Here is a 72,089-nt window from a genome sequence, read left to right on the forward strand (position 1 = left end):
CTGGCATATTATTCAAACAATGTATAAAAATATATATAAAATAGTGCAAAAAAAAAAACCAGTGACAACTTTACTGTAATCTTTGCTATTCTGATTGTTCATCCCATTGCAACTGTTTATTATAGATTAAAAAAGATTAAATTTACAGCAACTGGAATTCTTTTCACACTCTTCACACCTCATAAATTATCTTTGTATACTTAGCCTCCATGTCACGGCACTTTGGCATACTGGGAAGCAAGAACAAACTGAATGAGAAATGTTTTGGATATGAATTGGCTTTACATGTCACTTCGGTACCTTAGGTTATCGTAATCTGAAATCAATAAACAAGCCTCATCCCAGAATTTTACTTAAAAAAACATTTCCAGTATCTTATAATAAAACAGAGCTACATGTTTGAATCTGTTATATTCTCAGTCATTATCTACAATGTGAGGGAAGTTTGTTTAGCACTGCCCTCTGCTGGAACCTGGGAAATTATATCTTGTAACTTTTATTTTTGCATCGTTTGCAGCATGCAACAGTGACACTATATTTGTAACTAAAAAGAAATAAATTAGAGAGATAAAGGGAAAAATCAATAACATAAATGTGTACATTTACAGGTTTAAGGCTGCTGTCATTTCTGTCAATCATCAGACAAATTCCCAGTTAATTTGGATTGTCCACTATCCACCAAAATCTGTTAATAAAGTGCAACAGTAACTTTAGACAGAAGCAGTTTACCAATCTGTCATTGGGGGATTATATATATATATATATATATATATATATATATCTATATGTATATAAATATATATATATATATATATATATATATATATATATATACAGGTATGGGACCTGTTATCCAGAATGCTCGGGACCTGAGGTTTTCCGGATAATGGATCTTTCCGTAATTTGGGTCTAAGTCTACTAGAAATTCATTTAAACATTAAATAAACCCAATAGGTTGGTTTGCTTCCAATAAGGATTAATTATATCTTAGTTGGGATCAAGTACAAGCTACTGTTTTATTATTACAGCGAAAAAGGAAATCATTTTTAAAAATTTGGATTATTTGGATAAAATGGAGTCTATGGGAGACAGCCATTCCGTAATTCGGAGCTTTCTAGATATCAGGTTTCCGGATAAGGGATCCTATACCTGTATATATATATATATATATATATATATATATATATATATATATTATATATATATATATATATATATATATATATACAGGTATGGAACCTGTTAACCAGAATGCTCAGTACTTGGGGTTTTCCAGATAATGGATCTTTCCATAATTTGGATCTTCATAGATTAAGTCTACTAGAGAATCATATAAACATTAAATAAACCCAATAAGATGGTTTTGCTACCAATAAGGATTAATTATATATTCATTGGGATCAAGTACAAGCTACTGTTTTATTATTACAGAGAAAAATTAAATAATCTTTTAAAAAAAAAATTGGGATTATTTGATTATAATGGAGTCTATGGGAGACGGCCATTCCTATCCTCCTTTCTGGATAACGGGTTTCCGGATAACGGATCCCTTACCTGTATATATATATATATATATATATATATATATATATATATATATATATATATATATATATATATATATATATATATATATATATATATATATATATTATATATATATACAGTCCAGCATCCATAATGCACACTCACAAAGATTCAGTTTTGAAAAGGGTGTGTTAACTCTTAATGGTGAGTCAATCCTATATATATATATATATATATATATATATATATATATATATATATATATATATATATATATATATATATATATATATAGATAGATATATAGATATATATATATCTGGTCCAGCTGAGTCGCCCAATGTTAAAACGTAACATTTATTGTTGCATAGTAAAATACATGTGCAAACTATTTGAATCCATACTCATCTTTCGGGGATTAACTGCTCCCTTTTTCAACTGTATCTCCGTTAGGATTCAGAACAATGTATAAAAATATATATATATATAAAAAAAAATACTGATAACTTTACTGCAATCTTTGCTATTCTGATTGTGCACATGCTCAGTGTGGTCTGGGCTGCTTAGGTATCGTCATAAATTATCAAAACAGCACAAGTCAAATAACATCTGCCAGAAGCCAATACAGCAAGACTGATTAATAATCATAATATGCAGACTGCACTGGGTCCTGTGTTGTCATGTAAATAATGTGGATTTTATAGTTTTTGTATTGTTTAATACAAACTTTCTCCAACTCAGTTGTGGTCTGCTCTACAGGGAAACAAACAAAGCTGCTTGAGTTCTGCATGGCTGAGAAAGTGGGCTCCCCCTGCTGTTCATAAGTATGATTGTTCCCTGCAGAGCAGTTAGGGACTGTCTGACAATTCCTATCCACAGCAGTATGAAGGGAGAATTTCACTGCATACAGTCAGGTTTCTTATAAAAACGGTACACATTTTTTTAATTAAAGTATATTGGAGATAGGTTTCTTAAAGAGAGTAAAAATTGGATTTTATTTTTTTTGCCTTTACATGCCCTTTAAATTTCCTTACATTCTCTGTGTCCCTGGCTACACATAACAGTACAGAGCAGAGAAAATACTTTGAAATTGGTTTCAGACAGCAGAGAAAAAAACAATACAGATTTCAATCCCTTTAGGCACAGGAAAAAAACAAAGTTCAATTCACAGTGGAAAATAGTGAACCTGGGGTCTCAAAGCAGTTATGGCCTCCTGTGTAAAAACTTTTCCTAAATACAGAGTCTCTGCTAGAATATCAACATCACTTACATTAATTATCTAATACAATAGCCTCATAGTGAATATCCAGGGGCCACTGGGGCAGTGATAGCAAAGCTCATGTGGTAACATGATAATGTACTTAATTGTTAGATTCAGGTAATTTTATAATTCCCATTGTTCCACCCCTGGCTTGTCCATTTAAAGGAACAGTAACACCAAAAAATGAAAGTGTTTTAAAAGAATGATATTTTAATGTACTTTTGCCCTATACTGATAATGTGGGCAGCCATTCAAGCAAAGTATACACAGTAGATAACAGATAAATTCTGAAGGATCCCATTGTATGCTACATAATCTGCTATCAGCTGTTTATCCTCTGGGGTTCCTTTATAAATTTTGCGCAGGGCAGATTGGTTCACACAGTGAATATATTTGCCCTGCACATGGTAACATTTATAAAGCTGAATAAGAGTGTGCAAACAGAATTGCAAACACCTGTCTCATTAGCAAGCCATTTGCGAAAATGTATTCTCAATGCGAATTTGCAAAAAACGGTAAGGCGGGCACAGCAGTGCAATATTTTACCGTTCAGGAAAAAACATGGGCAATACAACCATGCGCTGTGCAAACTTTATAAATGACACTGTGTCTTTTCTCCTTTTGCAGCTTTGAATGGCTGCCACCATGGCTACACAGCAGCTTGTTTAAATAAACTATAGTAGTCTTTCTGAAGCAAATACTGTTGGAATACATGCAACAGCATTCATGCTTAAACACTGGAGTATTAAAATGGTCACAAGGTGGCGCTGTGAATATTGTTAATGTATAATTGCAATGATCTTTGCTGTTGTTTTTCTGCACTCTGTTGTTTTTCTTTTCTATCCACCATATTGATTTTGATCTTTCACACTGTTAAATGTGCTCTGTATTATCCCTGAGTGATTCTCAAGTAAATCCTTTTCCAAGTTGCTGTGCTGAGTGTTCCCTGTGTGATCATCATAAAGACCAACTCTGCCAACAGGTTACGGGCCCAGGCACAATCCAACTCAGTGAAAAGACTGACACAAGGAATCTTCCAGAGGTTCTGTGAACTACAAAGCACAAGTAAGAATCACAGCTTATACAAGGAAGTGAGGCAGACATGGCTAGCAGCTCAGAACTTAAACTAGCAGTGGCTAAACTGAATAATGAGAATTATCAACTGTGGAAGTTTAAAGTAGAAATGCTGCTATCCAGAGATGACTTGTGGGAAGCTATAACTACAGATAGACCAGATGTTAATCACCAGGAATGGGATAAGAAAAACAGACAGGCACGGGCAACAATAAGTCTGTTAGTGGAAGATGAACAGCTTATTCATATAAGGCATCAGAATACTGCTAAAGGCATGTGGGATGCATTGCAAAAACTGCATGAAAGATCCAGCCTGAATAACAAACTATTCCTGCTAAGGAAACTATACCAGATGAGATTAGGTTCAGGAAAAGACATGCAGGAGCATATAAATGCAATGTTGCAGGTTGTGGCACAACTCCAGGCAATTGGAGAGGATATAAAAGACAGTCACGTATCAGCCATACTTCTGTGCAGTTTACCTGAATCATACAGTGCACTGATTAATGCCCTGGAAACAAGGCCTGAAGCTGAACTAACACTAGAATTTGTCAAAACCCGGCTCATAGATGAATACATGCGCAGAAAGGAGCAAACATTTGACAATACAGAAAGTAATACTGAGGCAGCTCTTAAAGCCACAGACACAAAGCTACATAAGAAAGAGAGCAAAGTTTGCTTCAGATGCAAGAAACCAGGACACTTTAAGAAAGACTGTTCAATATGGAAGGCAGAGCAAAGGGCAAAATTTCCAAGAAGTTTTAAACAAACAGTCAGAACTACAGTGAATGACAATGATAGAGATCAGTGGCACGGAACTTTTAAAGTAACAAACACCCTTTCAAACCAGAACTGGTATATAGATTCAGGAGCAACAAGTCACATGACAAGCGACAGAAACTTCTTTACAGAGTTTGATCCAAATAACAAAGAAACTATTTACCTTGCAGATGGAAGTAGCACTACAGCTGAAGGAATTGGGCATGGAATTCTTATTTGTCACAATGCTGACGGACACAGATTGCCTATACCAATAAAGGATGTGCTATATGTTCCAAAACTAGAAGGTGGGCTCTTATCTGTAAGGAAACTGGGATCCAAAGGACTTATCACAAAATTCCAAGGTGACAAGTGTACAATCCAGAATGGAGAAAAGGTCATCACAACAGCCATAGTGGATAAGCATCTATATCGACTGGACACAGTAAAGGAGCAAGCAAGACTCTGCACACAGGGGCACAACAACTGCATTCACATGTGGCATAGACGTCTAGGTCACAGACATCCAGATGGCATACAAGAACTGATTAGGCAGAACCTGACAAAAGATCTAGTATTGTCAGCCTGTCCAACTTTCGTGAGATGTGATTGTTGCATCAAAGCTAAAGCTACAAGAGCAACTCCTCCAAAGGTAAGCCAGAACAGAGCTTCAAAAACGCTTGACCTTATACATAGTGATGTATGTGGTCCTATGCGAGTGCCCACACCAGGAGGTAATAGATACATAGTGACTTTAACAGATGACCATTCAAGATACACAGTCACATATCTAATGAAAAACAAATCAGAAGTGTTTGAAAAACTGCAAGATTATGTGACAAAGGCAAGTAACAAATTTCAGAGAAAACCACTTGTGTTCAGAAGTGACAATGGCGGAGAATTCACTGGACACAAAGTAGAGAATTTCTTAAAACAGCTTGGGATAGAGCATCAAAAGACTGTCTCATATACACCAGAACAGAATGGGGTAGCTGAAAGGAAAAACAGAACCCTAACAGAAATGATCAGATGTATGCTGACTGATTCAGGACTATCTGAAAAATACTGGGGTGAAGCAGCAATGACAGCTACTTACCTGCAAAACAGATTGTACTCCAAATCTGTCATGAAAACACCATATGAACTGTGGCATGGTGAAAAACCCAGTGTTAAACATATCAGAGTTTTTGGGTGCAAAGCATTTGCTTACATTCCAGAAGAGAAACGCAGCAAACGGCAAAATCGGGCAGTGGAAGGTATCCTTGTTGGATATGCAGAAAATTCCAAAGGATACAGAATTCTGGATCCAAAGATTGACAAGGTGGTGATCAGTAACAGTGTAACATTTATTGAAGACCTAAGAAATGGTGTAATGACTTCACTAGAACAAAGACGAGAAAAGGTGAAAGATACTGAACAAGTAACATGTACATCTCCAGAACAAATAGTTGAAGTTGGCACTGAATTTGACACCACAGATGAGCAGACACAACCAAGCACTGACAATGAACCAAGGCGTTCAATAAGAGAGAACAAGGGCAAACCACCTGTTCGACTTTCATACAAAGCAAATACAGCCTACATATGTGAACCTACATGTTGGAAAGACATATCACAACTTCCAGAAGGGGAAGCCAATAAGTGGATAAAGGCTGCTGAAGAGGAGATAAAATCTCTGCATAACAACCACACCTGGAAGCTTACAGAACTACCAACAGGAAGAAAAGCTATTGGCTGTAAGTGGACTTTTAAAATCAAGTATAACACTGATGGTACAGTTGAGAGATACAAAGCAAGACTAGTAGCCAAAGGATATTCTCAAAAATATGGAGAAGACTATGATGAAACATTTGCTCCAGTAGTTAAGCACACTACAATTAGGACTCTGCTCACTGTAGCAGCTGCAAAGAAAATGCAGATAAAGCACTCTGATGTCAAAACAGCCTTCTTACACAGCGAGCTAACAGAAGAAATCTACATGGAACAGCCACAGGGATTTGAGAATCCACAAAAGCCAGACCTAGTATGCAAACTCCAGAAAGGGCTCTATGGCCTCAAACAGGCAGCTAGAGCATGGAATATGAAAATTAATGATGTGCTCACAAAAGAAAAATTTCAAAGGAGCAAAGCAGATCCCTGCTTGTATACTAAGAAACTGACTGGTAGGTGGATCTTTGTACTCATATACGTGGATGATCTGTTAGTATGCTTTGAGGAAGAAGGGGATCACATCAAACTACTACAAGCTCTAAATAAGGACTTTGAGACCAAAGACTTAGGTGACATAAAACATTACCTTGGCATACAGATTGAAAGAGAAGAAGATGGCAGTTATCTTCTGAACCAAAGTCACAAAATACAAGAAGTAATTGAAACTTTTGGGATGAATGATGCAAAACCAGTTAACTCTCCTATGGAAACAAATTACTTAAAGGAAATGAACAATGAAGTTGATTTGCTACCAAATAACTGTCAATACAGAAAAGCTATAGGAAAACTGCTTTACATTGCTACAGTTGCAAGACCCGACATCGCTACAGCAGTGGGATTTTTATGCAGAAAGGTGTCTAAGCCAAGTCAGATGGACTGGAATGCTGTAAAACGGGTCATACGTTACTTAAAGGGAACAATACATTTCAAGTTAAAGTTGCCTGCAAGGGGCAAATGTAACCTGATTGGATTTGTTGATGCTGACTGGGCTGGAGACTCAAGTGATAGAAAATCTACTAGTGGACACTTGTTTCTACTCTCTGGTGGACCCATTAGCTGGACCAGCAGAAAACAGTCAACTGTGACACTTTCTTCAACCGAAGCAGAGTATGTTGCAGCAGCACAAGAAAGTCAAGAGTTAATTTGGCTAAGACAACTGTTAGCAGATTTGGATCAAAAGCAGATGGAACCCACTCAGATGTTTGAAGACAACCAAGGGTGCATTGCACTTGCACAGACAGAACGAGTCAACCCAAGAACCAAACATATTGATGTAAGGTATCATTTCCTAAGGGACTTGCAAGAGCAAAGACAGCTTGACTTAAAATATTGTCCAACTGAGGACATGGTTGCAGATATGCTTACCAAGCCTCTACATGCAAAGAGACACTTGGAACTGTTAAAGAAGAGTGGATTATCAGTTTAAGCCTTTCACTGTTGAGAAGGGGTGTTGGAATACATGCAACAGCATTCATGCTTAAACACTGGAGTATTAAAATGGTCACAAGGTGGCGCTGTGAATATTGTTAATGTATAATTGCAATGATCTTTGCTGTTGTTTTTCTGCACTCTGTTGTTTTTCTTTTCTATCCACCATATTGATTTTGATCTTTCACACTGTTAAATGTGCTCTGTATTATCCCTGAGTGATTCTCAAGTAAATCCTTTTCCAAGTTGCTGTGCTGAGTGTTCCCTGTGTGATCATCATAAAGACCAACTCTGCCAACAAATACCGTATATACTCGTGTATAAGCCGACCCGCGTATAAGCCGAGGTAGCTAATTTTACCTATGAAACCCAGAAAAACGTATTGACTCGCGTATAAGCCTAGACACAACTCAGAAAAGTCTCAGAAATATCAAACAGTCGGTTTAATGTTAAAAATCAAGCCATGATGCTTAAAACATTAATTCATAAAAACAAGAGACTATTGGCCTCATTCCTCCGCACTTTGATTGGCCAGGCAGCAGCTAGTCGTACCCACCTCATAACAAAGGGAACAAACATCCCAACAGATCCACTCAATAGCTGAGCCACATATATAAATAAAATACAGGTGCTAATAGCAGGCGTGATGTTACCAGTACAAAGAGGCTCTGCCCTGAGCTCTTTTAACCACTCGAAGCCTCTAACTGCAACCCCCAGCGTTGTACTGACAGCAGAGGATTGTGGGAATTGTAGTTAACTGAGTCGCCTTACCTAATCGTTTCCAAATCTCTACGCCCGCAGTGTCCCGTCCCAAACCGATCGTTTTGCTCACCGCAGCTCCCGGTCGTTCCCTCCCCCAGACCTCTCCCCCAGACCTCGCACCTCAGCACCGCTGACTTCCGCCTCCAATCTGCGTCTTCGTTACGTACCGTAACATCTCCCGTATGCCAGAGAAAGGCATGCCGGGAGGAGTAGTTTTAGCTCTGCCCGAAGGGAATTGCGGCTTGTGCGCAGGCGCGGCTGAGAGAAACAGGAAGTACCGGTAGTTGAGAGTAAGGGGAGACTGAAGGCAAAGAGTAGCAGGTACTGGGGTGGGTTTGTTGGTGGGACGGAGGAGGGTTACTCTCTTACTGCCTCTCACCGCGCTGACCCGCGTATAAGCCGAGGTAGGATTTTCAAGCACAGTTTGGGTGCTGAAAATCTCGGCTTATACGCGAGTATATACGGTACACCAGTTGTATCATTTCAAGGCAACAGGACATTATATTTTCATTATTTTAAAACACAAATCTTTTGGTGGTACTGTTCTTTTAAGCCCTGATCTCACTTCTTCTCCATCCAGAATCCGTGACAAATTCCACCTCTTTACATCACAATCTTCCTATTCGCATCATTGGCCTGACCATTTATATCATAGAGCTACAATTACATGATTACCCTGCTCCCTACTGTAACAAAGTCTCACCCTGGTGGTCTAGTGGGGGGACGGCAGGGGTGCCTTCCGCCCCCTCGGCGGGGACGCCCGCCGCACCGCACTGCTCCTCTTCTGGCTCCGGCTCTTAGTGCGCGCCCGCATGCGCACTTCCGGCTTTAAAGGCGCATGCGCGCTGGCGTAATGACATCAGCGCGCAATGGCGCCAAATTTAAAAGTATTAAAGGGGCATTCCCACTGTTTGTCATTGCCCGTGATAGGACTAGTTTTCCTGGTGCCTTTTGAGCCTTGTGCATCTGATTCCTGTTTGTTATTGATCTCCTGTTGTGACCCTGCCTGTTTTTGACCATCCTGATATCCGTACGCCGACCCAGCCTGTATTTTGACTACTCCTTCTGCCTGATCCTATTCTGATTGATTACCCGGTTTGACCCTTTGCCTGCCTGACGATCCTAGTTTTCTACCTGCCTCGACCCAGCCAGCCTGACTACGATTCTGCCTTATCCTTTTGTACCGCGACCTTCGGCCTAACTGACTTTTAACTGTCGTGCCCCTTTGCTTGCCAGAACTCCTCGCCTTGCTCCTCTTGAAAAGTCCAGGTGGCATCTGAGTACGCTGAGGGCTCCTCCCGAAGCCAAAGGCGGTCACACTACTGGTGAAGCCGAGCCGAGACCAGAGAGCTTGGCATTAGTTCTGGTTTAGGGTGCCGACCGTGACACCTACATCACTGGTCTCAGTGGTCTGCCCTGGCCAATACATGCATTTTTAAAAAGTGGCAAACATTGCTGAATAAGAAGTGCCCCTCCTTGGACGAGTATGTATCTAAATATGTGAGTACACAGAGTACAGTGCACCAGCCGCACATTCTATTCACTTTCATAGAGAGAGATGTGTAGCAGTTGTGCCATGAATGCTGGTCTGGACTGAGAATTAAAATAGGCCCTTGCATTCCGGGTACAGAGAGGCCCAATCAGCCCACAAAGAGGCCCTACCAGCCCACTTAATACTGACTTTCTATGGAACCTTATAGCAGCCCCTCTGGCCCCTCTGGCCACAGATTGCCAGTCCAAGCCTGCATGAATGTGAGTTCTGAGTAATGAATCAGTCTTAGACCACTAATTAACAGTGTACCTTTGGTTTGATAGTCTGAGAAATATTGTAGAGAAATCCATAGCATCGCTAAATAGTGAATAGATTGTTTTGCTTTGGCTTTATGGAAGCCTCAGTATTTATGGGGTTACTAATGCTTAGTAAGGGTTTACACAGTCTTCCAGTGTGCTGGAATGTAAATAACAGCTATTCATGATTTAGCATTTAGGCAGGTTGTATCTGTAGCAACGGCAGGCTTTCTGTATACACAGGGACACTGCTAAATTGCATTGCCTGACACCAGTACATGTTTTTCTAATACTTTGTGTTATGAGCATGAGTTCTAATAAAGACCACATCTCACGGTTTCCCACTCAGTAAAGATGTGGAAGAATCCATCAGAATATTTTGCCACAGCAACTGTGATGTATTTTGAGAGACACAAAGGAGAGGTTAGTTCTATTGACTGAAACTCTGATTTATGCTTCTGCTTATTTTCCCTCAGAGACAATTGGATATTCTAGAAAAAATATCAGCCTTCTTACGTCTGTTATGTTCTCCCTATTAATAATAGACAGTGAGTCTCTGTTTTATCTGTTGGACTAGTAAAATACAAGCAAGGTGGACATTCAGGCACATTTGAGGGACAAGGTGCAAAGTGTAAAAATCCTGCAAATTGCTATATTTTTTGTACTTAGCTCCTGGCCCCCTGGTATTGGCATGCTTTAGAGATAAATACGTTGAAAACTTAAAAACCTTGGCTGGTGTCTATTTGTCAGACACCCTTCTGCAAGCTTGGACTGGCATTCTGAAAAATCAGGTAAATGCCAAAGGGGATGTTGAAAGATGATATAGACAGTCACTGTTTATTGGGCTGAGAGGACTATTTGAACATCTGCTTACCTAAAATGTCTGGCTCCAATTAAGAATCGTATTCTGATGTTGCTTACTTCTTCTTTGGAAGGCCCATGCGGAGCATTGGATGGTTGCACCACTACAGTCCTGCGGCCTGCGGATGGGCCTACCGAGGATAGGGCCCAGGGGCGATCTTGGGGCTGCGGCCACCTGAGGCAGCAGCCCAGATGCCGCCGCCCCTTTCCTCGCTTAAAAAGCAGTGTTGGAGTGGGTTCGCTAGTGCATTGAGCACAATCGTGCTCTCTGCACTAGCAGAGCCAAGTTTCCAGGTTAAAACCCGGAAATTCGGCTCTTAAAGTTACAAGTGTTCTGCTCCTAATAGTTACAGAAGTCGACTATTTGCCGCCCCTCGCAACCGGCCGCTCGCTGCCTCCTGAGGCAAGGTTCTCACCTTGTAAAACGTGTAAAAGAAACCCCCCCCCATTTGTTTTATTGTGGTTATCCCATTCTTGCATCACCTGCAATGTTTTATATCTTGTCTGATATGGCACAAACGCCCAGGAATCATCTGTGTAGTTGTACCGTAACTGGTAGCTCGATGCCACGTGAGCTTGCAGAAACTGCACACAGACACCATGCTTCTCTTGCTTCAAGAAGTCATAACTTTATGAACACTTCAAGATTAGCAGACAAACACCCTGTCATTACACTGTATCAACCTGAGAGCACACCCATTAATACAAGTTTACAATGTAAACTTATCCAAGCAGGTTGCTTTCTTTGGTCTCTTTTTAGACTTTTGTCTAGCTCTTGTGTACCCTCAGCCCCCATAACAAGCCTCTGTTACCACAACTGCATGTGAAGTGAAAAATCACCGGCACAACAGGATATTTATAGCAGGGAAACCCTTGCTGTTTATTTGCGGATGCAAGGGTTTCCCTGTTAGAAATATCCTGTTGTGCCGGTGATTTTTCACTTCTCTGTCTGTTGTGGAGGCTGCCAATACCTCCTTCATCGAGCACCAGGTTTCACAAGATTCGGACGGCCAGGGTGTGCGAGGTGACCCCCTTTTCTTACCACAACTGCATGTGTCACACTAAAAGCAACAGACTCATAAGTTACAGTGTTACTTGAGCGCAAACAGGCTCTTGCACTTCCGTGTGCTTTCTCCTGCATAGCCTGGTCTTAATAGTGTTAAAGTGTGCTTATGAACCCCTGAATCTGTTTTTCTTGCTCTAATGATAGGAAACAGTGATTTTAAATGTTACAACATCAGAGTTATGGGAGCAGCTTATTGAGACAAAAAATATTCCACAGAGATCATTAAAATCAGCAACACAAAATACAGATGAGTGTAAGCCAGTGATCCCCAACCAGTGGCTCATGAGCAACGTGTTGCTCTGACCCCTTGGATTTTGCTCCACGTGGCCTCCAAGCAGGCACTTATTTTTGAATTCATGCAAGTTTTAGTTGCATAAAAAATATGTCTATTGCCAAACAAAGCCTCCTGTTGGCTGCATGTCCACACAAAAGCCACCAATACCTCATCACAGCCCTTATTTGGTACACAAGGCAATTTTTGCATGCTTATGTTACTCTCCAACATTATTTTACACTTGAATGTGGTTCACAGGTAAAAAAAAAAAAAGTTTGGAAATGCAGAAAACACCAGTGGGAAGTTGTATTTTAAAATTGCAAGGGCTTGCCCTGCTAACTTAATTCCTGTGTGTTGGTGAATTTCTACGTACCTTGGCTTAGAGGTTGGCGATTCCTCTACCACCGGGCACCAGGACACGCTGTTTTGGTTTTGTGAGGTGTGTGGTTCCTCCAATTCGGCTTGGAACTGGAGACTGTAAAGCAAATATAGCCCCCTCTGGGCACAAACCTGACACACACTTGAATGAACTTACACAACATGAAACCCGTCTGCACTCAACAGTACCCAAACAACCAGAAGTCCCCACCATATTAGCATTACTACTAGGAGCAGGATCAGCCAGACTCTGAAAGAAGGCCAACTTTATTATGAAAATGCTTTTGTGGCATTTTTGGCTGAAAAAAAAGAGAATACAAACAGACCCTTACCACTCAAAGCTGTAACTAACTACAAACTATTACTACATTTATAGCAGGTCAACAAATTACTGTACCTTTGCTGTACAAAAAAACCAAGCGCCTTTCCAGGTATTTCCCAGGAAACTTCACTTTTTACACTTCAGCTGCTCTCATTCTCAGCTCTCTCTGGTCTGTCTAGCAGATTTCTTCATGAAAATTAAAACCCAGGTAAGCATTAACCCTCTCAGGCTCATTGTACATGAGATCGACCTGAGAAAAATATGTCTCCCTTTCAATTCTTCTCCAGTTACCAGTTTACAGTACATTGTGCCACAAAATATAAAGGCCTTCTGGCACTGTGCTTTAGGTCCCCCCCTGCTGAGGTGTGGACCATTCCCTCAACCCAGTGTGTAGACTGTATTATCCAACACTAGGATTACCACCTCACTAGCCCCAGAGTACAGATTGTGTTATCCCACACTAGGGTTACAACCTCACCATCCGCTGCATACAGACTGCATTATCCCACACTAGGATGGCCAACTCACCCCCCTTTAATACTGGCCACATATTGAATCCACATCCTGCATGGCTAGTTAGCAATTGATTTAGATGCATGCTGCATGGCTGCTCATAAATCAAACCAGTCTGCAGCATGCATCCAAACGGATTGCTAATAAACCATGCACAATGTGGATTCAATCTGTAGCTGGTAATAAAAGAGGTGAGGTGGGAACCCTATCCTACACCTTGGTTGGGGGAAACATTTTTTTGAACATAAGTGCAGTGTAAGTCAAATAAACTTGTTAAGTAAATGAAATAGGATTCGTGCACCTTCTCAAACTATAATTTGGAAAGCGCACACCCAAGGATAAATGCATGAGGGCCGCCCAAATAAAGCCTATTGAAGATTATCAGGCAAATAGAATATAAGGATTGCACACTCAGTCTCTCTAAAAAAATCAAAGTTTATAAATACAAAACACTTACATAATAGCAGAACGCCCTATGCGTTTCGACCACATGGATGGTAAAAGGTAAAAGGCACTAACGTCAATTCCTGACCAATGTGCGGGGATGATGCACATCGCATATAAATTAGAAATAGTGTAGCGTTCCATTACTACATCTATAGTGCGCATTATTCCCTACTTGCCCTGTTTACCCAATACCAAAATTATCACAAATCTCTCTCTCTCTCTCTCTATATATATATATATGTATATCTGGAACACAAAAACGCTCCAGCATCTCACTCAGGAGAATTAGAATGTTGATATAATACCAGTACAAAATGACAATTAATAATTCGCACCAATGATCTCCCATCAGTTGCTGCAGTAACATTGTATCATCATATGCATATACATCCCGAGCAATACTAATTAGTCAATCCATATATTACTGTATAACAATTGAGGCATTGACAGAGAGAAAAATCTCTTGTTTGTGGGCCAACAAATTATAAACATCAAGTCCTACTGTATGTGTCCAGTATGTTGTCTGAAAAAAAGGCAAAAAAGATAAAAAGAAAAAAATAAATACACTTGAATACACTTTTACAAAAAATAAATAAATAAAGCTTTTCAAATAAATCAAACAAAATTGTATATGTCCTAATATTGAAAATTAACACTTCAAAACACTACACCTGCTATCTCCAGTAACACCCAACTGTCAAGAAATGATTTGATCAGTATATGATACCTATGCATCTCAAACATAAGGGAATAACAATACAGTACGCTGTCCCAGAGAGCAAACATACCTAGCCCAAGTCGTCAAATGAATATATTATCGTGATCCAAATACGAATGATTAAAGTATGCAAGAGCTGAGCAATGGCACATATATTGAGAAATATATAAGAAATTATCTGTTCTGTAAAAAAACAGGACAAATTTAATGATTCATTAAGGCCAAAAGGAGTCACAGTATTTAAACGAAAAATCCACTCCACCTTCCTTCTTAGTAGCAGTGTATTTTTGTCCAACCCTCCGGTTGAACTTGTGATTTGGTCAATGCCCATAATACATAGTGACGATATATTGTGATTGTTTTCTTTACAATGTTGTACTAAAGGAGTAGTCTCTTTGCCTATTTTAATCACACTTCTGTGTTTAATAAATCTGTCTTTTTGTATTGTCTTACCTACGTAGTAAAGACCACATGGACAGTGCTCAAGATGAGTTTACCCCATTTGTCCTGCTGTGGGGGAGGGGCAAATTTGAGAAAAATATTGGGATTTATTACAGTTTATTACAGTTAGCTAATATCTGCTGGTTGCTGTCCTCCATCCTGTGTGTGCTGCTGCCTGCCACTAACTCTGCCAGACAGCTGATAATTATGTGATACAGGTATGTGATCCATTATCTGGAAACCCATTATCCAGAAAGCTGCCAATTGCAGAAAGACAGTCTCCCACAGACTCCATTTTATCCAAATAATTAAAAATTTTTAAAATGATTTCCTATTTCTCTGTAATAATAAAACAGTACCTTGTACTTTATCCAAACTAAGATATAATTAATCATCTTATATGTATGTTTTTTCTCAAATGAAGGACATTTTTATATAGGTATGGGATCTGTTATCTGGAAACCGGTTATCCAGAAAGCTCCGAATTACGGAAGGACCGTCTCCCTTAAACTACATTTTATCCAAATAACCCAAATTTTAAAAAATAATTCGCTTTTTCTCTGTAATAATAAAACAGTACCTTGTACTTCATCCAAACTAATATAAAATTAATCATCTTATTGGGATTATTTAATGTTTATGTAATTTTCTGGTAGACTTAAAGAATGAAGATCCAAATTACAGAAAGATCCAAGGTCCCGAGCATTCTGCATAATAGGTCCTATACCTGTAATACCACAGTGTGTATAGATTGCCACCCTTACCTTCACTTCTTGGTCTGGCACTGGAAAGAACAGCAGGTTTACTATTTTCCCCTTTTTTAAGGTAAATTCCTGTGCCCTGTCTCCTGACTGCCACTTTGTCCTCACCTGTTCTGATGACAGCTGCATCCATCTGTGGAAAGCAAAAAGTGGGACCCTCAAGCAAAAGGTGACTGGTCATACAGGTGAGATGACGATAACTACCCCAAACCCCAGAGGATTTGTAACTGAATTTCAAAACCAACAATGTCATATTAGTGTATAAGACATTTGCATAAACAACGACCATATATTAAATCCACAATACATAGATTACTTTTTAGTTATAACCCCTAAAACACATTGCTTGGCTGTATAGAAATCAATGAGGACTGCAGCATACAGTACATCTATGCTGTAATAAGTTTGGCAGCATATAGATTTGATATGTGACCAATACTGGGGGACAACTTAACACTATATACTGCTTAACATTGCATGCAGTTTGTCTTATTAGGAAGAAGAGAAGTTGCCTTTGTTGTTTTATTACTTGTTTATTACTTGTGGATAGGGGAACAAAGAATAAAATTTTTTAAAAACTGCTCCTACTTTATATTTTACTATGGCAGGACCGGTAAAATCGTGCTGCTTCTCCCCTGAGGGTTTGCCAGGGGCGTAACTACGGGGGGAGCAGGGGGTGCAAATGGGCCAGGGCCCGCACCCCCGCAGGGCCCCCGGAAGATCGTGCGCGCTGCAGCCGGCTGGAGTCGGCTGCAGCGGCAGAGAAAAATCGCGCAGATGAGGGTGGGGACGGGCCCGTCTGCACGCCCCGCACCAGGGCCCGCGCCCCACCAAGTTACGTTACTGCTGTTTGCTAGTTCTTCCCACGACTGCACGGTACGGATTTGGAAAGTGGACAATGTAGAATGCCTCCATGCGCTTAGAGGTAATGTTTGAACAAAATAAACTTTATATATATAAAGAGCCCTAACCCATGCATGGAACAAGTGGGTGCTGAAGAATAATGGCAGCTTTCAGCCTTCAACTGAAGTATCCCAGGTTGGTTTCATTCTTACTGAATAGAGACATACTGGCTTGGAACAAAAAGTTAGAATTTTTTGTGGGATAGCTAACAAATAGGCATCCCCTGGCAGTTTTATATTTCCTTGGCCTTTATAAGTGATACTAGAATATTTATTCATTGACCCTCAATAAGAATTGTCAAAGGTGGATCTCTTGTTCACATAGTAAGTAAGGTTGAAAAAAGACACACGTCCATCAAGTTCAACCTTTTAGTTTTTTGTTTTTTTTTTAATCTGCCTAACTGCTATTTGATCCAAAGGAAGGGAAAAAAAACATCTGAAGCCTCTCTAAATTGCCTCAGAGGGGGAAAAAAATCCTTCCTAAATCAAAAATGACAATCGGACCAGTCCCTGGATTAACTTGTACTATGAGCTATCTTCTATAACCCTGTATTGCCTCACTTGTTAAAAAGCCATCCAACCCCTTCTTAAAGCTTTGTAATGTATCAGCCTGTACAACTGATTCAGGGAGAGAATTCCACATCTTCACAGCTGAATATACCCTAGAGGCCACAACAGATGATAACCTGCTATAACGTCATCATAGAACAATTAATTTATTTTTGAGAACAGAACATTTGAAGAATGTGAAGACTGCTTCAGCACTGACTCCAGATATCTACTGTTCAGAAGGTGGGACCGCACTACCATACTGTGGGAAGTACAGGCAATATCTTTGGAGGGATCCAAGTAGCTCTCCTTTGTATTGCTGTGCTTCATACTACCGGTACTTAGACGTGGCAAAGAAATCAGCATTTATTTACTGTTCTAAAAATGTAAGTTATGTATAGGGAATAAATATGATATAATAATAGACAATGACTTCAAATTGGAATATTATATCACTTACAACCCTTTATTTTTCCTTCTCGGGTAATTTACCTGATTGTGTATGCCTTTGTAATACCTGAGGTTGTCTTTCTCTAGAAAATCTGTCCATGCGTTATATCCCCATGTTGTGAAGACAAGAGGGGCTAAAATTTATTTAAAAGTATGGGATCCATTATGCAGAAACCCGTTATCCAGAATTACAGAAAGGCTGTCTCCCATAAAGTCCATTATAATAAAATAATCCACATTTTTAAAAATGATTTCCTTTTCCTCTGTAATAAAACAGTACCTTGTACTTGATCCAAACTAAGATATACATTAATAAATCCATATTAGATTGAAAAACAGCTTGTTGGTTTTTATTAATGTTTACATGATTTTCTAGTATAGTTAAGGTATGAAGATCCAAATTACGAAAAGATCCGTTATCTGGAAAACCCCAGGTCCCAAACCTCTAATACATGTTATGCTTTTCTATGTTTTACTGACAAATCCCATCATCTGTACACTGTGATCCTGATATTGCTCTTTATTAGGTTGTCTTATCAAACCAATTTTATTTTATTTCACAGAATGGTCAGAAACTAGTTTACGAGGGCCATCGTGATGCCATTCAGTGCAGCGCCTTCTCACTAAATGGATCATATATAGTAAGTCATTTATCCTAAAATATGAGAAACCTGCTGATATTATGAAAAAGTTTCTATAGGCTTCAATTAAAAAAAAACAACCCATGGGACATAAAAATACATGTTTAAAAACCCATGGGACATAAAAATATGTTTAAAAAAAATGTCTGATTGAATGCTCCAGGATATGGCCACAGCTTATTCGTTTTTGCAAGGGACCAAAATGTCTGCAACCTGGGTATACAGTATAGTCATGGGCTTGGAAAGAGTCCCCCACCTTAAGGGCTCTTACTGACGAGTGGTTGAAGCTGCGCTCCCCTGCGTTCCGTTTTTCTGCGTTCAGACGCAGGGGAGCGCAGGAATAGATGCATTTGATTTTTTTCAATTGGGCTGTACTCACACAGGCACGTGTAGGCGTTGAACGCAGGTTGAGACGCAACATGCTGCATTTTTCCTGCGTTCTGCGCCTATGCGCTCCTGTGTGAGTACAGCCCCATTGAAAAAACTTAATGCATCTATTCCTGCGCTCCACTACGGCTGAACGCATAAAAACAGAACGCAGGGAAGCGCAGCTTCAACCGCTTGTCAGTAAGAGCCTTTAGACTTGAGGCAAATAATTTTCAACTAAAATGCAAGTGAACCTTCACTGGCAGGAATTTTCAGGGAGGTAATGTTGTTATGGCACATTTCCTTTTTGCCTTTAAGAGATACATGGATGTCTTTTTGCACAGCCAGAGCTACAGTTCGGTTTGCATATGTGTGTGTGAATATGTACATTATGTGTAAACAGGTCCGATATTTTTTATGGGCCACTGCAAGCAAAAATACTGTTTGTTTATATCTTTCTCCCCCAATCTGCAGGCTACAGGATCCTGGGACTATACAGTCAGAGTCTGGATACTGCAGAATAAAGGATCAGACAAGATATTGGAAGGACATTAGAGTAATGTCAGCTGTGTTTACTTCTCTGTATCTGGCATGCTGGTGAGATACCTTAATGATAATATTGTAATAGCATAATTGTAATCCTTGTCTTAAAATCAAGAGATATCTATCATGTAAATATTACATTTAAAAGGCTCCACTTTCCTCACTCTCCCATAAGAGTGTTATTTTGTATAAGAGAGTGGGAAGAACAATGTATACTCACCTCTGCATTTTGATATACAATGTGGGACTGGAATTCCCTTTTTCTTGAATTCCATAACTTCATTCATGTAAGATCCTTAACCACGGAATTCCAGAAACAGTATGAAGCAGTGAAAATGCACTCAAAATTTTAAGAAAGAAAGGATTATTTTTTCTATTTTTGGAATCTTAAAGACAAGCCAAACAATTCCTGTACAGGTATGGGATCTGTTATCCAGAAACCCATTATCCACAAAGTTCCGAATTATGGAAAGGCCATCTCCCATAGACTCCATTATAATAAATTAATCCAAATTTTAAAAAATAATTTCCTTTTTTAATAATAAAACAGCACCTTGCACTTGATCCAAACTAAGATATAATTAATCCTTATTGGAAGCAAAACTAGTGTATTAGGTTTATTTAATGTGCAAGTGATTTTCTAGTAGACTCAAGGTATGAAGATCCAAATTATAGAAAGATCCATTATCCAGAAAACCCCAGGTACTGAGCATTCTTGATAACAGGTCACATACCTGGGTATGGAATTCATTATCTGGAAACCCATTGTCCAGAAAGTTCCAAATAATGGAAAGGCTGTCTCCCATAGACTATTTAATCCAAATAATCTTTCTCTGTAATAATAAAGCAGTACCATGTACCTGATCCAAGCTGAGATACAATTGATCCTTATTAGAAGCCTATTGGGTTTATTTAATGGTTACATGATTTCCTAGTAGACTTAAGGTATGCATATCCATATTACAGAAGGATTCTTTATCTGGAAAGCCCCAGGCCCTGAGCTTTCTGGATAATAGGTCCTACACCTGTATGTGGATACATTTATTGGCCTGTGAAGAATTTAATTGAATTGCAAACATCTGGGTACTAGGCCCATACTCTGTCCAACCAGTAAGGGAACAAACAAACTGTCCTATTGAGCAAATACACATTGGTCTTGTTGGTCATTGTTAAGACCACATATTTTTTTTGTGTTTTTTTTCAGGCTGACTCCAGTTCCAAGGTGACAAATGCTTAGAAGGTTGGACAGAATGGGCAAACTGCCAAGCAAGTCTGCATGTAAACTGTGACTACCAAAGGGTTTGCTTAACATGCTACAATTAAATTATATTAAATACAGGTATGGGACTGGTTATCCAGAATGCTTAGGATCCTGGGGTTTTCCAGATAAGGGATTTTTCTGTTATTTGATCTCCAAACCTTAAAACTACTAAAAATGTAAACATGAAATAAACATAACAGGATTGTTTTGCCTCCAATAAGGATTACTTACATCTTAGTTGGGATCTCATTACAGAAAGAGGAAACAATTTTTAAAAATGTGAATTGTTTGATTAAAATGAAGTCTATGGGAGATGGCCTTCCCATAATTTGGAAATTTTTGGATAGATTCCATACCTGTATTTATGTAATTACAATTTCAAGCCAAGAGAAAGTCAATGGCATTATCCTTTCATTCACAAAAGGGAGAATTCTATAAAGTTATTACAAATACAAGTTTGGAAAAGAGAAAGGCAAGTAATGTTTGAGTGAAGAGAAAACGGATTCTTTATTTAGGCCTCTGGGACAAAACAGTTCTGTGTTTGGAACACACATAATGGCTCACTCATCTTCTTAATGAATATAGATTCTGGATGGGTATGATACATTACTTTCTCCCATGATGGTATTCTGCTGGCCTCCACTGGATATGATAAGGTAATGTACTTATCACGCCAGTATTTGTAAAAAAAAAAAAAAAGTAAATATATGTCCTGCTAAATCCTATCTAAATGGCCACTGGTTTATTTCAGGGGAGGCTCTAGGACTGAAAATGGAAGATGTGTCAAGGTGCTGAAGGTAAGTTTTTTTTTTATCCTAGCTTGATGGCAACACGCATTTTATACCTTTAAGCATATTATTGGATGGTGTATCATTTCTATGTATGCGCTTTCCATTGTAGGGGGGACGTTGAAAATGGTACCTGCATGTGCATTTTCAACAGATGGTACCCTATCTTTAACTGGAGCTAGGGGACTTTACCCAGCATGCTGAAGCACAGGAGGAGTCAAGGATGATATTTAAAATATTCACTTGAAACCAAACAAAACAAAAAAACACACATGCATCAGGTGTAAGGGCTGCAGTTATTGCTGACTAGGTCAGCTGACATGGGGTGAAATTACCCTGTTTTTCTAAAAAAGCATCTAGCTTTGTCTTGCAACTATTCAATGTATCTTCTAGTAAAATAGAAAGTAAGAATTTCATAACTAAACAGTTACTGATGTGACTGAGGCAATGCCAATGAAACTGCTCCCATTTTGACAGCCAAGCCCGCCAATAAACAATTCATTTAATTGTATACACACACTACTGGTACCAGAATTAAAATGTATGTATACATACCTTCTTTCACTCCCTGGCACAGGGCCTATTGTGTTGGCCAAAGAGGGAGATTATAAAACCCACACTCTGGTTTGGGTAAACAATATTTAAGAAATAAAGCCCCCACCAGCACTAGTCACTCACAAATGGCCCACCAACACCAGGAGCTCCCTCCTGGTGCGGAAGTCTAGCACTGTCAGGGGCTATTAATTTTTTTTAAAAAAGGCACATGCTCAGTTTAGGGTAGCAGGAAGCTGAACTTGCATTTCTGCCACCACTGTAAACCATGTCACAGTGAGTACTAGAAAACCACTTTAAAACAAACCTGAAAGCAGCTTGGCTCTAACCCTGCCATTTGTTTCTCTTCACAAGGCCCATAAGAAAAACAGGAATTCTTAAGCCAAACCAAATTTTATTTAGAACGACACTTAAGCCTTGACAGCAAATTTGCGTACAGAGTAGAGACGATCTTTCCTTTGCTGTTTCTTTGTCCTCAGACTCTCTTCATGCTTGTTTAGGCGGCGCCTAAGGGCCCGGGTCTTCTTTGGCCTCAGATCCAAAGGCTTGTATTTCTTACCCTTTTGGGAGAAGGATAACGGAACAATGTATTAAATAAAATTAAACTTGTCACATCTTAGTGGTTGCTATGGTTAGAGAACATGGCCAAACTTAGTGCTTTTTATTACATAGACGGTGCTAAACAGGATGCAACTCATCCCTTACAAGTGGGACAGCACAATGCAACCCAGAAGGACTTACTCTAGTAAGAGCCGATTCACACTGCAGTCACAGAAAGAAAGCAGTGCTGGGTGATTGTCTTGCACAAATCAAAGTCAGTTAATGACAATCCTAAACCACTTTAGTAGCAGAAACCATAAAGGTTGAATGACCGTAGAACCACCATTTCAGGTTTTTCAGGGGACCAGGAAAATTAGGGAAATGTCTTAAAGTAGATTTTTCTTCAAGTACTGAAAAGGTATAAGCACAGGAGTCAGTTTTACTTTGAGATACAATATTTACTGTGCTAAAGGGTTAAACATTGCAGAGTTAATGTTACACTATGGGGGGCATGTGCAAGGTCACTGTGTCAGTCACATAGACAACCTAAAGTAATAAGTGATTCGTGCAGGACTGTATAAGGGGCAGACTAATTGGAATGGACATTTTGATGTAAAATCCAGGAAAACTACTTAAATTCAGGGAAATGCACCCATTGAAATGCATTATAAATTGGAGGGACCACAAATAAATTTAAGATGTGGGGAAACTTAAAATCAGGGTATTTCAAATAGAGGTTTCACTGTACCTACAAAATTGCTGCTAGGGGCACATTTCAGCAAAATAGTCACTGGAAACTATAGCTAAGGAGCTGTGCATTATAATTTTTTAACTAAAGGACATGCGACAGTTCAGCGAAGAGACTGTTGCCTTTTGTAACCAACTGGGGGGTTTTGGTATTGCACACAATATCACTAGCAACATAAGCCATGGCCTTCATGGAACACTAAAATTTACTGGTCGGAAGGGAAAATTACATTTCACGATCAGACAGGTGCAGTTCCACACTGCGGAATGAATCCCTTTACTTTATTAACACAGAAATGCAGCTTTTTTAAATAGTAAAATACATTTAAATAAGTAAATATTTTTAATAGTATTGGGGAGATTTATTCCTCTGGAATAGAATGGCCATTCATGGTGGTCACAGTCATGCCTGATACAGTACATCTGGCATAGAGCATTTCTGCAGTGTCAAAATCAATGACATGGCACAGCCAGGATCAGGGTTTCCTGCTAGTAAATAAAATACCATGTGTCACAAGTGTAACAATGACCAGTGTAGGATAGTACGATATCCGTGTTAAACAAGACCAAAAAAAAAAAAAAACAACATTTTACAGACACACATTATACTATATATGCAGGTACACAAATATGAATTTTCCTTTTAAAAATTAACAGGTAAAGACATGGTGGAACTTACTTTGTAAAATTTCCTCAGGTTTTCCTTCTGTGTCTGGTTGATCACAGTCAGAACTCTGGCAATGGACTTGCGCACAACGCGGCTGTAGAAAAATTAATAAGAACTTGCATTTTAAAACCATTACACAGATGTAAACTATAGAATTCCTGCAAATCTTTTAAATGCCTCTTCTCTCACTGACCCTGGTCTCAGGATCATTACTGAAATGTAGTTAAAGGAACAGTAACACCAAATATGTGTTTAAAGTAATAAAAATATCATGTACTGTTGCCCTGCATTGGTACAACTGATGCGTTTGCTTCAGAAACACTGCTATAGTTCATATAAACAAACTGCGTGTAGTAATGGCTGAAATTGAAAAAAAGGCTCAATGGCACAGGTTAAATAGTGGATAACAGAACCACATTATGTTCTACAGAGCTTATCTGCTGTGTAACCTGAGCCTTTTCTTTGAATGGCTGCCCCCATTGCTACAGAACAGCTTATTTATATAAACAATAGTAGTGTATCTAAAGCAAACACCAGTTTTAGCAGTGCAGGGCAGCACTTCATTATATTTGTATTACTTTAAAACAATTTTATTTTTTGATGTTACTGTTCCTTTAAATCTGCACAAGACAATAGAACCATCAGTGCAAGGAATGGCAAAACACAGACAGAATGTTAGAATAGTGTATAGGAACTTTGCTTTCATATTTAAATTTACTACAGCCCTCAGATTATACAGCAAAGTTAAGCTGCAAAAACTAAATCATAGAAAAGTTAGTCTCCCCCCCCCCCCAATTTTTATTCTAAAAAGGACATTTAGATTAACGCACTTGCGATATGAAAGGATAAAGTCACACATGGAGGAAGTAATGAGAGAAGAGTTAAGGAGCAGGTCAGTAGAGGAATGTAGTAAGTGGTTGGGTGAAGATCTAGAGGTAAGTGTAGGGTGGAGCAGAGTTATGAACTGCTTTGAATGTCAAATGTCATAAGTTTGAATTTTATTTTAAAAGTTAATGGAAGCCAGTGCAGGGATTGGCAGAGGAGGGGCGTTTTTTACATTTAACAGTTAGTGTGGAAAACAAAACATACTGCCATAAACCATTCAAGTTGAACAAACTGTATATATTTAAAAACACTTGCAAGAAAACCAAGCTAAAACATAATTTAACCCAGCCTTCAGTGAAGGGCTATGGGTAGGATTTCATGGTGCGCATGGACCCGACACGTCGCAATACGACTAAACGCATGCGACGTTTCGGATGTTTTACAGAAAACGGAAGGGAAGGAGAAATTGAGGGAAACTACATTCATCAGACTGTCGGATGAAAACGCAGTGCACTTGTATATGGCCCACGCACACCATGAAGTCCGACCCTAAATCAAACAGGAAATCGAGGATGCAGGCAAACAGTAGATTGAGCACTTTACAGATGATGTTCCTTCTTAAAGGAGATGGAAAGGTCTTTTAACTTTGGTTAGGCACCCCCTAGTGATTGCATGTACTTACCTGAAACGTGGGGGCCGGTGCTCCTACCAGAATAAAACTGCACCACCCAGGATTCTTCAAGCCAGCACCATGGAGTGATAGTCTTCTAGCTTCTTTTTTCTCGCATGTACAGCAGCTTGACAAGCCGAACTTTAATGAAAAAGTTGGCTATTTTGTTCTACTGCATGCGTCTGCCCCAGAAAATTTAAGTTTTAAGAAGCTGGAAGACAATCTGTGGTGCTCACTGGAAGAATCCCGGGCCGATGCAGTTTTCTTCTGATAGGAGCACCAGCCCAGGGTATCAGGTAAGTAAATGTGATCACTTGGGGGTGCCTAACTTTTGGCACCCCCAAGTTAATATACCTTTCTTTCTCCTTTAATATGGAATTAAAGCTAAAATGGGTAATACTCACATCTTAGAGAGCTTTGAAGCAGCACCTCCTGTCACTTTAGCAACTCTGAGCTGTGACAGTTCCACTTTGAGGTCATCCAGCTGCTTCAGCAGCTCTTCCTTCTTCTTACCACGCAAATCTCGGGCCTTGATCTTAGCCTAAATAGGGATAAAACGAGAGGAATGAAGAGAGGCAACCAAGTTTTGCATGGAAACATGGGAGGTAGTCTTATTTCAATTTATTGGGCAATTGTTACTTTTGCTCAAGCACAATAATGCCTGTGGGAACAGCACTAAATACAGTCCCTGGCCCTATACAAGTTTCAGACATATTCAAGAACTGGCCACTACATAAACAACATATTAGCAACTTACAGTATTAACACTCAAAGGGGATCCTTCCCAAGCCTAGAATCTGATAACGAATATATGGATTCCAATACAGAGTCCAGAATCAAATTGCCCAGGACAATATCAATGTACCTACATGGACCCTCTTGAAGCAAATCAATGCTCTAAGGACTGCCCAACATACCTTTAAAGGAACAGCAACATCAAAAAATGTAATCGTTACAAGTAAAACAAATATAATGCAGTGTTGCCCTGCACTGGTAAAACTGCTTTGTTTAATTCAAAAACTATTTATATAAATAAGCTGCTGTGTAGCAATGGGGGCAGCCACTGAAATGAGAAACGGCTCAGGTTACACAGCAGATAAGCTCTGTAGAACATCATGTCGTTATCCACTATTTAACCTGTGCCATATAGCCTTTTTTCAATTTCTGCCATTGCTACACAGCAGCTAGCTTATATGAACGATAGTGTTTTCTATGTGGGGGGGGGGGGGTTCTACAGGGTTTCCTTCTTTAATACAGCTCATACATTGCGTCTGGATATAGCAGCACTATCATAACTAGGGTTAAGTAAATGTGACCAGTTTTGCAGAACAAAACGGCCAAAGATTTGGCTATACAAAAAAAATGGCTTTTTTTGCAGCAAAATATTTCATGCATCTCCATCATAACCTGTAGTCACCAAGAACAAGCACAAATATAGTAAAGTCTGTGATCCACATGACAACAACCGAAGATAACACCTTTTAGACTTAAAGGGGTGGTTCAGTTTTAAGTGGACTTCTATGTTTAAATTGGTCTTCAATATTTTTTCTTTTGAGTTATTTGACTTTTTCCAGCATTTAAATGGGGGTCACTGACCCCATATGAAATGCTCTGCAAGTCTACAACTGTATTGTTATTGCCCATGTTTCTATTCAGGCTCTCCTATTCCAGGGTCTCATTCAAGTCAAAGCATGGTTACTAGGATAATTCAGACCCTAGCAACCAGACTGCTGAAACTGCAAACTGGAGAGCTGCTGAATAAAAAGTTAAACAGCTCAAAAACCGCAAATAATAAAAACCAGTTGCAAATTGTCTCAGAATATCTATACAACATACTAAAAATGTATTTAAAGGTGAACAACCCCTTTAAGCCCATAACGAGTACTTTCTGGCTTTGAAGTAATAGCAATGTTGTTACCTACTCACTGAAAACATAAATCACCCCTAAGCGACTTTGAACATGTACATTGGTAAATGCTCGCTAAATGCTCGCTACACCGGTGCCTTCGCAAGAAGCCACGAACCAGTTCCGTATAGGAACACAGACAGCACCCAACAAAACGTTTGTATTTGTCTTATTAACCCGCATCCAACCAAAATAAAACCCTCGCTCAACACCACAGACCATGCTGCACCTCGGCGAGGAAATAAAACTTTTCTTTAATGGACCGAAACAGTACGATGGCACCGGATCCTCTCCGGACAACCCAGACTCACTCACCATTATCTCTGATGGCTGCCAGAGGAAAGGGAGGGAGTGAGCAGCCTCAGTGCTCTTCCGGGTGACGGACGAATCCAAAGGAGGATGTTTTGGTAGGGGAACAGACTGCCAACCCCTTACAAGTTTAATGATGGTACATTCTGAAGTGACGTTTCTACCTAGCCGCGTTTTAGGGTTGTTAGTTTGAGGTGTAATGGTTAGCCATTGATAACTAACTATTTAACAAAAGTAATACATGACAACAGATGTCTAAGTGGGCTAGCAGTAACCACAACCATCCTGTCAGTAACTTTAGCAAAGTTGTCTGGATAGGAATATGTTATGTGAGCTTTATACGTGGTTGTATTCTAATCATTTGCCTTTACCCTTTAGACAAATCTATTTAAAGTGAAAATAAAGCTCCAGGATTATTGAAATTGATCACTGGGCACACACGGTTTGGGGAAATTAAAACATATTTTGTTGGTAATTGAATACATTTTTAATGTATTTTAAAGATATTCTCCCCCCCCCCCCAAACAATAAGACCAGTAATTCAGTAAGAATTGGGATACTTCAAGCAAAACCTGGACGCTGTTTAAAGGAGTGAACATGGGAGCTGTAATTGCAAATAACTTTTAAAGCTAACACATACCATCAATTTGGTTAAAACAGAATAAAAGTGGGCGTAGATTATAAGGCTGCTGCCTCTGGGCCCACTAGGGCCCCCACCTCAGACACAAAGCACCCTCTGGCCTCACCCGCTCCGGCCACTTTTTCTTTCAGCCACTCCGGGGGCCCAGAGAGGGAGGTCGGAAACCGCTTACACTCATGGACCGAGTCTAGGGTTGCCACCTTTTCTGGAAAAAAAAATACCGGCCTTCCTATATATTTATCTTTTTTCCCTATTATTAATATTGGGATCAGCCATCATTTTTACCGGCTAGGCCGGTAAAATACCGGCCAGGTGGCAACCCTTACCGGGTCTGGGCCAACATGGGCTGATGCCCACCGGGTTTTTTCCCAGTGTCCCGCAGTCTAACAATGTCACTAAATGAGCAGATATTTCTCCTGATATGCCCACCAAAGGCAGGGCAATATCGGGCTAATCCGATCGTTCGGCCTAGGGCCAAACCATTGGATTACAACGATGGGAATGGGCACCGACAGGGCAAGGATCGCATCAACTACTAGCCAATGTGCCCCTCGATCGCAGATTAAATCAAACCTGCCCTATCACTATATGGCCGATTTTTGACCAAATATAGGTTGAGGAGGCCTGTCGGAAGGCCCCAAACACTGGCAGGTAAGCTGTTGAATCGATTTAAAGGACCCGAATCGGCATCTTAAATCTGCCCATGTTTAACCCACCTTAAGTTTTAAATCTTGGCCTTGATAAACATGTGTCTTATTGGCCTCTGCTATTATGCATATGGGTTACGCCATACATTGATTAGGCTAAAATAACTGACGAACCTGCATTAAAGGACTAGTGTCATGAAAAAAGATTGTCAAGGCAAGCTAACCCCTCACCATGAAAGAAAAATGCAGCCTTTTAATCATACTAAAGGACTTTCTAGTATTTTTTTTCTATAGGTTCTATAGGGGGTGTATTATTCCTTATATACTTAATGAACTTAATATTAATCTTAAATGAAGGATAGAAAGTTGCTTAATACTAAAGCTTAAAGGAAAGGTAAGATCACTGGGGCCAAATTTTAGGCATTACCCAGTAATTATAATAGCTTGCCTGATACCCCAGGCCGGTGCTCCTATCAGTAGAAGAGGGTACTAGGGTACTTATGTGTGAGCACCAAGGAGTGATCTTCTTCCACAACTTCTTTCTTCTGTTGCCCTGGGCCACTGCATGCCAGGTTGACCGAAAAAGCCAGGTTTTTACTTAAAGTTATGCTTACACTCCTCTAAGCATGCATCACGCCTACAAGATTGCAAAGAAGATTGCTTTGTGGTGCTTCCACAGATGTACCTAGGTTGGTGCAGTTTTCTGCTAACAGGATCACCAGAGTATTAGGTAAGTGATTATAATACCTGGGAGTGCCTTACCCCCAGTGATTTAGTGGTGGCACACCTGAGGATTCGAGGGAGATTAGTCACCCAGTGGATTGCTTCGGTTTCTGAAGTTTCCACATGAGACAACTTCGAAGCGATCCGTATACCATCCTGACAGCGATTCACATTATTGCCGGCGGGAAGTTATTTCAGGGAGATTAGCCGACCGAAGAAGAGGAGGTTTGTCGATGGGCGACATCTCCCCGAATCTGCACTTATGCCACCACCCTAAGAACACACTACACTGATTTCGGCCGGTGGAGAAACACAGGCTGAGAATCCACTGCTCCTCTTCTGCTGCATTGCCTACACCCAGAATCATTACCTCCGCTTGGGTGCAGGCAGACGCACCGGATTTCAGTACTGAAACACAACATTTTGCATTTCGCATGAAAATCCACTGTGCCTTAAGACGAGATTGGGAGCAGTGGGGCAACGGAGAGTGCAGAATCAGTGTTGTGTGACCCTAGCTTTAGCCTTTCCTTCTCCTTTAACTTCACTGAAAGCTTTCTGCTCACCACTATAGTGAATAATCTATATTGGTAGATAACTAGCTTCCATTACAATGACCTTATATTCTAAACAACTAATATTTTATTTTGCTTTAAGCAGGATTTCTTGGATAGTGTCAATGCATAGGGCACATGAATGAGTGCCAGTTAGTGTTTAGTGTATTTATACAAAATATGCACATACATACATCTGCAGTTTTTTCAGTTGGTCTTTAGAATAAAATATTTGAAAAAAAATCTTGCTGCTCAATCATATTTTTCAGTTACACTTAACAAATGTCTAGGTTTATAAATATATGGTTTGCCATTTAAACGAAAGCAAGATATATTAAGTATTTGAAAGCTTAAACTAAAACGCACAGTGGCTGTAAGATTCCATTTTTCCACCTTATGGTGTGTTATGTAACTCGGGGTATCTTGGAGGAGATGCTGACTTCTAAAATCTTGAAATGGCATGTCCTTTATCTTCCCACTCATTCCAGCTGGTTCTTCCAACACAACAGGACAGTTAGAGGAATTCTGGCAGAGATGGAATTGTGTCATGTAACCTCTTTTAAAATATATTTGCTAGCAGTATTTTTAAATAAAAAAAAAAAAAGAATATATATACAGTGTATATATATTATTTTGAATCAAATAAGTGTGCCTTAATTAAATTAGTATCATGGTCAAGTAGAATGTTCTGCCAGCTCAATATTGTAAATCAAGGGACTCACCCCCCTCCTCCAACTTGATGTCCAAAATAATGCTCACTTTTCCCCCTTCCAGGGTACAGGCACTATCAGTTCACAGCTGCAGTGGTGGAAATAGGTGCCCTAGTATCAATGGAAATACATTCTTTGGAATTAGAAATCTTACATCACCTTGCGGCAGTCTGATGAACAGGTCCAGTAGAGCACTACCTGCCTCAATGTGTAATGTGGTGGAGATGTAAAAACAGTTTGGGCTTGGCCCATTGGTTCCATGCTTCAATGCTGCTACAGGTATGGGACCTGTTATCCAGAATGCTCGCGACCTGGGTTTTCCGGATAACAGACCTTTCAGTAATTTGGATCTTCATACCATAAGTCTACTAGAAAATCATGTAAACATTAAATAAACCCAACAGGCTGGTAATGCTTACAATAAGGAGTAATAATATATTAGTTTGGCTCAAGTACAAGCTACTGTTTTATTATTGCAGAGAAAAGGGAAATCAATTTTAAAAATCTGGATTATCTGATTATAATGGAGAGACAATTTTTCTGTAATTCGGAGTTAACAGTTTTGGGAAGAACCTTTCTTCTTATCACCCAACACCTGTGTTCAACCTCCGTAAAAGCTCTTGTGGCTAAATAGACAGCATCTAGTGGAACGCCTGTTACTTTCAGAATGCAATGTTGGACAAGCAGATCTCCAGATATTGTGTTTTTCTAAAGTCACCTGAAATAACACTTTCCTTACCTGAAGTAAACTGCTGTGAGTAAATAATGACCCCCAACCTTGGCAGGACTTCCTGCCCCCTCCAAAAAAATTGTATACTAAATGCAAAAGAAGTCTTTTTCCTCTGTTAACAAAATCAGTTGCTAAGCACCAAAATGTGTGTGCGCTCAGTCACAATGAATGTGTGGGAGGAAGAGTTGGCCTTTATCCGTGCTTTTGCAACACAGTGTTTTTTCTTGCAATCTGGCACTAACAAAGTTAAACAGATTTTCATTTACACCATAAGGATTATAGTCATGAGTGTTTTTGCTCTGCTGAACTGCAACACTGTAATGTATTATTCCATTCTGTTCTATGGGCCTGTGCACATGAGACTGGACATAAACACTGCATACAGAAAAGAAACAGGCAAAAATGACCATGGCGATATATATATATATATATATATATATATATATATATATATATATATATATATATATACAGTATATATATATATATATATATATATATATATATATATACAGTATATATATATATATATATATATATATATATACAGTATATATATATATATATATATATATATATATATATATACAGTATATATATATATATATATATATATATATATATATACAGTATATATATATATAGTATATATATATATATATATATATATATATAGACAAATACAAGAGGTCCTCTGCACTCAACCCATTATCAATATATTTAAGACAGAGACATTTTGTGCATACTGCTACTGAAAAATGCCTTACCCTTTAAACAAAACAGGGATTGTTTGTCCATATATTGCAATATATTTAAGCTGGCCAACTACGTCAAAGTCATCCCATATCTGGCCAGTCCCTTTGTAAAATGTATAACTAAGCAATTGAATTCTTAATGAACAGATGAAAATTGAGTGTAGGACTGGCCAGATATGGGATGACTTTGACGTAGTTGGCCAGCTTAAATATATTGCAATATATGGACAAACAATCCCTGTTTTGTTAAGTGGTAAGGCATTTTTCAGAACCAGTATGTACAAAATGTCTCTGTCTTAGATATATTGATAATGGGTTGAGTGCAGAGGACCTCTTGTATTTGTCTATATGTATTTTGTGGTCACAGCCTCATTGCAGGGTAAGGGCACACGCTAAGATTCGGGGAGATTTAGTTGGAAACTTTAGTCGACTTCAGAAAATGAAGCCCTTCGAATGCCATCCCACCGGTGATTTCGATTGTAGCCAGCGGAAGGCTTTTCCGGGAGATTAGTTGCCGAAGAAGAGGCAATTTGTTGCCGGGCGACTAAATCTCCCCGAATGTTAGCGTGTGCCATTACCCTTAATATAACCCTTAATATAACAAAGCCTATAATAATACTATTGTATTAACTGCTACAGTGGTTCTACTTTAAAATGAGTTTAGAAAATAACGCACGCAAGAGCTTTAAAAACACCCTAGAGGACCTTACCTTGCCCACACCACTCCAGTGCATTTGTGATGTATGCTAATTTCTATTATAAAGGGAAAAAGTCATAGTAATGTCCCAACTTTGGAGCTAGACCAGTTCTAGAAGATTTATCTGCAGAACTGGTGTATCCGTAGGTGTATCCCCAGATCCCATTAGGGGGAGGCACTGCAAATTCCCAGTACCCTTTCATTTAGCAAAGGGGATTCAGGACCTGTGGATGGTAAGAAATGAATGGTGTATACTGTATACTATAGCACAAGGGGCGGTGGCCAATATAATTATATAAGTAAAAAAAAGTACAGGACACCAGGGCCAAAACTAGGGGTAGGCAGGAGATGCACGTGCCTAGGACTGAAAGACTAACAGTAACATGACAGGAGGACAGCTTACGGAAAGCATTTTAGGATATTCTCAGGAGAAATCACTCTGGTATGCGCTCTCCTAAGGCATCTCCAAACTCATCGTGAAAAAGATGACAGCTGATGGCAGACGGATGAGCAAGGAGAGATGTGAACTGAGTACAGAGGGGAAGAAAGGAGGACAGAGAAAGGAGACACGAGGTGTGAGATCTGAACATGATATGTAGCCAGGACGGAGGTGTGAATACAGCTTTTTGGATGTGTGACTAAAATAACTGGCACAGCTGCATTTCACTGACTTAGGAGAGCACATACTGGAGATTGAGGGCTGAGCACAGAGAGCTGCTGAGGAGGGAGGGCTGAACAGGGAGAGCTGAGGAGGGAGGGAGGAGGAGGAGAAAGGAGGACCGAGAACTGAGACACGAGGAAGGGAGATCAGAACATGATCTGTGGCCAGAGTAGAGGTGTGACTGCAGCTTTTTCAGACGTATGAATAAAATAACAGGCAAGTCTGCATTCCACTTCCTTAGGAGAGCGCATACAGGAGAGTGATTTCTCCTGAGGATGTCCTGAAATGCTTTCCGTACGCCTCTACACCCCCTTTCACTGGCATCCGCCCCCCCTTTCCCTCCTCTCTCAGCCCCCAATTCATGTCACACTGCTCCATTCAGAAGGTTCATTGAGCCTTATCCTAGTTCCCTAGCCACCAGTTCCTCAGGCGCATTTCTGAAGGGGGCGAGGCAAGTCTTCCTGTCAGGCTCATTCAGTGTGTGGAGTCGCAGCCGGTTCCTGTCACCTTCCCTGAGCTCACACCCTATCTGGGTGTCACACCCCCTTCCTCTGGGTGACTACAGGCGGCTGGAGAGCCTAACATGGCCAAGAACACGCTGTCTTCACGTTTCCGCAAGGTGGACATAGATGAGTACGACGAGAACAAATTTGTTGATGATCAGCTGCAGGAGGAACCGGTGGAGCCTCAGGGGCCTGACGAGGCCGAGGTGGACAGTCTGATCAGACAATATCCTTTATGCTGCACACCTAAACCATTTCTAATGTCACAATGCTTAACTTGCGACCCTCTTTCCTTTTGTCAGGGGCCCTGTGGATGCTGGAGGCCTGGGGGGAGTGGTATAGGAGCCCCATGGTAGGGACAAGTGGTATAGGGGGCCTAGCTACTTATTGATTCAAAAACACAAATAATTTTTATGAGAAATGTCTTTAAAGGGGATGTAAAGGCAAAAATATTAAATCCCATTTTTACTTTCTTTAATGAAAAAGAAAACTATCTCCAATATACTTTAATTAAAAAATGTCTACTGTTTTCATAATAAACCTGATTGTATGCCGTGAAATTCCCCCTTCTTTTACTGCTGTGGATAGGAATTGTCAGATGGTCCCCAACTGCTGTGCAGGTAAACGATCATACTTTCAAATTGCAGGGGGTCCCCCCACCTTACTTCCCAGAACTCAAGCAGCATTGTTGGATTCCCTGTAGAGATTTGTATCCAGAGACTCAGTGCATTCTTTATATTCTGATTATTAATCAGTCTTGCTGTATTGGCTTCTATGGCAGATATTATTTGACTTGTGCTGTTTTGATAATTTATGACGATCCCTAAGCTTAACCTCCCAACTGAAGCCCAGACCACACTGAGCATGTGCGAGTGTTAATATTGCAGAAATGTTTAACAAAATTACAAGATGACAGTCCCTGCGCCAACTTTGAAAGCATAAATCGTTTGTCTTATTAGGCTGTTGGTGCAGTAAGTTCATGTTTATATTTAGTATGCAAAATACAGCATTTCTAACATTATTCTATTTTAGACTTTAGTTGCCCTTTAAGGGGATTGGCTTAAAATGATTTTTGCAGTGAGGCTAAGGAACTTGCAACTGTCTGATTCAAGCAGTTGTTCTGCACATTTGCCAGTACGGGTATGGGACCTGTTATCCAGAATGGACCTGGGGGCTTGCTGTATAACAAATCGTGATATAATTTGAAAATCATGAAAACATTGAATAAACCCAATAGGCTGGTTTTGCTTCCAATAAGAATCAATTATATCTAGATCAAGTACAAGATACTGTTTTCCAGATAACAGACCCCATGCATGTATCATTCCATATACCCCCTTTGACCTGGGAGTGGTAGGTAACAGCTGGGGGCAAGTACATAGTATAATATACATATACAAGGATGGGGTTGTTGTAAGGCATTATATTAATGGGTAGAACAAGGGGCTGGATTTACTTGTTAAGTCATCATGGGTGCTGAGGGTTGGCACCTCTGTGTGGTAAGTAGGACTGGATTTGCTCACCTGACCTGGGCCCTTGCAAAGCAATGATCAAGTTGCCAGCTTATTGATACTGTACTTACATTCCTTAGGAGTCATTGTGTCTGTTTGCATGGTCAGGGGTTGAGCAATCTGTATGTAAGATTACAGCTCCGAGGCTTGTGTTTGTTAAAAGAGAAAGATCTAGTTGGCCATTTCAGCTGCAGTTGCAGGTACAACTGTGGTGGTGGTGAAGGTGTTAATGGATATGCTTTATGTTAGGGACATAACAAAGCCATCATTTTTGGATTCAGTTGAATCATTTAATGAAAATGTGGCAGCATTCTGAATGGAAATACAAATTTGCATGTGTTTTTTTCACATCACTAGAGCCGATATGTGAGGCACCATCAAATGAATCAAATGGCCATGTTTTTTTTTCCCATGCTGGTGCTTTCAAGGAAAAAATAGACAAATTTGGTGGTGGAGGAAAGCACCACCCTTATTTTGCTTACCTTTCTTAGATTCCTTAGTGCAGACTTAGGTCAGCGGCACGCGGCTGTTTCTCTGCCTCCATATCCGCTCCTTATAGGTGGACTGACAAGCACAGCCACTATCAATCTCTGATCACACAAATACACAGCGGATTCAGGGGCAGAACTACCAGGGATTGCACCAGGGCCCGCACCCCCTCAGGGCCCACTGGACACTCGCGCTAGCGAAAAGCTGCTAGAGTAAATGCGTCCAGAGGGGGGTGGGAGCCTGCGCCTGGGAACTACTTGTTCTGTTACTGAATTTTAACAAAAACGTCAATATAGCAGATGTTGCGTGGTTTTATAAGCTAATGAAATAGACTGTTATGTTGTTTTGTGTAATTGATAAGTACTCTTCCCAAAATCCAAGACCATAGTCCACATGATGTTGGAGAAAATGAATAGCTTGCTAATGTTACTTTAGGTGGGAGCTACCACTTTACAATAACAGACATGGTGGATGGGGCTCTTTTAAAGGAGAAGCAAACCCTAAAGTTACAAACCCCTACCCCCCAACCCTACATAGACTCCCCTCCCTCCTCCCCCCAGCCTAGCTGCCCCCTGGGCAAATGCCCCTAACTTCACGTGCGGCCATCTTTAGCCGCTTTCGCAATCTTCAGGTCTTCTCCCGGCGCTTCAGACATTTTTGTGAGTTTCTGCACATGCACAATTGCCGCGAAACAGAAAATTATCCAAACGCGCATGCGCTGATACAGCACTTACTTCCCAAACATTGGCGATGAGAAGAAGATGGTGCCCGTGAACGGCACTGGACAGATTTTGCACCGAGGGGTAAGTAAAGACTGCGCAGCTAGGCTGGGGGGGGGAGGATGGAGGGGTGGTCTATACTTTAGTATAGAGGGTTTTTTTTAACTTTAGGGTTTGCTTTTCCTTTAAAGGAACAGTAACACCAAAAAATTAAATTGTTTAAAGTATACAGTAAAGTGAAATACAATGCACTGCACTAGTAAAACCGATGTGTTTGCTTTGGCAGCTTTGGTGGCAGCCATTCAGTCTGAAAAATGAGAAAATGCACTGATTAAATAGCAGATAAGCTCTGTAGAATACCTACATATGAGTACAGGTATGGCACCTATTATCCATAATGCTTGGGATCTGGGGGTTTTCAGATAACGGATCTTTCTGTAATATGGATCTTACCTTAAATCTACTGGAAAATCATGAAAACATTAAATGGGCTGGTTTTACTTCCAATAAGGATTCATTATATCTTAGTTTGGATTAAGTACAAGGTACTGTTTTATTATTACAGATAAAAAGGAAATCATTTTTAAAAATTTGCATTATTTGGATAAAATGGAGTCTATGGGAGATAAATTGTATAAAGGAATAAAGCTTCCAGGCAGAAATTATCAAACTGCAGGTGTTCTTTTTATTAGCAGTGTAAACACTACACATGTTTCGGGTACAAACCCTTTCTCAAGTGTCTATGGGAGGTGTCTTTTTCATAATTTGGAACTTTCCTTTTAGTTGTTTTCAGATTGTTCTCTAGAAATAAAGACTTTTTTCAATTGCTTTCTATTTTTTACCGTTTTTACAAAATCTAAGTTTAAAGTTTAATGTCCCTGTCTCTGGTGTTTCAGTCTGGCAGCTCAGTAATTCAGGTGCAGACTCTAAAATGTTCCAATTTTGCAACATTTAGGGGGTTATTTACTAAACACCGAATGCAAAAATCACGAAAAATTCGTGATTTTTTTTAATAAAATCTGACTTTTAAATAAAACGCAAATTTTCTTTACGTCCTACAGGCAGCACATCACAATTATTGTGCTGCCTTTCGGACTAAAGAAAAGGAAAATTTCAATTTTTAATTTTTTTTTCCCGCAAAGCAGATTTTCGGAAAAATGTAATAATAAATAATGCGTAAAAAACCCGAGCAGATTTGATCTGAGTTTTTAGAAGAAAATAGAGATAAATTCAGATTTTGATAAATAACCCCCTTAGTTGATACATTTCTCAGCAGCATATCTACAGTATTAGCAACTATTGTATCAATTCTAAAGCTGCCTTTAATAAAACTCTGGGATTCTGGTCAGCAGGGACAAAGATAAGAAATGTTTCTACTAAATGTATCAATTTAGAACAGTTTAGAGGGTCGGCGACCCCCTCCCAGAGCTGCTTTAGAAAGGTGAAAAATTACTTACACTTCAATATTAGAACAACGGTCACACATAGAAAATAATTTGAAAAAGTCTTTACTCCCCTTTAAAGGAAAACTATACCCACAAAATGAACACTTAAGCAACAGATAGTTCATATCATATTAAGTGGCATATTAAAGAATCTTACCAAACTGGTATATATATTTAAGTAAATCTTTGTCCTTTTACATCTCTTGCCTTGAGCCACCATTTCGTGATGGTCTCTGTGCTTTCTCAGAGATCACCTGACCAGAAATACTTCAACTCTAACTGTAACAGGAAGAAGTGTGGAAGCAAAAGACACAACTCTCTCCGTTAATTGGCTCATGTGACCTAACATGTATGGTTTGTTGGTATGTTTGTGAGTACAGTGAATCCTACGATCCCAGGGGGCGGCCCTTATTTTTTAAAATGGCAATTTTCTATTTATGATTACCCAATGGCACATACTACTAGAAAAGTATATTATTATGAAAATGGTTTATTTACATGAAGCAGGATTTTACAAATGAGCTGTTTTATGCAATATCCTTTTATAGAGACCTACATTGTTTGGGGGGTATAGTTTTCCTTTAATAGAATCTGTCTGTCAGCAGCTGAACAATTCATGGCGTATATGTATCATGAGCCTAAGGGGTTATTGTCAAACAAAGCCAGGAACTGTAATGTTTTAAGTCTGCTTTGGAGTAATTCATTGTATGAAAGGAGACAAAATGGCATTTTCTAACATTTATGTCACCAGGAAAGGCGCATTACCCCTAGCCGTATAGACATTGCTGAGCATGCTTCTTGTCTGCCATTGGCATGGGAGTGACTGAGGTCTCTCACCCACCACGCCCTAGCTATGCTTCACTATGTTGTAAAAAGACTGCCTTGTTCTTGTGTGCACACTACATACCTTGAGACTTTATGCGGCGCTTTTACAAGGCACCTAAAATTAGGTTATTGGTACTTTTCAACATATTATTAACCTGTATTTTTATTGTGCCAACATATTGCCCAGTGCTTACAAGCTTGCATTTGTATTTACCAACAATTTTATCGTTCTTCAACATTTACAGTATTTGTATAGTGCCAGCAGGTTATACAACACTGTAAAATAGTGATATTGGAGCAAACGGAGATCCTACGACAATTTACAAATGAGTTCCAAATCTGTAGGATTGTTAAAAGATGTTCCTCAAAATGATCTTATTGTACAATGTACAGTATTGTACTAAAACATTTTGCATTTGTTATTAAGTAATTCATGTTCAGTTTTTTTTCCTGGTGTTGTCTTCCCTGTTAAAGGAAAACTATACTCTCAGAACAATGTATATGCATAAAACAGCATATATGTAAAACCCTGCTTCATGTAAACATAACATTTTCATTATAGTATACTTTTTTTAGTAGTATGTGCCATTGGGTAATAATAAATAGAAAACTGCCATTTTTAAAAATAAGTGCAAGTGCAGGAGAGTCGAGTAGAGAGGGAGCTTGGAGTGGCAGGGTCGAACAGGAGCATTGGGGGACCACCAGGTTCCAAACTTTTAGGGCCCCCTGCAAATGCGCGAACTCTGGCATGCATATCGTTTTTTTGGGAGGGCAGCCGATTGGGGAGCAGGTCTGGTCCTTTTTTTCCCAGTGTCCTGCCGGCCCAGTCCGACCCTGTGGTTGTACTGGGCTGTCAATCTACCCTGTTTTGCAAGTAGAAATTGCTGTCTGGTTGCTAGGCTCATTATCCCCAGCAACCAGACATTTTTCTAAATGTCAAATCAAAAAATAATTTGTAGAGTGCTCAAGCAAAAATAGAAGGAAAAAAAATATATATATTTTTACGTTATAATACACATATAATAAACAGTTCACATTCTGGTTACAATTGTCACTGGCCTCTCAAGAAGACCCTTCCCAAACATCACCATGCGGTGGGTGGTCTCTGGATGGGGATGTATGATTTATAAGTTAAATGATCACAGTGCTACGCAATATGTTGGCGCTATAAAATACATGTTAATAATAATAATAATAATAATATGTGTGTGCAAGGCACCTCTCAGTTAAAGGGGTGGTTCACCTTTACGTTAACTTTTAGTATGTTATAGAATGGCCAATTCTAAGTAACTTTTTAATTGGTCTTCATTATTTATTTTTTAGTTATTAAATTATTTGCCTTCTAACTTTCTTCAGCTTTCAAATAGGGGGTCGCTGACCCCATCTAAAAACAGATGCTCTGTAAGGCTTCACATTTATCGTTATTTTATTACAGCTCTTTCTATTTAGGCCTTTCCTATTCATATTCCAGCCTCTTATTGAGTGGTTGCTAGGGTAATTTGAACCCTAGCAACCAAATTTGCTGATACTGGAAACTGCAGAGATGCTAAATAAAAAGCAAAATAACTCAAAAAAACACAAAAAATTAAAACCAATTGCAAATTGTCTCAGAATATCATATTCTACATATTATTTACAGTTAATTTAAAGGTGAAGAACCCCCTTTAACATAATCACTAACCTTAGATGCCATGGAAGAGTGCACTGTGCTGGGCAAGGGCGTAACTATAGAGGAAGCAGACTCTGCGGCTGCAGGGGGGCCCAGAAGGTATAGGGGCCCTACTAGGCCCTAATTCATATACAATTTCAATAAATATTGGTAAAACTAGTCAACCTCTAGACATTTTGGGACCTGAAAAATAATTTGCTGTAGGGCCTGGTAACATCTAGTTACACCACTGCTGCTGGGATACAATTCCTGTCACGCCACCACCTATGCCAATGCCGCATCCATTCTCTTCATTGTCATGGACACCTCACATGCTCAGTAGAGTAAAGTTTGGCACTGTAACTTTAAGTTTGTTTTCTTTCTGGACTGTGCATGCACACAGAACCACGAAGAGGATCTGTGGGGCACATTGCTGTAGAAATAGCATCCCAGTGCACCTTACAGCAGACAGGAGCACTGTCATGGCGTAAGCGATTATATTCGCTGAATAACATAACCCTTTGCCCAGTGAATATCACTTTACTTGCCCTTTAAATATTTAAAGAGCAACCAACATGAAAATATAAAAAGGTTAAACAGCACCAAAGTTCTGAATGACAAAACACCTTCTGTACTGATTAAAAAGTTCTGTTCTCGCTGAACTGGAATAATATATACATACTGTACATTGTCCAACTCTCTGCTACTAAATAAGTAAAATTTCTTGGCTGGGAAAAATATCATATATAAATATTAACACTGTGCAAAGAGTATCCGCTCAACCTCTGCTCATAGTTTTTCCTTTGCTTTGCTAACACTGAGGAAGCGATTGTTTTGCACATTAGACTGCTCTGTCGTAGACATACCTGTGGTGCTGCTGCTGGATTGAACGATTGTTTGAAATTCCCTAATTTAGAAATACATTAGTCTCTGCTCTAAATATAGGTTGGTGACAAGGCCCATAGTTTTAAGATCTGTTCCCGTGGAAGATTTTCTTCTGCAGTATATGGACTTGGTTTGCCATTGCTTAAGGCAATGCTTAAAGATGGATTTAACTCTTTAATGCCCAGAGAAGCTGCATACACCCTTTCCTAATATTATATTTTAAAAGAAATCAGGAAAAAGGATAACAGCCGAAACCCAATTCAGCCATACTGAATGGAATAGTCTGGTTCTCCAGGAGCTGACGTTTTATTAGTGCTGCTCTGGCAGTAACCTGGTGCTTTTATCTGTTAGTGATGTTTCAGGTTTGTCCACACACTTGTACCTCCAATTCTTCCCTTCCTCAGTGATTGCTTTTTGTTATTACTATTATAATAATTATTATTATTAATATATCAAGCATGCAGGGTGCTAAATTAAACTTAAACTAAATTAAACTAAATTAACTTTTAGTATGTTATAGAATGAGCAATGAAGAACTTTTCAATTGTTCTCAATTTGTTAAATCGTTTTTGCATTATATACATTCTTCTTCTGACTATTCAGCTTTCAAAAGGGGGTCACTGACCCCAGAAGCCAAAAAATGATTGCTCTGGGAGGCTACAATTTTATTGTTGTTGTTATATTTTATAACTCTTTTTTTTTTTTTCACAGTTCTCCTATTCATATTCCTCTCCTCACTCACATCACTGCTTGGTTGCTAGAGTAATTACCCGTAACAACCACATAGCAGCTTAAAATCCAATCTGTAGCGCTGCTGAACAAAAAGAAATAATTCAAACACCCACACTCTCTACATTATACAGGTATGGGACCTGTTATCTGGAATGTTTGGGACCTGGGGTTGTCTGGATAAGGGATCTTTCTGTAATTTGGATCTTTGTACCTTAAGTCTACAAGAAAATCATGTAAACATTAAATAAACCCAATAGGCAGGTTTTGCTTCCAACAATGATGAATCTTGGTTTGGATCAAGTACAAGGTACTGTTTTATTATTACAGATAAAAAGGAAATCAATTTAAAAAAATCTGGATTATTTGATTATAATGGAGTTTATGGGAGATGGGCTTTCCATAATTGGAGCTTTCTGGATAACGGGTTTCCGGAGAACAGATCCCATACCTGTACTAAACGTTAATTTAAAAGTGAACAGCCCCTTTATATTGTGGCAGCTAAAGTGTTATCCACAACAGTTTGTAGACACTATTTTAATCTGAGGTCTCTGTATGCCATCTGCATTGGTATTCTGTGTGTTCAGAAGACCGTGGTATTTTGGATATTTAATTTTTGTATTAAAAGACGTGGGAGATAAGCGTAAACAGTTATTAGTTTTTCACAAATGTAAGCAAATCTATTCATTTAGGGATTTGGGTCCTATTGTCAACTTGCTGAAATCCAATGGCAGAAATCTGCCCTTGGTGCCATAATCCTGTGTTAAATTGTTGCTATAAAGTGTCCTTGTGTTTAACAGACGTCTCTCTATGGAACTTGTCAACATTTGAATTAAATTACTGAACTATAACCCGATGACTGATACCTTTCCATCTACCTTAGCTAACAGAATAATATCTTCTCTACAACTCCCTACACTAACAAAGTCACAAATGGAAAACATAGATGCACCCATCACAAATGAGGAAGTCTCTAAGGCTAGCAAACATTTCAACACCGCTAAATCCCCAGGCCCAGACGGTTTCACAGGCCTATACTACAAAAAGTTGGCTAACATATTAAGCCCGCACTTAACTTAAATGTTCAACTGCATCAGATCAGGAGAGTCATGTAATGAGGAATCATTGAAAGCCCAATTAACATTCATACCAAAACCACGTAAAGATCACTTTGAATGTTCAAACTATAGGCCAATATCTGTCATGAATATAGACATCAAATTACTTAAAATTTTTTTAGCAGATCACCTAAGTAGATTCCTCCCAGATCTGATAGAGTTAGACCAAACAGGCTTCACTCCTAGAAGACAGGCAACAGATAACATTAGAAGAACCCTACAACTAATAGATACACTACATAAAACAAAGCAACAAGGGATGCTGCTGTCTATAGATATTCATAAAGCATAGACGCATTACATTTTTTCCAATGGGGCTGTACTCACACAGGCGCATGTAGGCGCCGAACACAGGAAAAATGCAGCATGTTGCGTCTCAACCTGCGTTCGGCGCCTACACGCGCCTGTGTGAGTATAGCCCCATTGGAAAAAATTTAATGCGTCTATTCCTGCACTCCGCTGCGGCTGAACGCAGAAAAACGGAACGTAGGGGAGCGCAGGTAAAAACGCTCGCCTGTAAGAGCCCTTAATATATTTATACATCGCAATCAAATCCCTCTACTCAAGAAGTGTAAACAAGAAATTTACTAATCTTGATCTTGAATTATTCTTAGATTCCAAAGAACGTATTACATCCTCTCTTCATAAAATCTGGTCTGACCAACATATTGATATTAAAAAAAATCTATAGAGATACAGTTATTACATGGAAGATTTTGTGTAAACATAATAACTTAAACTATAACATCTCGCCTTTTCTTTCCCCCCTTTTTTTAAAAGGTTTTCCTAAAAAACAAAGTAATCAGTTTTCTTATAAATGGAGAAAATTTGGTATATCCCAAATTAGACATATTGTAGATCCAGATACAGGTAATCCTTTTTCTTGGGAAGTAGTTAAAAGGTTATATAACCTTTCAGAAAGAGATAGATTAATCTATTCACAAATTAGACAAGGGTTTTTATTAATTGGAAACAGAACTAGGTCACAATTGAGAAATAATCAGTTCTACGATTCAATATTGCAATTATCTGATGACCCTAGCCTTAATCGTATTCCTTTGATATCATCGCATTTACTTAGTAAATTTTCCAGGGTTAATGATCCATTTGTCAATTCATCAGCCAAATGGACTTCCTTTCTGGAAACTAGTATAACATCTAAAGACCTATTGAGGTCCTTCCAAAATTTCAGGAAATATGTAGGTTCTGAGGGATGGAGAGATCAACATTATTGGTTTACTCATCTTGGATATGGAATACTATTCCAGAACTCTATGGACTCTCAAAGGGTTTCCTATTGTCCTAAGTGTAGAGAGCAAAATGTTGATTTTTTTCATTATATATGGTCGTGCCCATTTATTAAACAGTTTTGGGAGTATGTTACCTGCTTTATTAAAATGTCTATTAAGTCAGATATTGTATTAAATCCACATTTTGCTTTATTGGGTCTGAAGGACTCCTTATTGGAGTCAAATAATATTTCATTAACAGATTTTTCAACTGAAATATTTGATTATTGCTGGTTAGTCCTGGCAGCTTCCCGGAAATCTATTTTCTTATGTTGGATTAGAGATGATTCTCCACAGTTGAAAGATGTATTTTCATATTTATACAATTTATGTATCCAAGAGGTCATTAGATTTAGAGTTGATGAATTATATCAGAGGAATAGGATTGAACGTAGATGGTCTTTTTATATTGCAACTCTTGAAGATGCTAAAAGAAAATTCATTCACAAACTTATGGGGAAAGATGACTGAAAACTAGGTATACTATTTAAAGACTAAGCCCTTTCACAAAATGCATTGTTTATCTTATTTAAATCTTCTTGATTGAGTCTTCAATTTTATTTTGTAAAGCTTGAGCTATATGGAAAGTACAGGTCTATTTATATTTATATATTTATATTTGTATTTAAATTTGTATTTGTTTTAACATTTCTTGTTCTAATGTGTATGGTTTATATTGTACAAATTCTTTTTGAATTACATATATATGATTCTGCATAACCATACGCTTGTGATTATCAAAAAGATATGTAAATTATTCATATTTTATTGCAAACTCAATAAAAAGAATTTGAAAAGAAGAAGTGTAAACAATTCCAACTTGGGCAGTCCCTCTTTATAACTGATATTTTCCAGTGACAGTTGCTCTTCTCTGCGTTCCGTCACTTTCAGTTATGTCGCTATTGTCTATTGGAGACCAAAACTTTACTGGAGATAAATACTGCTTCTAAGTGCTATATATTTCCTTTTAAGTTGGTGATACAATTTAACGTAAGGTACTGTTTTATTATTACAGAGAAAAAGGAAAGCATTTTTAAAAATCTGGATTATTTGATTTTAATGGAGTATATGGGCGACAGCCTTTCCGTAATTCAGAGATTTCTGGATAATGGGTTTCCAGTTAACGGATCCCATACCTGTATATCAGCCTGCTATGCCTTTAATGCCCTTTAATAGACTGTAAATTTTCCCCCCTTCTTTGCAAAATCAACACAAGCTTTCCCATCAGGGATTTATTTTCCCTTTTTTCTTTTATAGATCACATTGCTAATTTTATATCAATTGAAATGCTTTTCATCAACAAAATGGAAAATTGAAAGACATGCAATTAAAAGGCAGCATCAAGCGTGACTTTTTCTAAAGAATCTTGCTCACGTTGTCTCTATATGTAAGGCGTACTTCTATTAGGAAATGGATTCAACAAAATGATGAAGAAATGGAGCTTGGCTTTCTAAATGTTTGTATATTTTTGTGATTATGGCAAAGTGGCAGTGTTGGCTTGTATAGACGTTTCTGTTGTGTGTTGTTTGCATAGGATTCCCTATGGTTGTATTTGGGAGAACTTTAAAGCCATATACAGGTATAGGATCCATTATCCTAAAACCCATTATCCAAAAAGCTCCGAATTACAGACTCCATTATAATCAAATAATCCAATCATTCTCTGTAATAATAAAACAGTACCTTGTACTTGATCCCAACTAAGATATAATTAATCCTTATTGTAAGCAGAACCAGCCTATTGGGTTTATTTAATGTTTACATGATTTTGTAGTAGACGTAAGGTATTGGGTTTATTTAATGTTTGTTTATGTGATTTTCTAGTAGACTTAAGGTATAAAGATCCAGAATATGGAAAGATCCGTTATCTGGAAAACCTCAGGTCCCGAGCATTCTGGATAAAATATATATACAGGTCAACTAGCAATTCACTTGAAAATATCATAGAAGCAATATGTCAACAAGATTTTGTATGGCTGCTTTTGATTTTTTTTTTAATGGATACTTAAAGCCAGCCTTTAGGGCAGGGCTTCTGTGCTTACCAGACTGGTACTAGTCTCAGTATATATTATGTGCGCAGATATAACAGGTATTTTTTGGCCACCAAAATAGATCAAACAATTTGCAGCATAGGCACGTGGGGTCACCTACATTTATTATGTCTGTATTCTTTTCATTACACATATATGGGATCCGTTATCTGGAAACCAGTTATCCTGATATCCCATAATTTAATCGAAATAATCCAAATTTTTAGAAATTATTTCCTCTTTCTCTATAATAATAAAACAGTACCTTGTACTTGATCCAAACTACAATATAATTAATTCTTATTGGAAGCAAAATCAGCCTATGATTATGGAAAGATTTGTTATCCAGAAAGCCCTAGGTCCCACGCATTCTGGATAACAAGTCCCATACCTGTACCTTGTACTTCACCCAAACTAAAATATAATTAATCCTTATTGGAAGCAAAACCAGCCTATTGGGATTATTTAATGATTAAATGATTTTCTAGTAGACGTTAAGAATGAAGATCCAAATTACAGAAAGATTCATTATCTAAAAAAACCCCAGGTTACGAGCATTCTGGATAACAGGTCCCATACCTGTACTAGTTTTATGATTGTGTTAAAAGGGATGCTCAACTCCTCTATAAATTTGGCTATAAAGTAAGAATTTAGCCAATCGTTGGGTTCAGTTCTTTTCTGCTGTATCCTGACTGCTGATCGGCTTCACCTGCCCCATCACTTCCTCATTTGCATGTGTGTCATTAATCAGACTGGCTTCCTATTAAGCTATAAAGAGACAGGGTTTTATAATTGCATGTTTGCCCATTTCCATTGGCCTTTCTGTGAGACTCTTCAGACCATGAATAATAAATGTGCAGTACATAAATGAGTTGGGACTTATTTATTAAGGCCTAAATGTTGGGGCTCTTATTAAGTCCTAAATGCCCAGCAGCCAAAAATAATATTAATTGCTAAGGTAGCAGCAATTTAAAATATTATAAAAATATAATGAAGTATTATAAAATATTTTAAAAATAATAAATAAGCGTTAAAAATTTATACAAATCCTGTTCTTTAGCTGAAAGCGACTCCTACATAAGTTGCAGCATACTTTATAAGCATCACCTAAACAAATTGTGTGAGAAGCCTATATCAATCTGTTAGAATGATCCTTTATTAATGAAATTGTGGGATGGCTTCCCAGGCACATACAGTATGGGAGCAGATGGAGAGCATCACTAGAGCATAGGAAAGTACTAATGATGAGTTCTTGTTGCTTGTTCCTTGCAGCACTGAGCACTGAAACCTAGCAAGGGTTTGGCAGCAGGAAATGTTTGTGACTCGACAGCCTTCAGCAGGGAGGGGTACCAGGGAGGGGTACCAGGGATAGTAACACCAACAAATTAAGTTGCTTTAAAGTAGTTAAAATATAATGCACGGTTGCCTTGCATATGTAAAACTTGTATGTTTGCTTCAGAAAGACTACTATAGTTTATATATAGCTTGTTTATATAAACTATAGTAGAGTTTCTGCAGCAAACACACAAGTTTTACCAGTGCAGGGCAACAGTGCATTATAAATGAATTATTTAAAAAAAAAAACTTTCATTTTTTGGTATTACTGTTCCTTTAACTGACTGTAAAACTTAACAGATAAGTAGAAGGACATTTATTTTTTTAATCAAATACCTTGTTTTGTATTAAACATCCACTTCAGGGAAATATCCCTGTTGGTGTTTGAGAAATAAGCAACAATAGACTAGTTACTAGTTCGCTAGTTGGGGAAAATACCCTATAAAAGTAGGTTTTTCACTGCAACTTTATTTAGAAAGTGAATGTGAGTCAAAGGTTATTGGCTCTACTTTTTATTTGGGTGTGTAACATAGGGGAATAACAGTACTATATCAACACCTGTAAAATATATAGTTTTAAATTGGTTATGATATATATTTATGTGCGCCTGTATGTTCTCGTTTTCAGCTGCCCTTCCCTTATCATTTCTTTAACATTGTTGACAGCCTTGTTGTCAGTGTTGGTAATGACTACTATTGAAATGCATTATAATTGGTGTTTTTAAGGCACTGCTCATTCAGAATAGTGTGTATTCCCAAATGTATTGGTTATGTAAACTTACTGCAAGGCAGGTTTTGGCAAGACCATTTCTTAGTGCCTTTTCCAGGCATGGGATCTGTTATCCAGAAATCCCTTCTCCAGAAAGCTCTGACTTATGGAAAAGCCATTTCCTATAGACTCAATTTTTTCCAAATCCAAATTTTTAAAAATTGTTTCCTTTTTCTCTGTAATAATAAAACAGTAGATTGTACTTGATCCCAACTAAGATATAATTAATCCTTATTGGAAGCAAAACCAGCCTATTGGATTTATTTAATGTTTACATGATTTTCTAAGGTATGAAGATAAAAATTACAAAAAGATCCATTATCCAGAAAACCCCAGGTCCTGAGCATTCTGGATAACAGGTCTCATACCTGTATAACAATACCGTGACCCCAGATATGCTTTACATTTTACTATCCTTTAAAAGCAGGTTGCACCTTCAAAATATTTTTCTTAAATACACAGTAAAGTATAAGGTCATAATATATTGTTTGCACTGCACGTTCCTTTGTATTTAGGCATACCTTAGGTGGAATGTGTACTTGCTTTAATTGAGGTAAGACTACATATCTCCTTAGATAACAATAAAAACTTTTTAAAAGTAAATGCTGCTCTAGTTAGTGCCCAGCTCACCCCCTCCCCCTCGCATGACAGACTTCTGCCAAAGACAAAGTTTGAAAAGAGAGTCCTGTATAAACTATCCCCTCCCTTAAAGCCTAACATTTATAACTTGAGGTTAAAGAAAAGAAAAACTAAGAATTTGTGGGTGACAAGGTTGACTTGTGCCCAGATGCAAATCTGAAGCCTTTTATTTTACAGATAACAGGTCCAGCTGCTTTATTTTTCCTTGACTGTATGATTCACAGGGGACTTGCTCCGAGCATTCCAATCTGCCTTAATAAATTCTCCTGTTAACTCCAAGAACCAAGTAGTGAAGGTAAGAATGAAACAATAAACTAGCGCATACAATTTACATAGTTAAATCGGGTTGAAAAACGACAAAGTCCATCAAGTTCAACCCCTCCAAATGAAAACCCAGCATCCATACACACACCCCTCCCTACTCTCAGATAAATTATAGATAGTATGTGCAAAATAAAAAATATTTCTAATATAGTTAGTTAGCCAAAAATCGAATGTATAAAGGCTGAAGTGACTGTATGTGTAACATAACAGAACCCAACTTCCTACTTTTCTGCTCTCTAATTCTGAGTTAGTCAGTAACTATAAGGGGGGCCACATGGGACATAACTGTTCAGTGAGTTTGCAATTGATCCTTAGCATTAAGCTCAGATTCAAAGCAACAGTTATGATCCATGTGCCCCCCCCCCCCTTAAGTCATTGGTTACTGCCTGGTAACCAATCAGTGGAAACCAAGAGAGCTGAAAAGCAGGAAGTAGTGTTTTGGTTATGTTACACATCCAGTCACTTCAGCCTTTATACATTACAATTAACTATATTAGAAAAACATTTTATTTTGCACAGCCTATCTATTTACCTCATTTTTATCTTTACACTGAACAATTCCTTTAAATACATCTTTTTAGTGTCAGTGACACTACACATGCTCAGATTGCTAGCAGACTGAAGCCTTGTGGGTTTTCTGTGTTAACTGAGTTGGCACATCATCCATTTAAAAAACAGGACACCTTTTAAATTGAAATACTGCAGGGCCAGTTAGTGCAGCTAAAAAGCTATGTGGGGCGTCTGTTTTTTTTTAATTCCTTTTGGGACCGTCCACTTTAGCTACTTACATTGATTCCTATATGGAAATGTATAGATCATGTGGCTTGTCCCATAGAAACCTTGTTTTCTGTTTCAGTTGCTAATATAGCCAAACCTTCAGAGGCAAACAGAAATGCATCTTATGGGTGATCATTTAGTCATTTAATGGACCTCGACACCAAATAAAGCACTTTCTGTATAATATAATGCCATTATAATACTATAACGGTTCCTTCTTTCTTACTCTCCAGGAACGAACCCAGGCAATCGTACTCAAGGTCCTGACGTCATTCAAAAGCAACGAGATTGAGAAAGCAGTAAACACACTGGACCTAAATGGGGTTGACCTCCTCATGAAATACATCTACAAGGGGTTTGAAAAACCTACAGAGAACAGCAGTGCCATATTGCTACAGTGGCATGAAAAGGTGTGTGTGTAGGTTGTAAACTCTCTCTTTACCCTCTACATTGGTGCAATGAATAGGGCTTCTGCTGAACATACGCTGCCTATTTTGTTAATTAGGAAATATCTATGCTTTTTGTGATTTCTTGCTCTAAACAGGGCAAAATTAAATTTGAAAAATAATTTAAATGCACATTCTATTTCCTGCTTCCTAAGAGCAAAGTCAAACAAACCAACATCCACTGAGAAAACTCTGTATAGAACGCTGCTCAAAAAAAGATCACAGGCTATAGCTGGGGGAAATAACAAAAAACATAGATATTTCCTTATTAAAATAATAGGCAAAAATTATGTTGTGCAGGCACCCTATTCATAGCAACAGTGTTCAAAAATGGGATATACAGTATTAGACCTGTTATCCAGAATGCTCGGTACCTGAAGTTTTCTGAATAACAATTCTTTCTGTAATTTCGATCTAATGGAGTCTATGGGAGATGGCCTTCCTTTAAATCCTTCCTTTCATTTTTCATTTATTCTGTGTAAGTGCATATGTGATTTTTAGTCACACGTATAAGATCTATTATCCGGAATGCTTGGGAGCTGGAGCTTCTGGCTAAGGCATCTTTCTGTAATTTGCATCAACATACGTTAAATAAGTTAAACATCAATACATCTAATAGTAATGTCCCATAGGCTCCATTTTATCCAAATAATCCAAATTTTATAAAAATGATTTCCTTTTTCTCTATAATATTTAAACAGTACATTGTACTTGATCCAAACTAAGATATCATTAACACTTATTGGATGTTAAATCATTCTATTGGGTTTATTTAATGTCTACATGATTTTTTTTTAGTAAATTTAAAGTATGAAGATCCAAATTACAGAAAAATCTGTTATCCAGAATAACCCAGGTCCCTAGCATTCTGGATAATAGGTTCCATACGTGTATAATGGACTCTATGGGAAATGGATTTCCGAAAGTTGTAGCTTTCTAAATAACGAGTTTCTGGATTACGGATGTACTCAGGGCCGGAACTAGGGGTAGGCAGAGTAGGCACGTGCCTAGGGCGCAAAGCTGAGGGGTCGCCTACCCCGTGTCCGGTCCCGTCTCTCCTCGACTGGCATCTTCCGCGAAAATGCGCTTCTGCGCATGCGCACACATTTCGTGCATGCGCACTGGAGCGCGGTTGGCCCGGCTCTGGATGTACTATCCACACGTGTACTTGCTTGAATGGGTTTTTCACAAGTTTCTAAAAGTTCATTACAATCAATAGGTTATATTCAGACTGCATACAATACCTTTAAATGTTTAATTACATGCATAGTAGCTGGAACTAACCACTTCTGTCCTTCACAACATTCAGCATTCAAATGAATTTTGCACTTGAAATTTAGGATATTAGAGGTATAGGATCCGTTATCCAGAAAGTTCTGAATTACGGAAAGGCTACCTCCCATAGACTCCATTTTATCCAAATTTTTAAAAATGATTTCCTTTTTCTCTAAAATAATAACAGTACCTTGTACTTGATCCCAACTAAGAGATAATTAATCCTTATTAATAACAGAACCAGCCTATTTGGTTTATTTAATGCATTCATGGTTTTCTAGTATGAAGATCCAAATTACGGAAAGATAAGTTATCTGGAAAGCCTCAGGTCCCAAGCATTCTGGATAACAGGCCCCATACCTGTACTTAATATTTCTGAACTTTGACATTAATGTAATGTATAATGGCAGCAGCTGAACACAGGCGTGGCACAGCAAAGGCATATTTTAACATCAATAGGCCCCAGCACAAGTCTCATTTACTGATTTCTTTGGCCCATGATTTCCTTCTGAATGTGCACAACCTCAGATACAGTATTTCTATCCCTTGTTCCAGCACTTTGTGTGCTCTTTTGTCAGGGAACTGGGAGTTCCCTCTGGGGAGGTTGTCTGGATCTAGGAGGAAGCCCCTCAGGAGGGATCAGGATCGTGGTATCCAGGGATAAGCAGAAGGGGTAATAGAGTTCAGGCAACAGGTCAAAAGGCAGGCAGAATACAAACAGAGTCCAAAGTCCAGGCAGGGGGTCAACAACAAGAGATCAAAACAGGAATATCTTCAGGGATAACAGGAATAGAAGCAGGGAACCCAGGAATCAACTCAGGAACGAGATCCTATTTTCGGGCGCCATCTTGGCGCCTCAGGCGTCCTTTTAAAGGGGTTTTTTGGCGCCCTTGCGTCGGCGTCAGCACGTCTGCGACCGACGCGCTGCGCCTGCGTCCGTCGCGCCGTTGTGACGTCTTCGCGCCTGCGCACTTGCGCGCAGGTGTCTCTGCGCCGGCGCTGCTACCCACGTGGCGGCCATGGGCGCCGCCATTTTGGGAGTGGCGTCGGAAGAGGTAGTTGCGCCGCCCGGAGCTCCTGGTCCTGCTCCGGGCGGCGATCGTGACAGTACCCCCCCCCCTCACGGGGGCCTCAGGACCACCGGGACAAGGCTTCTGGGGAAACTTGGCGTGAAAATCCCTCACCAGACGAGGAGCGTGAACATCACGGTGTCCTTCCCAGGAGCATTCTTCAGGGCCAAAGCCCCTCCACTGAATGAGGTACTGAAGGGACCCTCTGGAGATCCTGGAGTCTAGGATTTTCTCCACCTCGTACTCGAGTTGACCCTCCACAGAGATGGCAGGAGGAGGAGACTGACCGCCAGAGAACCGGTTGGTGATGGCGGGTTTCACCAGAGACACGTGGAACACGTTGGGGATTCTCATCTCTGGTGGAAGCTGGAGGGTTGATTATCTCCAAGATGGGAAATGGACCCACGAATTTTGGACCCAACTTGGGAGATGGTATCTTCAACCGGATATTCCTGGAAGAGAGCCAGACATTATCACCCACCTTGTAGGGAGGAGAGGATCTTCGACGACGATCCGCGAAAGTCTTATGAACAAGAGCGCTCTTCTCTAGGTTCAACTTGGTAGCAGCCCAAATAGCAGACATATGGGCTGCGGAATCGTCAGCAGCCGGGACGTCAGATAACACAAAGTCTTGGGGAAAAGCTTGAGGATGCTGACCATACACCGACATGAACGGAGACCTTCCTGTAGAGGAATGACAAGCATTATTATGAGCGAATTCCGCCCATGGGAGGAGATCAGACCAGTCATCCTGGCAGAGGGATACGTGGTTCCTCAGGAACTGTTCCAGGGCTTGGTTGACACGTTCAGCTGCCCCATTCGTCTGCGGATGGTATGCAGAAGAAAACTGAAGAACAATTCCCAAGTCTTTGCATAGTGAACGCCAGAATTTGGCAGTAAACTGGGTGCCTCTATCGGAGACGATCTCCACCGGGAAACCATGCAGGCGGAAGATGTACTGGATAAATAGCTGGGACAACTCCACCGCAGAGGGCAACTTCTTCAGGGGGATGAAATGGGCCATTTTGGAGAATCGATCAATGACAACCCAGATCACAGTGTTCCCACAAGAGGGAGGAAGTTCGACAATGAAGTCCATGGACAGGTGGGTCCAGGGACGGGAAGGAACCGGCAAAGGCTGTAGTAACCCACTGGGGCGAGAGTGGCTTGACTTAGATGTGGCACAAACATTACAAGCAGCAACAAAGTCCTTCACATCTTTGCGGATATCAGGCCACCAAACCAGGCGTCGTAAGAGTTCAAGAGTCTTAGCTGGGCCTGGGTGTCCGGCTTGCCTGGAACAATGGGTCTGTTGCAGGATAGGCAGACGCAGCTCAGGAAGAACAAATGCCATTCCAATGGGTGTATCTGAAGGAGCAGAAGACTGACCAGCCAGGATTTGGTCAGCAAACTGTGGATACAGGGAGGCAATAATCTTGATTGGAGGGATGATTGGCTCTTGTCTCTCAGGAGAGCGGTCCACCGGAGTGAAGCAACGAGACAAGGCATCGGCCTTCTGATTCTTGGAGCCTGGGCGATAAGACAAGATAAAATTAAATCGAGAGAAGAAGAGAGCCCACCTTGCTTGTCTGGGGTTTAGCCTCTTGAGGGACTGGATGAACTCGAGATTCTTATGATCGGTGTAAATCTGAACAGGAATCAGAGAACCCTCCAGGAGGTGACGCCACTCTTCAAGGGCAAGTTTAACAGCCAAGAGTTCTCGGTTCCCGACATCGTAGTTCTGCTCCGCGGACGAGAATTTCTTGGAGAAATAAGCACAGGGATGCAACTTCCCATCAGTGGGGTGTCTCTGAGACAGGATGGCTCCGGCTCCGACTTCAGAAGCATCAACTTCGATGCAGAAGGGTAGTTCGGGATTGGGGTGTCGGAGGACAGAAGCGGACGTGAAGGCCTCTTTCAAGGACTGAAAAGCTTCAATGGCAGATGGAGGCCACAAGCTGGGTTTACCCCCTTTCCGGATGAGGGCCAGGATAGGTGCAATGCGGGAAGAGAACCCCCGGATGAACTGCCGATAGTAGTTAGCAAATCCGATAAATCTCTGGATTGCCTTGGTACTCAGCGGGAGAGGCCACTCCTGGATGGCAGACACTTTCACGGGATCCATCTCAAATCCCTCAGGAGAGATAATGTATCCTAGGAAGGGGATCTTGGACACCTCGAAGACGCACTTCTCCAACTTGGCGAAGAGAGAGTTCTTCCTCAGACGAGAGAGTACCTCCTTCACCTGGGAGCGATGGCTTTCTAGGTCTTTAGATAAGATCAGGATGTCGTCCAGGTACACGACTACGAACCTTCCTAGGAGATCCCGGAACACATCGTTAACAAACTCCTGGAAGACGGCAGGGGCATTGCAGAGGCCGAAGGGCATAAAGAGATATTCATAGTGCCCGTCACGAGTGTTTGAAAGCCGTCTTCCATTCATCACCCTCACGGATGCGAATGAGGTTGTACGCCCCCCGGAGATCCAACTTAGAGAATATCTTCGCCCCCTTCAGCTGGTCGAAGAGCTCTACGATCAAGGGCAGAGGTTACCTGTTCTTTACAGTGATTTTATTCAGGCCCCGGTAGTCTATGCATGGCCGAAGGCCTCCGTCCTTCTTCTCCACGAAGAAGAACCCAGCCCCTGCAGGAGAGGTGGAAGGGCGGATAAACCCCCGCTGGAGATTTTCTTGGATGTATTCCTTCATTGCAGTAGTCTCAGCAGGAGAGAGAGGGTAAGTGCGGCCTCTGGGGGGCACGGCTCCTGGCAGGAGTTCGACAGGACAGTCGTAGGAGCGATGTGGAGGAAGGAATTCCGCAGACTTCTTACAGAACACATCGGAGAATTCTTTATAACAGGAGGGAAGAGACTTTAACTCGGTTGAGGAGATAGTTACCTTCTTGAGGGGTTTAGCAGGAAGGCAATGCTGTAGGCAGAATGGGCTCCAACGAGAAACCTGCCCTGTGGACCAGTCTATGGTGGGATTGTGCAGGCGCAGCCAGGGGAGACCCAAAACAACTGGAACAGCGGGACAAGGGATAATAAGAAACGAAAGTCTCTCTTTATGCAGGGTCCCAACCTGCACAAGTAGTTCGCCAGTGGTCATCGTGATTACAGACTCCAGGGGTTTATCATCTATGGCGACGATCCTCATGGGAGAAGGCAAAGGAAATAAGGGAATTCCCATGTACTTAGCAAAGAGAGCGTCCATGAAGTTACCCCCGGCTCCGGAATCGATGAAAGCATTCCCGAAGATGGTCTTTTCAGTCAGACGAATCTGGAAGGGAAGGAGAAACCTGTGTGAGTTTCCTTGTGTCTTCCCCTGAGACCTATCTCGAGACTTTTGAGTAGTGCCCCCTACATGAGTTACCATAGACATACCTCGGGGTACAAAACTCTTAGCCTTTGCAGGACAGGCATTGGCGAAGTGGGAATGTCCGCCACAATACAGACACAGGCCTGACATCCGTCTGCGGAGTCTCTCTTGTTCAGTGAGGTGAGTTCTTCCCACTTGCATGGGTTCCTCCTGGAGAGAAATGGATGCTTGAGCAGGTGGGGAGACAGGAGCCTGCAGGAAAGGCCTTTTGAAGCGGGGTGCCAACATGGGTTGAAACCTCCTGACACGATCTCTCAGGGTTTGATGCTCTCTCAGAAGAGTGTCCACCTTGACAGCCAAGGCGATGAGGTCTTCAACTTGCGTGGGTAATTCACGGGAGACCAGGTCATCTTTGATGCGGAGGGAGAGACCATTATAAAATGCAGTATGGTATGCGTCGTTGTTCCAACGAGTCTCAGCAGCAAGTGTACGGAATTCGATAGCATACTCCGCTACACTGCGACTCCCTTGGCGGATTTGGAACAGACGGGAAGCAGCGGATGTCACCCGGCCGGGAGCATCGAAGACGACCCGGAATTCTTTGAGAAATGCTTCTGCGTCATCCATCAGTGGGGACTGCTTCTCCCAGTGTGGAGATGCCCACTCGAAAGCTTTCCCTGCCAGACGAGTAATCACGAACCCCACCTTGGCACGTTCAGAGTCAAATTCAGTGGGGTGTAGGGCAAATCGAATCTGGCACTGATTCACGAATCCTCGACAGGCTTGAGGATCGCCATCGTAGAGAGGCGGAGCAGGAGTATGTGCACCAGAAGTGGAGGACTGGGTAGCCTTGGCAGCAGCCGCTTGCGGAGGAGGTGCCGGCAGGGGGGTCGCTGGTGTCAACAAGGAGAGCTTTTCCAGGATCGCCTCCAGCGTGTGTCCCACGTAATTCTGCCGGGCTTCATACGCCTCCATGCGGGAATGCAGGCCCCGAAAGGCCCTGCCGAAATCAGGCTGAGCTTCCTCAGTGGGATCCATGGGAGTTCCCTCTGGGGAAGTTGTCTGGATCTAGGAGGAAGCCCCTCAGGAGGGATCAGGATCGTGGTATCCAGGGATAAGCAGAAGGGGTAATAGAGTTCAGGCAACAGGTCAAAAGGCAGGCAGAATACAAACAGAGTCCAAAGTCCAGGCAGGGGGTCAACAACAAGAGATCAAAACAGGAGGGATAACAGGAATAGAAGCAGGGAACCCAGGAATCAACTCAGGAACGAGATCCTATTTTCGGGCGCCATCTTGGTGCCTCAGGCGTCCTTTTAAAGGGGTTTTTTGGCGCCCTTGCGTCGGCATCAGCACGTCTGCGACCGACGCGCTGCGCCTGCGTCCGTCGCGCCGTTGTGACGTCTTCGCGCCTGCGCACTTGCGCGCAGGCGTCTCTGCGCCGGCGCTGCTACCCACGTGGCGGCCATGGGCGCCGCCATTTTGGGAGCGGCGTCGGAAGAGGTAGTTGCGCCGCCCGGAGCTCCTGGTCCTGCTCCGGGCGGCGATCGTGACATCTTTAAAGGGATTCTGTCATGATTTTAATGGTGTAGTTTTTATTTCTAAATTACACTGTTTACAATGCAAATAATTCAATCTGCAATATAACATTTCATTCCTGAAACAGCAAGTGTATTTTGTTAAATTTATAATATTGGTGTGTAGGCAGCCATCTCAGGTCATTTTGCCTGGTCATGTGCTTCAGAAAGAGCAGCACTTAGGATGGAACTGCTTTCTGGCAGGCTGTTGTTTCTCCTACTCAATGTAATTGAAAGTGTCGCAGTGGGACCTGGATTTTACTATTGGGTGCTGTTCTTATATCTACCAGGCAGCTGTTATCTTGTGTTAGGGAGCTGCTAGTTACCTTCACATTGTTCTGTTGTTTGGCTGCTGGGGGGAGGGAGGGGTGATATCACTCAGTAAAGAGTGATTGAAGTTTATCAGAGCACAAGTCACATGACTGGGGAAATTGACAATATGTCTAGCCCCATGTCAGATTTCAAAATTAAATATAAAAAATATGTTTATTCTTTTGAGAAATGGATTTCAGTGCAGAATTCTGCTAGAGCAGCACTATTAACTGATGCGTCTTGAAAAAAAACATGTTTTCCCATGACGGAATCCCTTTAGGTTTCCGTGTAACGTTGCATTTGATGCTGCACAGTTGTTCCATTTTCACTTTCATCCCCAAACCTGAGCTTGGTTGCATGATAGCTGTCCAATGTTATGCCCAAATACATCAGTTGAAGAGAGTTTCAATAGCAATTTATGTTTTCGTAGCCTAGATCTTTCCCGGCACTCACAGTAGCGTTCTGTTTTCTCTCGTTGCAGGCATTAGTAATAGGAGGCATTGGATCCATAGTCAGAGTTCTTACTTCACGGAAAACTGTGTAAAAGACTGTACTAGCTGAATCCAGAAGTTGTGTTCCAGGATCCAGAGCTGTGAAGGAAGAGTGGATGCAATGACCCACCTGTCTGCAGAGTGCTATCTATTCAACGGATTGGGAATGCTTCTTATTATGGACTATGGACGAAACACGAATGTATGTTTGTTTAATGGGCTATATTTTGTTCCAAGCACCAGTCCTCTTTAGCACGGCGATACCATGCACAATTGATGAAGATTTACAAAAGGGAGGGGGAAGTGGTCTATTTATGCACATGGCAAGGAACAAGTAGTTGTCTCCACCATAGATGGACAGCTAATTCCGGAGCTGCAGCAGTATAAAATGATCCCAGCTCTGACTCCATCAATTCTCCTCTGAAATACAACTGTTCACAATAAAATAGTAGTTTAGCCGGAAGGATCTGCTAAAACGAAACGGGGACTGGTGGCTTTTATTTCCTTAACTTGTACATACAGGATTTTAGAAGTTCCATGATTTTGGTCTTACTTGAAAACGAAAATAATATTTTAAAAAAAAGTTTAACCCCATTTACTGCCAGAGAGGTCAGCAACACTGTGCCGTACCCTCAGTTCTTACCTCACTGGCAGGGGAAGGGTGGAACCGTTAGTGGTGGGGGAGTAAGATACATGTTTGTGTTGTTCAGCCTTTGTTTTGCAGTCTCACTGGGGCGTTTTTGGTATTTTGTCCTACCACTGGGTGGCGCTGCTCTACTGATACCTGTAAACTTTATTAAATTACAACTTCCATGAGTGAAGTATTGAAAAAATTCTGTTTTAATTTGAATTATTTCTTTACATTCTTTTTTTTTGTTTTTAAAGCAATATTACAGAAAAAAATGTCATACAACAGACGTTCTAGCCAGAAAGCTAAAATGTAACCACTGAAAGGGACAGGATACCTTCTAAGCTCTCACTGCTGCAGAACTGTAGGGTGACAAAGTTTCTTCACTGCGTGTGTGCTGTCCTTTGCTTACCCTGGGGGTATGGAAAGATCAAGCCAGGGTGTGATGTGTGGGTTTGCCTGAGACCCACAAGTCAGGTGGCTTTGTGTTGGCACATTGCATTTCATGTGGGTCTAGGGACTGATGGTTCTTACTGACCAGTCTCTTCTGGTGACATCTCCAGTCTTTCCCAGCACATCAAAGACACCCCACTTATTGCACCTCTCCATTAAGTGTCCACATATACTTCTGTCACTGTATGGGGGGAGCGTGGTGGCTTTGGTATAAATAGCGCTGCCAATTGTTGGGTGTGGATTGTGTTTTTGCAGGTTAGGGTCATCATGAGTTAAACTATTTCTTACCCACACAACATTTATAACCGAGTACCCAAATATTTAAAGGGGTGGTTCATCTTTAAGTTAACTTTTATTACTAATTCTTAGCAACTCTTCAATTGGTCTTCATTATTTATCTAAAAACAAATCATCATCCAAAAACAAATGCTCTGTAAGACTACAAACTTGTTATTGCTAATTTGTATTACTCTTCTTTATATTTATATTCAGCCCCTCCCCTAATAATAGTCCATATTCTCCTTTAAATCAGTGCATGGTTTGCCATTGCAAACAGGAGAGTTGCTGAATAAAAAGCTAAATAACTCAAAAACCACAAATCATAAAAAATGAAAACCAATTACAAATTGGCTCAGAATATCACTCAGAATATCCACATCACACTAAAAGTTAATTTAAAGGTGAACAACCCCTGTAAGTGGCTTCCCATAATTTACAGCACAAAGGTACATTTTCCTCATGCAATGCTGCTGTTCTGGTGGTGGTTAGACTCTTAACAAGATGTAGAGTATTATTAATATGACTTATCAAGTCACTCCTGATGTGGGCCACATTTATGTAAAGTGCCTCCTACATCAATAAATCACTTATTAAAGTATTTTTGTGTGCGCGTGTGTGTAAACTGGGTTAATTGGCCACCCATATTTTAGCATCTAAGCATCACTACCATCTATTAGGGATAACATTTGTGATATTAACCTACTGAACCCCTGAGTGAGAGCCAGTTCAGAGGAAATTTTACGTAATTTCTTTTTCCTTGAAGTCCATACAGCAGCACACATGGATTAAATATCCTTTACTTCTGATAGGACAGACAATAGCCAATACATGATTAAGAGCCTATAAATTACTCCCCTATACCCCCCTAGATTGTGTCGTAATAAGAGTACAGAGAAAAACTGCTTCACTATATATTTATTAGGGTGGGAATCAGATGTGCTGCTGTATGGACTTCAAGGAAAAAGAAATTACGGTAAGTAAAATTTCCTCTTTCCTTGACGTCCTAAACATCAGAACACATGGGACATAGCAAGTAACAGGGCGGGATCACTGCTTCCTGAACACCGACTGGAGAACCGAGGGTTGCCTCCTGGGAAGCCTCGATGTCCAATCTGCAGTGTTTACCAAATGTGTGGAGACTAGACCAAGTGGCCGCTCTACAAATCTGATCAGGTGGAACCAACAATCGTTCTGCCCAGGATGTCGCCATTGCACAAGTTGAATGTGCTTTCAGGAGAAGCAGAGGTATGCGGTTGGCTGATATAGCAAGTCTGAATTGTGTCTTTTATCCACGGAGCCAAGGTAGGTCTGGAAGCAGCCATACCTTTATTTTTTTTTAAAAAAGTCAGAAAAAGGTTCTCCGATCTTCTAAAACCTTCAGTTTTAGATAAATATTCCTTAAGAAGGCAGCAGAAATCAAAGGAATGATATCTTTTCTCCTCCTCAGATTGTGGATCTGGACAAAAAATAGGTAAAAAAATCTCCTGGTTAATGTTGGCTCTAGAAGCAACCTTAGGTCTGAAATCTGGCAGGGTTCTTAAGACGACTTGATTAGGAAAAAACTGAAGATAAGGTTCTCGACATGCTAAAGCTTGAATCTCACTTACCCTTTTGGCCAAAGTAATGGCAACAAGAAAAACAGCTTTGAAAGATAGAGGTTTCAGATCCACTTTTTCCAGCAGTTCAAAAGGAGGATCACATAACCCTTCCAATAACAGATTAAGATCCCACTGAGGTATCTGGTTCGTAACAGTAGGGTTAAGTACTTGTGCAGTTTTTACAAACCTCTGAAGAGGGATGGTGGATAAGCGAATTCCTAAGAAGGCAGAAATAGCAGAAATCTGAACTTTAAGCATGCCAGGTCTTAAGTTCTTGTCTAGACCTTGCTGTAAAAAATCCAGTTTGTTCTTGATAAAGGAGAATTTGCCTCCACTTCTTGTTCTGTACACCAACGCTTTAATGTTCCCAAAATCCTAGAGTAGGCTCTTGAAGTTGAAGACTTTCTAGAATGGAGCAGTGTAGAAATGACTTTATCCGAAAGACCAGAAGTGGTTAATAGGGGCCTGTCAACTTCCAGGCAGTGAGTCTCAAGCGTTCCAAGTCCAGGCAGTGTCTCTGATTCTGAGAGATTAAGTCCCTGATTTTCAGAAGAATCCAATAATTCCCCTGGCTCATCTGCATCACCTGTGAGAACCATATTCTTTTCGGCCAGAAGGGGAGAATCACTATGCCTGCCGCTTCGTCTTGACGCAATTTCTTGACAACTTTGCAAATCATTGGGATAGGTGGATATATACTAGATTGAAATCCCATGTGATCGACATTGCTTCCAGTGCCCATGGGTGATCGTTCTTGTGTAGAGAACAAAACCTCGGAACTTTGGCACTGATCTTTATCGCCATCAGGTCTATTTCTGGTCTTCCCCATTTCCGAACTAGTTCCTGGAAGATAGATGTTTTCAGAGACCACTCCTTAGGGTCTATTATGGACCTGCTTAATTGATCTGCTAGCACATTGTCCAGACCTTTGATGTGAACTGCAGATATAGCCAACAGATTCTTCTCGCTCCACGACAGTATTTCCTGTATTTCTCTGAGAAGACGTGATCTTGTTCCCCCTTGTCGATTTATGTATGAGACAAAGGTGACATTGTCCGACTGGATCTTTACTGCTTTCCCTGTGATAAATGCCTGAAAAGCAACCAAAGCATTTAAGACAGCTCGCAATTCCCTGAAATTGGAAGAGAGTGATTTCTCCATTGCATTCCATGGGCCCTGAGCAGTCTGATCTTCGTAATGTGCTCCCCACCCAATTGCAGAGGCATCTGTAGTAACCAGGAGCCAGGCTGGTTCCAGAATTGGCCTGCTCACCTTCAGCCTGTCCGGGTGCAACCACCAATGTAGAGTTGACCTTGTTTCCTCGAGTGACCTCCAGTGACTCCACCCTTCTGTCCCATAGAGACAAGTTTCCTTGCTGGAGGGGACGCATATGAAATCTCGCCCCCTTGGAAGTGCTTCTATGGAAGAAACCATGAGTCCTAAGACTCTCATCATCTGTCTCAGGGGGACCGGTAGTGGATTCATCAAGCGAAATACCTGATCCTGCAGATTGTGTATTCTCTGCGGTGTTAACGAGATTGACATTCTGATTGTATCAAAGTACATCCCTAGGAACTGCTTCCTTCTGCAAGGCTGAAGAGAGGATTTCTCTACATTGACAATCCAGCCTAAATTCTGAAGTATCTCCAAGGTCCTTCAAAGGTGTTTCTGAAAGAGAGCTGCTGACGCTTCTTTCAGATGAACTACCGAATTGACAGTTTCCATCTGGTAACGTCTCTTCTGGATAAACTGATTTACAAATCTATTATAGTACGGAATGTACCATCTGGTTTTGCTACCGGGAAAACAATGGAGTAAGAACCTTCTCCTTTTTCTGATTCTGGAACTCTCTCCAGAACATTCTTTCTGCAGAAAGATATTATTGCTTCTTCCAGAGCTTCCTGTTTTTCCTGGGAAACATTTTTTGGTGTGAAGAGAAATCTTAGAGGAGGAAGGCTCTGAGATTCTATTTCTTCCTGTATTAATTGCAGAACCCACCGGTCTGAAATTAATTCTTGCCAGTGGTTTAGGAAAAAAGAGAGTCTTCCCCCGACTGGTATGGGACTGGATGAAGTGGAAAACATGTATTATACACAAAAACTATGGCAGCACAGCTTGAATCTGCAGATTTTTAAATCCTCCCGGGTTGTCTGACATCAAATGGCACTTCTGCACCTGTGCAACGTTACGCAACCTCTCCCGTCAATGCTTACGCGTCTGCTTGCTCCAGCCCAATAAACCTTTTACTTGCCTTCTGCTGCCAGCCTGAGGGTTTTTCCCCTCCAGGGTAGCTACTACATAAGTGACACCCTGAGCGGCCATCGGAGGCTCTGTACCCCGGAATCTTCAGGATGCCTAGCTGCACCCAAAAAAGGAAACCATCTTGTCTTCTTACCAAGAGGTGGGACAGAAAAAAACACAATGTAGGGGGGTATAGGGGAGTAACTTATAGGCTCTTAATCATTTATTGGCTCTTGTCTGTCCTATCAGAAGTAAAGGATATTTAACCCATGTGTGCTGCTGTTTAGGACGTCAAGGAATTACTGGTGCTCTATATAAATTATTCTGATAAAGGACACTGACATGTGAGAACACGGCATCCCTTCCCTGTATGTGTGCATGCATACAGTGGCGTAACTACCGGGGGAGCAGGAGGTGCGATTGGGCCAGGGGCCATACCCCCTCAGGCCCCCTCCCCCCCCCCGGCAGCTCGCGCGCCATGAATTCCGCCTGTTCCCGGGGGGCCTGCCTGTGCCCACGCTAGGGCCAGCCCCCCTCTAGTTACGTTGCTGCATGCATACATGTGAGGGGCTGACCTATTGCCTAAATTGAGATGTCAGTGAACAGCACAATGTGTGTGCATTCCAGGGGCTGGATGTTAGCACACAATGGATGGAATTAAATATCAATTTGTTATTGTAAAACTCAGCATGCATTGTTCTGATTCAGTATTTGTGTGTTTGTATAGCATATTACCATTTACTCCTTTTTGTGGCACACAATTTATTTGGGATACAGTTTGACATATGGTCAGACTGTACAAACTTTAGTGCATGTTTGCTTCCTCCTCTCCTGTATTAATGTCTCTCTTTCAAACCACTGTCTGGTTGCTAGAGTAAATTGGACCCTAGCAACCAGATGGCTGTGGAACAAAAAGATAATTCAGAAATCAGAGATAATAAAAAAAAAGACCAATAACAAATTGTTTGAGAATAACAAGGTCCCGAGCAATCTGTATAACAGGTCCCATACCTGTACACAAATACATAAAGCTGCAAAGCATTGCCTATTCCCAGACCCTCTAGCTATTTGTAAGTGTGAATCAAGACTGGCCAACATATCCCCCCTTCACTTTCAAGTAACATGCGACTGAGGAAAAAACATATTTAATCAGTATTGCACAGAGAAGGAAATATGCTACGTTTATACAATGTACATTATTCAGACTATATGCAATGTGTAGGCAATTTCTGTGACACTTCAATAAAAATATAATATGACACAAATGGCATGTTTATATACAGTACCGCATGATTGATAAGAATAAATAATTGCAAATCCTACCAATGGCGTGAAACCCCTGCTTGCAGTTCAAGTATATCTAAGTATCATTTGGTATTTGGTTTTCTCACATTTCTAGACAGTGATTGAACAACCTACTATACAAATGATTTCAATTAAAATGATTTTCTCAGGTTTATAATCAAGTTTGAGGACTTCAGCCAAGCCGTCCAATCAGGATCCAAAAGATTTTGAGAAGGCAGGCCAGAGCTGGGCCAAAGTTTCTGCCGCCCAAAGCCATCACGACCCCCTTGACTGTGCTGCCTTTCCCCAATCACTTGTAGCTTCCCCACCTGCTCACTCATCAGTGGATGCAAAGGGCTGGAGAGAAGGCATGTGCCTATGGTCCACAACATTGTCACACCCTAAACATGTTCCTCTTGTCAACTCCTCTAGATCAATTTACCAGCTTACTGGCCTGTACATGGCTGGAAACTTCCAGATATATCTATTGATCATGTTTGAAAATGGCATCAGGTATGGACCACATCACTGCAACAGCGGCTCTCAGTATGATCTGGTCCTTATTGGAAATTGCCAATTGAGCAAATCTCACTATGATCAGGTAGTTTGGATCTCAGACTAAATAAAATTATTGGAAACATTGTTTGTTGCAAAGCAGCTTTTTGCCAAAATAGACATTAGTGACCCATAGGCCGTGGCACTTTGCACCTGCCATTTGTAAACATGGCTTAAAGGAAAAATACCCCCCCAATAAGAAAAGCCCCTAGCTACTACCCTAGGTAGTCCCACCCTCCGCATAGTTTGTTACCCCCAGAGTAAGCGCAGTGGAGCTCATGGGCGCCATCTTCCAGATCTCCAGTCTACTTTTGGTCCTCTTCCTCCCCTTCGGCAATTTCCAGCACTTTTGGCACATGCACAATTGCTACTAACTAAAAGACTGCTCCAACTATGCATGCGTCAATATGGTGCTCACTTACAGGAGTAGACCAGAGATCTGAAATGTGGTTCCCATGAGCACCGCTGCTCTTACTCTGCACAGATCCGTGAGCAAACTCTGAAGGGCAATTTCAGGAGTAACAAACTATGCTGGGGGAAGCAGGGGGGGGGGGCTACCTAGGGTAGTAGGTAGAGATTTTTATTATTGGGGGGGGGTTAGTTCTCCTTAAAACCTTCATTGGTTCCCAGGTTATAGACTGGATCACAATGGGAAACTACGGTGGTTTTTAAACCTGCTCAATAGATAGCTGGACAATTTTCATGCAGAACATGGGCCAATAAGATGCTGACTTGCTACTGGGGGACCGGCAACAGCAACTTTTTTAAGCCCATGTATGACCAGCTTTAAATGATAATCCATTACTTTATTTTCAGTTACAACGAGATTATGGAACTGAAGGGACTATGAGACTCGCATGGCAGATAAAAACATGGCATTAAATAAATGTTATCTAGGTTTTTGCTAAATAATAAAAATCTACTTAACTGGCATTTTAGGACAAGTTCATGGAAATGAAGGGACTAACAGCATGGTAAATTGCCCAAGAATGCAAATGGTATGAAGGTTTTGGTTTATTGTTACGGCTGTATAAAAGTCAAGTGAGTTGTTTATTGCAACGGCTGAACCTTCCCTTCCCTCCCTGTACAGGTTACTTAGGTTCAAAGGCCCAGTCTAAAGACAAATACAGGAAGGATAAACGCTAATTCTGATTGGTCGTATTTTCCCTTTAAAGGAGGAGGAACCGTAGCAAACAGAAAATGCTGATTGCAGGTCTAATTTGGTCCATTTTTTTACCCAATTGTCAAAACACACCTTCCTGCAGATAAAAACATTTGATTAAGTTAATGCTTAAGAAATAAATTATAGTAAACATCTACATAATTGGAATTTTAGGAATTGCTGGACACAATAATAAAGTCTTTAAAATGAAAATAAAAAGGAGGCAAAGCACAACACCTCAGGGCAGATTCCATAAAGGACAAGAAATCCCACTTATATAGCATAGCCCCCATCGCCCCAAGAGATCTTCCTCTTGACCCGCTAGTACTGCCCCATTTGCGCTTTTCCCGCCTCTCAGTTCTAACCATTGGCTTTAAAGGGGATGTTCACTGTTACTATGATGTAGAGAGTGATATTCTGAGACAACTTGGGTTTTCACTTTTTTCACTTTTTTTTTTATTTGTGGTTCTAGAGTTATTTAGCTTTTTATTCAGCAGCTCTCCAGTTTGAAATTTCAGCCATCTGGTTACTAGGGTCCAAATTACCCTAGCAACCATGCACTGATTTGAATAAGAGACTGGAATATGAATTAGAGAAGCCTGAATAGAAAGATGAAGAATAAAAAGTAGTGATAACAATACATTTGTAGCCTTACAGACCATTTGTTTTTAGATGGGGTCAGTGGCCCCCATTTGAAAGCTGCAAAGATTTAGAAGAAGAAGGCAAATCATTTAAAAAACGATAAAAAATAAATAATGAAGACCAATTAAAAAGTTGCTTAGAATTAGCCATTCTATAACATAATAAAAGTTAACTTAAAGGTGAAACACCCCTTTAAGTATGCATGCTCATGGCTGCCAGAGAACATTAAGCGGACAAAGATGGCAGCTGCCAACCCTGTTGTGATACTCTGAATTTTATTAACAGGTACAGCAAACAGGGAAGTATTGGTGGTTGTCTGTATTGTGGTTTGGGAAGGGGAGGCCAGACTCAGGAGGGAGTCCATGCTATATAAATGGCTCTTCCTTGTTCTTTAAGGAACAGCTGAGAAATACAAAACTTTCATGGTTGCTGAAACTCTGCCACTAAGCTCTCAGCTAGCAGGCTACAGTTTGCAGATCCCTGGTGTAGCATATTTATTGCAAGACAAGGCATCTTCCATGCTGCACTGAAATCCCATAGTGGGCTGGGATGGTGGGAAGATGAGGAAAGAAGCCAGCAGAGATTAACATTTAACTTACTGAAGTAAGTTGCGGTTTTCACTCTGCAGTTCAATGTACAGATATCAGTTTATATTTAATATAAAATATTTTTTCCTGACTGTGTTATATACCTCAAAAACATGGTATAATCCCTCACCTGCTTAAAATAATACTTACACTTCTCTATTTATATATGTACACAGCCTTTAATATGCTATGCATACTACTTAATACAAAGTTACGCCCGAGATACTTGGAGGCTGTAAATTCCCGTAAGAAAACACTGCCAGGACAGTGAATCGAGTGCACCAGGAACTGTCAGTGGTTAATGTTTCATAGAAAGTGCAGCTGCACACCACAAGGATTCGATTTCCTTCTGCTCAGGACCAGGGGGTTCTTGGTTTAGATATAGATTGGCGAATGGCACCTTTTGGAGAGGGCTTGGATCCAAACCAGGACATCTAAAAGGCAAAGAAAACTCTTTAGGGTTCTGAGCCGAAATTGTATTTTTGTATTGTCCTAAAGGTGAGGTGCAAGTTCAAATCACTATCTCTCACTATGCTTAATATTTCTTATCTATATTTCATTGCGGTACCTTTCCATTACAGGTAGGTTTTGCGGGTATGATTCAGTGAGTATTTTCAGCTTGTGTCATGCTGGTTGGTTGGCTCAGACTGCACAAGGAATTTGCAGACTAATTTCTGTCCGCTGAAATCACGTGGCAGCTTCTCTAAATCCTTGTTTGCCCAATGTATCCAATTCCATGAAGGACAGTTTAGTTATAAACTTTAAATAGGCCATAGCATTAACTGAAAATCAGTGTAGATGAGTGGTTAGTGGAGATTTCTACCTTAATAAGAGCATTATGGCAGAAAAATAAAATTGGCAAAATAGACTATTACATAATGCACCTTTTGGTAGACCTTGCACAGTAAATTTAATGTTTGTCACAATGTTTGACCCTACAACATAGTTACTATCCTGCAATTGAATAATACTGAGCCTGTGATCCAAGAGGAGGCTTCTATAAAGAACCTCAGCTGATCATTAGGTTATCATACTGTAGATCATAATATGCCCCTCTTAGCAAACAAATCTTAATGGCCAACTATCCAGTGGCACATGTGCAGCCATACCTAGCTCTGAATCCCTGTGTCAGGGAGATACTTTACACAGTCCCTTTTATGGCTCAACCACATGCAAACATTTTGTTGATGAGTTCACAGACTGCATCTCAATTTCAAAAGCATTAAAGATAACCATATGGAATAAAGAGATTAGCTAGCCCACAGAAGAAAGAAAGGGTCACCTTGTATTCCAGAGTCTCTTTGAGCAGATTTTCTTCCTCCACAGAGAAGTTGAGTAACACTGATAGAGCTTTGATAAGATGAAACGCCTGGTGGATATAAGAGTTATCAGTTTTTGTGTACATAACACCTACCTACTATGCAGCACTATTCATTTTTATCAGTCCCTGCCCCTGTGGAGCTTACTCCTTACACTTAAAGGAGAATTCAACCATTTAGCGCAAAAAAAAAACCCTACCCCCACCCCACGTAGACTCCCCTCCCTTCTCCCCCCAGCCTAACTGACCCACCGGGAAAATGCCCCTAACTTTTTAATTACCCTTCAGCTCAAATTCAGGCATCACCGCAGCCATCTTCCGGGTCCTTGTGTCTACTTCCGGCGCTTTGGCAATTTCCGTCCATTACGGCGCATTCACAGTTGTCGCAAACCGGTAAATTGTACCAACTGCAGATGCGCCGCTTCGACAGTCTCCATCTCAGCTTACCAAAGACCAGGAAGATGGCTGCCTGGAACTCCGATGCTTGAATCTGCGCCAAGGGGCAAGGAAAAAGTTAGGGGCATTTCTCAGGGGGGCAGTTAGGCTGGGGTGGGGGGTAGGGGTTTTTTTTTTGCTAAAGGGTTGAACTCTCCTTTAAGGTGGCCATAGATGCACCGATAATATCGTACAAAAACATTTTCGTACAATATTTGGTGCGTGTATAGTGGGAGAGGAGCCGACCGATATCAGCAGAAGACTTGTAAAACGGTCGGCTCAACGATCAGGCTGGCTGGAAAATGTTGATTGGGCGCTTTTGAAGGCACCTGAACATCAGCCATTGTTAGTGCTGAATCATCAGATACATGTAAGATTCTATTGTTTCTGACAATTTAGCTCTAAATGTGTGTGTTGAAACGAACTAACGGCTATGGCCACCTTTAGTGCCATGGTCAGATTCACACACCGACTACAGTGTTATCTTAAAGGGGACATTAAGTTCCTCAAAATGACAAAAACGGTTTACCCCAGTAGACTGCTTGATGGTAATGCCTTTCTAAATATGGCCATACACAGACTGTGTATGGCATACTCCAGATTGATCTATTAGGGAGGTTTCATGAAGTCCTCAACCCATGGGTCCCAAAATGATCCAATCATTGGCACATGGGTCAATGAATGGATCTGTCACACACCGGAAAAAATATAGCCCCATCTAGTTAACCTCTTACACTTTACTTTGTATAGAGAAATTAAAAATAAAAGAATGTTACAATCTCACAATGGAAGTACTCGGATATATAGATCTTTGATTGGATCAGCTCACCTCTGCTTCCTGGGCTGACATGAACTTCAGCACAACATGTTTTAAGTACTCAAAGTTGATCTCTCGGGAGTCGTTCAAAACGGCATTGTTGGTTACAGTAAGTGAAGGGGGTGCTGGCTCTGGGTTTTGTTTCTCAGGGACCTCATTTATCTCGGGCTCTGGTTTGATTTTCTGCAAGCCAAAAAGTGTATAAAGGTACACATGAAATACTTTATTGTAATATTTTATATTAGACGATATATAGGAAAAGAAAAGCTAAAGACAGACCGACCCCTTAAGAGACTAATGTATATAGATATTCCTATTTCATGGTGGCTTTCTCTAGGTTTTCTATTGAAAGCAGTTACAAATTCTAGCTGCAGACTCTATGTTGCCCAAGAAAGCCACTGATTACTCCTTAATTCTCCTACTTGAATAGCAGGAGTGAATAGCATTTTGAACTTTTAAAAAGAGGTATAGAGTTCCACCGTGTCTATTTACCACTGGTCAGAACCAATGCTATAAAATCGCCTCACGTCTCATTATTAATGCTAAATGTCTTTATTTCAAATACTTAAACACACAGTCCTGTTGAAGTCATGACATGACAATGCTTCTCTACCATCACACAACCAATAGCAAGCACGGAAGAGGTAAAGT

At 40.3% G+C, this 72,089-nt stretch overlaps 3 protein-coding genes across 7 annotated transcripts in view; 1 reads left to right on the forward strand and 2 right to left on the reverse strand.

Moving 5' to 3' along the window:
• Positions 1-22,519: 22,519 nt before the first annotated feature.
• Positions 22,520-27,954, reverse strand: LOC108700022 (60S ribosomal protein L35). Of its 2 annotated transcripts, none has more exons than XM_018232862.2 (4): positions 27,813-27,954; positions 25,996-26,132; positions 24,109-24,190; positions 22,520-22,702 (listed from the first exon to the last, which is right to left on the reverse strand). In XM_018232862.2, exons 1-4 carry the CDS (start codon positions 27,813-27,815, stop codon positions 22,553-22,555), a joined length of 372 nt encoding a protein of 123 aa, XP_018088351.1. In that variant the 5' UTR covers positions 27,816-27,954; the 3' UTR covers positions 22,520-22,552. The 2 variants fall into 2 exon arrangements, with proteins under 2 accessions (XP_018088351.1, XP_018088352.2); XM_018232863.2 differs by having other exon boundaries at positions 27,717-27,830.
• Positions 27,955-34,301: 6,347 nt separating this feature from the next.
• arpc5l.S (actin related protein 2/3 complex subunit 5-like S homeolog) lies at positions 34,302-60,272 on the forward strand. The gene is given in 4 exon segments (NM_001092696.1): positions 34,302-34,649; positions 50,076-50,148; positions 51,188-51,364; positions 59,430-60,272. Coding segments are annotated over 4 exon segments (459 nt in total). The 5' UTR covers positions 34,302-34,503; the 3' UTR covers positions 59,493-60,272.
• Positions 60,273-68,944: 8,672 nt separating this feature from the next.
• golga1.S (golgin A1 S homeolog) overlaps positions 68,945-72,089 on the reverse strand; it is a 38,469-nt gene continuing 35,324 nt past the window's right edge. For all 4 annotated transcript variants that reach the window (XM_018232854.2, XM_018232858.2, XM_018232859.2 and 1 more), the window contains 3 exons: positions 71,451-71,621; positions 70,151-70,237; positions 68,945-69,302 (listed from right to left, as the gene is read on the reverse strand). In XM_018232854.2, coding sequence (XP_018088343.1) covers positions 69,222-69,302; positions 70,151-70,237; positions 71,451-71,621 — 339 coding nt within the window. In that variant the 3' untranslated portion in view covers positions 68,945-69,221. The remainder of the gene's footprint in view (positions 69,303-70,150; positions 70,238-71,450; positions 71,622-72,089) is intronic.

Source organism: Xenopus laevis, chromosome 8S (genome assembly GCF_017654675.1).
Source record: "Xenopus laevis strain J_2021 chromosome 8S, Xenopus_laevis_v10.1, whole genome shotgun sequence".
Taxonomy (NCBI): Eukaryota; Metazoa; Chordata; class Amphibia; order Anura; family Pipidae; genus Xenopus; species Xenopus laevis.

Bases quoted from the DNA above. Each gene is read 5' to 3' on its own strand.
- LOC108700022 (XM_018232863.2), bottom strand. From the start codon at position 27,815: ATGGTGAGTGAGTCTGGGTTGTCCGGAGAGGATCCGGTGCCATCGTAC. The intron at 26,133-27,716 runs GTCTGTGGTGTT...ATCCCTATTTAG, and splicing joins CCTCGCCGAGGTGCAGCATG to GCTAAGATCAAGGCCCGAGA. The intron at 24,191-25,995 runs GTGAGTATTACC...ATTTTTCTACAG, and splicing joins GCTTCAAAGCTCTCTAAGAT to CCGCGTTGTGCGCAAGTCCA.